The 72089-nt window shown below is 37.5% G+C and overlaps 6 non-coding genes across 6 annotated transcripts; all 6 read right to left on the minus strand.

The window, feature by feature from the left end:
* Window positions 1–19791: 19791 nt before the first annotated feature.
* On the minus strand, window positions 19792–19873 carry TRNAS-GCU (transfer RNA serine (anticodon GCU)). Its single transcript has one exon. It is a non-coding gene; the product is annotated as a tRNA-Ser (tRNA).
* Window positions 19874–20535: 662 nt separating this feature from the next.
* Window positions 20536–20617, minus strand: TRNAS-GCU (transfer RNA serine (anticodon GCU)). Its single transcript has one exon. It is a non-coding gene; the product is annotated as a tRNA-Ser (tRNA).
* A 4447-nt stretch (window positions 20618–25064) lies between these two features.
* TRNAG-GCC (transfer RNA glycine (anticodon GCC)) lies at window positions 25065–25135 on the minus strand. The gene has a single exon. It is a non-coding gene; the product is annotated as a tRNA-Gly (tRNA).
* Window positions 25136–26698: 1563 nt separating this feature from the next.
* TRNAG-GCC (transfer RNA glycine (anticodon GCC)) lies at window positions 26699–26769 on the minus strand. Its single transcript has one exon. It is a non-coding gene; the product is annotated as a tRNA-Gly (tRNA).
* A 3727-nt stretch (window positions 26770–30496) lies between these two features.
* TRNAG-GCC (transfer RNA glycine (anticodon GCC)) lies at window positions 30497–30567 on the minus strand. The gene has a single exon. It is a non-coding gene; the product is annotated as a tRNA-Gly (tRNA).
* A 14720-nt stretch (window positions 30568–45287) lies between these two features.
* TRNAS-GCU (transfer RNA serine (anticodon GCU)) lies at window positions 45288–45369 on the minus strand. Its single transcript has one exon. It is a non-coding gene; the product is annotated as a tRNA-Ser (tRNA).
* Window positions 45370–72089: the final 26720 nt, after the last annotated feature.

The raw sequence follows: 72089 nt of genomic DNA on the forward strand, positions 1-72089 counted from the left end.
CACTTTTAGGGATAGAAGAGAGGTAGTTCCCTTAAGCACTGACTCCAAGTCTTGAACAAGGGGCCCCACCCTCTCATTGGCCTGAGAGGGATTCGGTTTACTGGTTGGACCACAAACCAATTGTTCATTAGAGGATCAGTGAGACATAAGGAACAAGAAGTAACTTTAGGGGTAAAACTGTAAATTGACCCAGCTCTAGTTACGAACAAACTGTGAAGGATCGACTTACTAATCATGGTTATATCAAATGGACAGAAATATATCTATAGTGAGGGGAGTGCAACTACTAGGCTATAGTGGAGTGTCCTAGTAGTTAACGAATGTTGGTTAACAAGGTTAATGAGTTTAACCGGTTAATCTTAGATCGTTGGAGCCCATGATCTATAGGTCCATTAGGTCCCTCTGCTAGCTCATATCGGACTAAACCATAGAACAGTGTGACGAGTGAGTTCGAAGTGTTCGAATTCAAATTAGGGAATATGCGCTACATATATACGATATATTTAACCGCATTTTTGTTTTATTTACGAATTAAACAAAAAGAGAGAATCTGAGATATTTAAATAAGATTTAAATATCTTAATCAATTATGTGTCGGAATTGATTGAGATTGCATTTGAATTAATATTAAATATTAATTAAATAGTTTAATTAATCATTTAATGTTACTTTAATTTGAAATTCATTATTCAAATTAATTGTTGAATTAAAATGAAGAAAGTCAAAATGTTGACTTCATTTAATGGAAAAATCCATGTTAATGGATTTTTGAGGTGTCAAAATTTAGTTTAACCAAACTTGCATGCTTGCCAAATAAACCCCACAAGTTCGAGTGGAATTTTGAGTGTCAAAATTTGGTTAACTGAAACATGCATGCTTGCCACATAATCCCAAACATTTTAGTGAAATTTTAAGTGTCAAAATTTGGTGATCTCAAATTTACATGAACATGCAAACATGACTCTTTAAATAGAGTGATCATGGTACATGGAAGGTCTTCTTCTTCTTGGTGAAAAACCTCTCATAAACACTCTCTTCACATATACAAAATCCCTCCCAAGTTTAGTCACAATCCCGTTCTAAGGCTGGAGGATAGTGGAGAAGACACTAGTGGTGGTTCGAAACCGGTTTGTGAGGAAAAAGAAGTTTGAACTACAAAAGGTTAGTATCTAAACTCATTACGTTTTAATACTTATGAACATGCTAGCTATTTACTATAATTGATGTTCTAAAAGTGCCTAAGATCAAAATTGCTTCCGCATGTGTTATATTAACACCATCAACTACTTTAATTGACCTCAGCATAGCTCAACAGTATTGTTACGGGAGTAGAAAAGGTAGAGGAGGGTCTGAAGACACGGTTCACACTACTTATAGCCTATAGAGCTAACTTGGTCATACTTGGGTGTCGTGGAGGTCTGCTAGGTTCTTAGGGGCATTAAGGTAGTTTAAATCTCTCTCTCTTTTCCATGATGCTCAAAGTTAACTCCTCTAGGCTAATTCGATCTTTGGGTATTGATATGGAATCAACCCAAGGAAAAGTTTTGAAACAAATTACCTTGATGATCAAGATCAAGAGTAAAGAAAACTCATTTCTAAACTAGTGTTTAGAATCACTCCACAAGAGATTTGATCTATCATTTGAATGACTTTAGCATGCAAGTTCTAAACAATAATTTGTTATGTATCATGTATAATTTTAACAGATATAATCATCTACTTTACATAACTATTTACCGTATATAGTTTTATCCTATATAGCTTTTTATGTATAAGCTATAAATAAGTAAAGACCACCCACTACTGAAAAGGATAAATTTTGCCAAAGTTTAAAAGGCATACTAACTCCTATGGTAAGAAATTTAAAGTTATTTATAAATGAAAAATTTAATGTGCTCCAAGTTGCTGGGTAGGTCTTAAAGTTCTAATTGATTCTCATTAACCATCTACTTTTTTAATCCTTAGTGTCTCTTTGAGAGGTATTCATAAAATAAAAAAGATGCTTTGGGCGAGCGATTAAAACGTGTTGCTGCTAAGTGCATGGGGTTTTCCTGTGAGAGTCCGATTCTCTCATGAGATGATTTTTTTTTTTTTTTGTAATAGCCAAAAACCACTGCTAAAAGATATTATCAGCTTTGGCTTGTTACCTCACGATCTCATAAAGGTTTCCACACACTTATTATAAGAAATGCTTCGTTCCCCTCTCCAACTGATGTTGGATCTGCACAACACAATTTTTGAGGTTTCGAGAAATCGAACCGCGACGAAAGGATAAACTTTGCGCAATTTAAAAGACATAAAACAAGTGTGTTAAAAATTCCAAGTTATTTAGAAACAAAAAAAAAAAAAAAAAGGCACATGATACAAAAGAATTCAGAATCAACCTAAAAAAAAATACAACTAATTGATATCCCAGGTCGTATACAACTAACAAACACTCTAGGTCAACACCTCTCTTTGATAGTAGATCTCCCGAGCACCTCCCCAACTTCACTGGTACTTGAAAAGGAAAGGGATAAAGGGGTAACTATAAAATTATACTTAGTAGCCAACCTACTTGTAGGCTCTCATGCATCCTTCTTCTACTAGGTCTACACGACTTTCCTTTGGTCTATAGGAAGTTTCGACTTACCCTTACCGAGCTCTAAGCTACAGTGTCTTTTAGAGACTCGTTCCTAATAAAATAAGAGTTACTTGGACGAGTGGTTAAGCCATGTGCCTGCTAAGTACATGGGTTTTCGTGCGAGAGTTTGAATCTCTCAGACGAAGAAATGTTCCTCTATTTATACTAGCCAAAGACCATCGCTAAAAGATATTGTCCACTTTGGCCCATTACCTCACGATCTCATAGAGGTATCCACACCCTTATTATAAGGAAGTCTTCGTTCCCTCTCCAAACGATGTTGGATATGTCATGGCCCAATTTTAGAGGTTTCAAGAAATCGAACCGAGAAGATAAATTTTTCCCACCTTAAAGGACATACATCACTTGTGCAATAAATTTCAAGTTATTTACAAACACAAAAAAGGGCATGGGATAAAAAATAATTCAAAATCAACCCAAAAAATTATACAACTAATTGATGTCCGAGGTCGAATACAACTAACAGACACTTCGAGTCGACACACCTCTGTGATAGTAGAGCTCCTGGGCATCTCCCCACCTTGACCAGTACCTGAAATGGAAAAGGAGAAAGGGGTAAGTATAAAAATATACTTAGTAACCAACCTACGTGTAGGTTTTTATCGCTTCCTTCTTCTAATAGGTTTCCATGATTTTCTTTGATTTATATGAAGTTCGGGCTTACACTTTAGTGCGCTGTAAGCTACCGTGTAGGTCTTAAAGTTCTAATTGATTTCTCACTAATAATCTACCTTTGTAGTCCCTAGTGCCTCTTTAAGACTAGTTGCTAAAACAAAAAAAATTGCTTTGACCGAGTGGTTAAGGTGTGTGCTTGTTATGAACATGCGGTTTCCCCACGAGTGTTTGAATCTCACTTTTGCTCGTTACCTCACTATCTCGTAGAGGTTTACACACTTTTATAAGGAATGCTTCATTCCTTTCAACAACTGATGAGGGATCTGTCACAACCAAATTTTTGAGTTTTCGAGAAATCAAACAACGACGAAAGCATAAATTTTTGCGCAGTTTAAAGACATATAATACATAGGGATCTGTCACAATAAAATTCTTGAGGTTTTGAGAAATAAAACAGAGACGAATGGATAGCACACTTTAAAAGACATACAACACCTGTGTTGCAAATTTCAAGTTATTTACAAACGGAAAAAAGGGCATGGGATACAAAAGAATTCAAAATCAACCAAAAAAATTATACAACTAATTGATGTCTCAGGTCGAATACAACTAACATACACTCCGAGTCGACACCCCTCTGTGATAGTAGAGCTCCCGAGCATCTCCCCACCTTGACCAGTACCTGAATTAGAAAAGGAGAAAGGGCTAGGTATAAAAATGTACTTAGTAACCAACCTACTTGTAGTCCTTTATCACTTCCTTCTTCTGGTAGGTTTTCACGACTTTTCTTTTGTCTATAGGAAGTTTGGCCTTACCATTTACTGGGCTCTAAGCTACCGTGTAGGTCTCGAAGTTCTAATTGATTCCTCATTAATCATCTACTTTTGTTTTCCCTAGCGCCTCTTCGAGATTCATTCCTAACACAAAAATGTCACTTTGGGCGAGTGGTTACGACATGTGCTTGCTAAGTACATGAGGTTTCCCTCGAGAATTCGAATCTCTCATGTGACAAAAAGTTCAATTTTCTTGTACTAGCCAAAGACCACTGCTAAAAGATATTGTCCGCTTTAGCCCAATACCTCACGATCTCATAGAGGTATTCACACTATATATAAGGAATGCTTCGATCCCCTCTCAAACCGATGTTGGATCTGTCATGATCCAATTTTAGAGGTTTCGAGCAATCGAACTGCGACAGAAAGATAAATTTTGCACGCTTTAAAAGACATACAACACCTGTGTTGAAAATTTCAAGTTCTTTACAAACGGAAAAAAGGGCGACGGATACAAAAGAATTCAAAATCAACCAAAAAATTATACAACTAATTGATGTCCCACGTCGAATACAACTAACATACACTCCGGGTCGACACCCCTCTGTGATAGTAGAGCTCCCGAGCATCTCCCCACGTTGACCAGTCTTTGAACTAGAAAAGCATAACTTGTAGGCCCTCATCGCTTCCTTCTTCTAATAGGTTTCAACGACTTTCCTTTGACCTATAGGAAGTTCGGGCTTACCCTTTATTGCACTCTAAGCTACCGTGTAGGTCTTGAAGTTCTAATTGAATCCTCATTAATCATCTACCTTTGGTGTACCTAGTGATTCTTCGAGATTCATTCCTAAAACAAAAAAGTGACTTCGGCTAAGTGGTTAAGGCGTGTGCTTGCTAAGTATATGGAGTTTTATTGCGAGAGTTGAACTCTTTTAGGCCACGAAAAGGTCCCTTTTTTTTTTTTTTTTTTGTAGTAGCCAAAGGCCACCGCTAAAAGATATTGACCGCTTTTGCCGGTTACCTCATGATTCACACCCTTATTATAAGGAATGCTTGGTTTCCCATCCCAACAAATGTTGGATCGGTCGAAAAGATCAATTTTGCACACTTTAAAAGACTTACAACACCTGTGTGGGCCTCGCATACAAAAGAATTTAAAATCAACGAAAAAAATTACACAACTAACTGATGTCCCAAGTCGAATACAACTAACATACACTCCAGGTCGCACCCCTTTGTGATAGTAGTGCTCCCGAGAATTTTCTCACCTTAACCAGTATTTGAAATAGTAAACAACCTACTTGTAGGCCATCCTTGCTTCCTTCTTCTACTAGGTTTCCATGACTTTCCTTTGGGCTATAGGAAGTTTGGGCTTATCCTTTACTGCGCTTTAAGCTACCGTGTAGGTCTCGAAGTTCTAATTGAATCCTCATTAATCATCTACCTTTGTTGTCCTTCGTGCGTCTTCGAGATTGGTTCGTAAAACAAAAAAGTTGCTTTGGATGAGTGGTTAAGGCTTGTGCCATGCTAAGTACATTCGTAAAACAAAAAAGTTGCTTTGGATGAGTGGTTAAGGCTTGTGCCATGCTAAGTACATGGAATTTCCTCGCAAGAGTTTGAATCTCCTAGTCAACGAAAAGTTCATTTTCTCTGTACTAGCCACTTTAAAAGACATAGAAAACCTGTGTCGCAAATTTCAAGTTATTTACAGACAGAAACTCCAGGTCGACACCCCTCTGTGATAGTAGAGCTTTCGAGCATCTCCCCACCTTGACCAGTACTGAACTAGAAAAGGAGAAAGGTGTAATTATAAAAATCGACACCCCTCTATGATAGTAGAGCTTTCGAGAATCTCCTCACCTTGACCAGTACTTGAACTAGAAAAGGAGAAAGGTGTAAGTATAAAAATATACTTAGTAACCAACCTACTTGTAGGCCCTCATTGCTTCTTCCTTCCACTAGGTTTCCACGACATTCCTTTGGTCTGTAGGAAGTTTGGGATTACCCTTTACTACGCTCTAAGCTACCGTGTAGGTCCCGAAGTTCTAATTGATTCCTCACTAATCATCTACTCTTGTTGTCCTTAGTACCTCTTCGAGATTCATTCTTAAAAAAAAAGTTGCTTTGGCCGAGTGGTTAAGGTAAGTACATGGGATTTCCTCATGAGAGTTCGAATCTACCAGGCCACTAAAAGTTCATATTTTTGTACTAGTAAAAGATGTTGCCCACTTGGGCCCAAGTATTCACACCTTGTTATAAGGACTTCTTCGTTCACCTTATAAATTTTGCACACTTTAAAAGACTTACAAGATAAATTTTGCACACTTTAAAAGACATACAGCACCAATCAACCAAAAAAATTATACAACTAATTGAACTAAAATAATTTCTTTCACTTCTGAAGCCCAATAATTCGATTCAGAGTTAGGAGTTAGGACACTAAGATTTAAGGTCATTTCTTAACTTTGCTCTCCATTTCTAAGTTCGTAGCCTTCGTAGTAGCTTCATCGATGTTACCTACCAAATAAGATGAAGCTACCTACCAAATAAAAGCCTTGTTCGGGAAGACCATCTAATTCTTCGAAAAAAATTAATTTAAACCCTCTAAGAATTCCCTCCAACTATTATTGAAAAATAACTAATAAAATTTCGTGGTGTTGAAGGGAAATATCCCAATACATGTCTTATTTTTCAATAAGACATATTTGCAGCAAAAACTAAGACCATTCCAATGCTCCTTTTCGCCATGCATAAACTAAACCGACAATTAGGATAAACACGAAAATTAAAGCTTCTAAAAGACGGATACCCCTAATATATCAAAACTCATTGCCCATGGATAAAGAAAAACATTTTGCACACTTTAAAAGACATACAACACCTATGTCAGAAATTCCAAGATATTTACAAATGGAAAAAAGGGCTTGGGATAGAAAAGAATACAAAATCAACCAAAAAAATTATATAACTAATTGATGTCCCAGGTCGAATACAACTAACATACACTCTGGGTCGACAACCCTATGTGATAGTAGAGCTTCCGTGCATCTCCCCACCTTGACCAGTACATGAACTATTAAAGGAGAAAGGTGTAAGTATAAAAATATACTTAGTAACAACCCTACATGTAGGCCCTCATCGCTTGCTTCTTCAACTAGGTTTCCACCACTTTCCTTTGATCTATAGGAAGTTCGGGCTTATCCTTTACTGCGCTCTAGGCTACCTTGTAGGTCCTGAAGTTCTAATTGATTCCAAATTAATCATCTACCTTTGTTGTCCCTAGTGTCTCTTCAAGATTCGTTCCAAAAAACAAAAAAGTCGCTTTAGTCAAGTGGTTAAGGCGTGTGCCTACTAAGTACATAGGATTTTCCCGCGAGAGTTTGAATCTCTTCGGCGACGAAAAGTTCATTTTTTTGTACTAGCCAAAGGTCATCGTTAAAAGATATTGGAAAAGATAAATTTTAACACTTTAAAAGACATACAACACCTATGTCATTGGAAAAGATAAATTTTAACACTTTAAAAGACATACAACACCTATGTCAGAAATTTCAAGTTATTTACAAACCGGAAAAAAAATCAACCCAAAAAATTATACAACTTATTGATGTCCCACGTCAAATTCAACTAACATACACTCCGATTCGACACCCCTCTATGATAGTAGAGCTCTCGAGCATCTCCCCACCTTGACCAGTACCTGAACTAGAAAAGAAGAAAGGTGTAAGTATAAAAATATACTTAGTAACCATCCTACTTGTAAGCCGTCATCGCTTCCTTCTTCTACTAGGTTTCCACGACTTTCCTTTTGTTATCTTGGAAGTTCGGGCTTAGTCTTTATTGCGCTCTAAGCTACCGTTTAGGTCTAGAAGTTCTAATTGATTCCTCATTAATCATCTACCTTTGTTGTCCCTAGTGTCTCTTCGAGGTTCATTCCTAAAATAAAAAAGTTGCTTTGGTTGAGTGGTTAAGGTGTTTGCTAGCTTAGTACATGGGGTCTCCCCATGAGAGTTCAAATCTCTTGAGCAACGGAAAGTTCAATTTTTTGTATAAAAAGGGCTTGGGATACAAAAGAATTCAAAATCAACTCAAAAAATTATCCCAAGCATCTACTAGGTTTCCGCCGCCGCTTCCTTCTTCTACTAGGTTTCCGCCGCCGCTTCCTTCTTCTACTAGGTTTCCGCCGCCGCTTCCTTCTTCTACTAGGTTTCCGCCGCCGCTTCCTTCTTCTACTAGGTTTCCGCCGCCGCTTCCTTCTTCTACTAGGTTTCCGCCGCCGCTTCCTTCTTCTACTAGGTTTCCGCCGCCGCTTCCTTCTTCTACTAGGTTTCCGCCGCCGCTTCCTTCTTCTACTAGGTTTCCGCCGCCGCTTCCTTCTTCTACTAGGTTTCCGCCGCCGCTTCCTTCTTCTACTAGGTTTCCGCCGCCGCTTCCTTCTTCTACTAGGTTTCCACCGCTTCCTTCCTCTACTAGGTTTCCACCGCTTCCTTCTTCTACTAGGTTTCCACGACTTTCCTTTGGTCTATGCGTGTAAGTAGGCCCTCATCGCTTCCTTCTTCTACTAGGTTTTCACGACTTTCCTTTGGTCTATACGTGTAAGTAGGCCCTCATCGCTTCCTTCTTCTACTAGGTTTCCACGACTTTCCTTTGGTCTATAGAAAGTTCGGGCTTACCCCTTATTGCGCTCTAAGCTACCATGTAGGTCCCAAATTTCTAATTTATTCCTCATTAATCATTCACCTTTGTTGTCCCTAGTGTCTCTTCAAGATTCATTCCTCAAAAAACAAAAAGGTTGCTTTGGTTGAGTGGTTAATGCGTGTGCTTGCTAAGTAAATAAGATTTTTCGTGAGAGTTTGAATCTCTTAGGCGATGAAAAGTTCATTTTTTTGTAATTTTTTTTTACTAGGAACAAGCCACCCCTAAAAGATAATGTCCACTTTGGCCCGTTACCTTACGGTCTCATAGAGGTGTTCACACACTTATATATGGGATGTTTCGTTCCCCTCTCAAACCGATGTTGGATCTGGGATCGAATTGAGATGAAAAGATAAATTTTTTTACACTTAAAAAGACATAAAACACCTGTGTTAGAAATTTCAAGTTATTTACAAACGGGAAAAAGGGCTTGGGATATAAAAGAATTCAAAAATCAACCCAAAAAATTATACAACTAATATATGTCCTAGGTCGAATACAACTAACATACACTCCGGGTCGACACCCCTTTGTGATTGTAGAGCTCCCCAGCATCTCCCCACCTTGACCAGTACCTGAACTAAAAAAATTTGAAAGGTGTAAATATAAAAATATACTTGGTAACCATCCTACTTGTAGGCCCTCATCGCTTCCTTCTTCTACTAGGTCTCCACAACTTTTCTTTGGTCTATAGGAAGTTTGGGATTACCCTTTACTGCGCTCTGAGCTACTGTGTAGGTCCCGAAGTTCTAATTGATTCCTCATTAATTATCTACCTTTGTTGTCCCTAGTGCCTCTTTGATATTCATTCCTTAAAAAAAAGTCACTTTGGTTGAGTGGTTAAGGCATGTGCCTGCTAAGTACATATGGATTCCCTCCGAGAGTTCAAAATTCTTAGGCGACATAACGTTCTATTTTTGTACTAGCCAAAGGCCACCGCTAAAAGATATTGTCCAATTTGGGGCTCGTTACCTCACGATCTCATAGAGGTATTCACACCTTTACATATTTGGAATGCTTCGTTCCCCTCTCAAACCTATGTTGGAGGTCTCATAGAGGTATTCACACCTTTATATATTTGGAATGCTTCGTTCCTCTCTCAAACTGATGTTGAATCTTGGATCCAACTGCAATGAAAAGATAAAATTTTCACACTTTAAAAGATATATAACACCTTTTTTCGAAATTTCAAGTTATTTACAAACACGAAAAAGGGCTTGGGATACAAAAGAATTCAAAATCAACCAAAAAAATTATACAACCAATAGATGTCCCATGTCGAATAAAACTAAAATACACTCGAGGTCGACACCTTGACCAGTACTTGAACTAAAAGAGGAGAAAGGTGGAAGTATAAAAATATACTTAGTAACCAACCTCCTTGTAGGCTCTCATCGCTTCTTTCTTCTACTAGGTTTCCACGACTTTCCTTTGGTCTATAGGAAGTTTTGGCTTACCCTGTATTGCGCCCTAAAGCTACCATGTAGGTCCCGAATTTCTAATTTATTCCTCATTAATCATTTACCTTTGTTGTCCCTAGTGTCTCTTCAAGATTCATTCCTTAAAAAAAAAAGTTGCTATGGCGGAGTGGTTTACGCGTGTGCCTGTTAAGTACATGGGATTTCTCCGCGAGAGTTCGAATTTTTCAGGCGACGAAAAGTTCATTTTTTTGTACTAGCCACAGGCCACCGCTAAAAGATAATGTTAGCTTTGGCCCGTTACCTCATGATCTCGTAGTGGTATTCACACCCTTATATATGGAATGCTTCGTTCCCCTCTCAAATCGATCTTTGATCTGGGATCGAACGGCGATGAAAAGATAAATTTTTTTACACTTTAAACGACATAGAACACCTATGTCAGAAATTTCGAGTTATTTACAAATGGGAAAAAGGGTTTCGGATACAAAAAAATTCAAAATCAACCAAAAATTTATACAACTAATAGATGTCCTAGGTCGAATACAACTAACATACACTCCGGGTCGACACCCCTTTGTGATACTAGATCTCCCCCAATATCAACCCACCTTGACGAGTACCTAAACTAAAAAATTTGAAAGGGGTAAGTATAAAAATATACTTAGTAACCATCCTACTTGTAGGCCTTCATTGCTTCCTTCTTCTTCCACAACTTTTCTTTGGTCTATAGGAAGTTCGGGCGTACCCTTTACTGCGCTCTAAGCTACCGTATAGGTTCCGAAGTTCTAATTGATTCCTCATTAATCATCTACCTTTGTTATCCCTAGTGCCTCTTTGAGATTCATTCCTTAGAAAAAAAAGTTGCTTTGGGCTAGTGTTTAAGATGTGTGCTTGCGAAGTACATGGGGTTTCCCTGCGAGATTTCGAATATCTCAGGTGACGAAAAGTTCAATTTTTTGTACTAGCCAAAGGCCACCGCTAAAAGATATTGTCAACTTTGGGGCCCGTTACCCCACAGTCTCATAGAGGTATTCACACCCTTATATGTGGAATGCTTCATTTCTTGAATCTGGGATCGAACTGTGATGAAAAGATAAAATTTTCACACTTTAAAAGACATATAACACCTTTGTCAGAAATTTCAAGTTGTTTACAAACCGAAAAAAGGCTTGGGATACAAAAGAATTCAAAATCAACCCAAAAAATTATACAACCAATAGATGAGTGATACAAAAGAATTCAAAATCAACCCAAAAAATTATACAACTAATAGATGTCCCAAGTCGAATACAACTAACATACACTTTGGGTCGACACCCCTCTGTGATAGTAGAGCTCCCGAGCATCTCCCCACCTTGACCAGTACGTGAACTAGAAAATGAGAAAGATGTAAGTATAAAAATATACTTAGTAACCAACCTACTTGTAGGCCCTCATCGCTTCCTTCTTCTACTAGGTTTCCACGACTTTCCTTTGGTCTATAGGAAGTTTGGTCTTACCCTTTACTGCGCAATAAGCTACCGTGTAGATCCCGAAGTTCTAATTGATTCCTCATTAATCATCTACCTTTGACAACTTATTCTAACCTAAGACTAGGAATTTAAATATGAGCCTGCCCTATGTACGGTCCACAGTCTCTCTTTGCTCAAATACACCTTGTTCATAGTCTACGGTTTCTCGTACATATTCGGTAGCGCCTTCAACAGATCTGACGTTGTCTTCTCCTTGATGATGTTGAAAGTCACGTTTGTGGATAGCGTCAACCAGATCAACCCTAAGGCATGACGATCCTTGAGCTTCTACTACTCCGTGGTCATGGTGTTCGGCTTCACCCCCAACAGGGATTCATGAAGATCTTTCTGGTACAGATAACTTCAATCTGCATTTTCCAGAAATCGAAATCGGATCCATCGAACTTCTCAACTACAATCTTTGAACTTTCAATCTTCACAGATCGTGGTAAATTTTGCCTAGCTCTGATATGAGTTGTTAGGATCGCACAACGATGCACACACTCGATCATAGATGAACACAAAGAAATAGGATATGTATATACATGGTTTCAGTTTACTAAATATAGCTTTAACAGATTTAACTGCCTACAAAATATAATCGACCAAATATATCTTTACCAAATCTTTACGAAATATCTACCATATATATCTGTACCAAATCTTTACGAAATATCTATTTTATATATCTCTACCAGATCTTTTACTAGAAATAAGCATTAGGCCTCATATCCTAATAATCTCTCATTTGTAGACTCATCCAACCAACCAAGAATTTCATTCTAAATCTTCCTTGCACCATACAAATTGAGGCTTTGCCCAACCGTTCCAACATCAACACATTTTGTCAACATGTTTGCTGGATTCTTTGCACCCTTTATCTCTACCAAACACATCACCATCTTCCACTAACCTGCGAGTGAAATGGTATCGCCTTTTGTGTTTTGTCTTTGAATGATAGATCGGGTTCTTCACCAACTGTATGACACACTAACTATCTGTATAAAGAATCTTCTCGTGCTGCTTCTTGTCCAATTCTTCTAGATAGTCTGTCATCCATATCATCTCCTTTTCAGGTTCAGCTATTGCCACGTACTCATCCTCAATAGTTGGAAGACCAATGCATTTTTGAAGCTTAGACATCCTATCATCCATGGCTTGCTCCCATTTGGTTGTATCCTCCAACTGTAGGGCCTCATCAAAGGGCTCTGGTTCCCCTTCATCAGTCAGCAACATATAGTGTAATGAAGGGACATACCTATCTAGTACTCTGATAGCTCTAGATGATCTTTTCAACACCTGCTCAGGTGTCACTTGCTCCGCCTTTGGTTCCTTAGCAACAGACTCAGGAGTTTCTTGAGTATTTGCTACAACATCACTAGGTGAATCTTTCAGCAACTCAACCTTAATCCCACTTACTTTGTTGTCTTGAAACATTTCTTCTCTTTGTCCTTGTATATGACATTTTCATCAAAAGTCACGTCACAGTATCTCAGGACTTTTTAGTTCTTGTCATCCCAAAATAACATTTCACAGGCTGAGCGTCAAGCTTGTCACTCTTCTCTAGATCAACATGAACATACACAGTACAACAAAAAGTTCTCAAGTGAGAGTACTTGAGTTCTTTTCTTGTCCATACTTCTTCTGGCAACTTGAACTCAAAGGGTATTGATGACCCTCTATTGGAAATCCATAATGTCTTTGGAAATCCATAATGAACATGAACATTTGCTTAGAACGTCTTTGGAAATCCATAATGAATCCTCATATACTCTTTTGCCACTCATTCAATGTTCTGTTCATTCTTTCAACAACATCATTTTGTCTTAGTTTACCAGGAATTGTCTTCATTAATCGAATTTCCTCAGCTGCACAACATAATTTGAATTCTAACTTGTCGTACTCAACTCCATTACTAGACCTCAGGCATTTGATCTTCAAGCCGGTCTGATTTTCAACTTCAACTTTCCACTTCACTTCTTGAAGGTGGCAAACACATCTGACTTGCGTTTCAAGAAACAAATCCACACATTCCTATTGAAATCATCGATGAATGTGACATAAAACTTTGATGAACCAAGTGATAGAACTGGAGATGGTCCGCAAACGTCTGTATGGACCATTTCCAACCGCACTTTCTTCAATTCTCTTGCAGTCTTTGTGAAGCTATCTCATTTCTGTTTGCTCATAATGCAGTTCTCACAAGGACGATTTCAGACCTTCCAAAACTTCTTTCGCAGCCAACATCTTTATTCCTTTGACGTTCATATGTCCAAGTTTATTGTGTCATAGACTTGAGTTTGAAGCACTCTCAGCAACAATAACCATGTTCATACACCCTGCAGTGGTGTATAAGGTTCCAGATTTTGTGCCACGCGCTACCACCATAACACCCTTCACAATCTTCCACGAACTCTTCCCAAACTCTGTTGCATAACCTGTGTTGTCCAACTAACCAATAGAGATCAGGTTCTTATTGAGACTAAGAATGTACCTGACATCCTTTAATGTCCAGTGATTTCCTGCCGAAGTTTTTATGAAGACATCCCCTTTTCCTTCAATCTCCAAATCTTGGCTGTTGGCAAGATACACCTTCTCGAAATTTTCAGACTTGAAATTTGGAAATAGCTCTTTATTTGGTGATGAATGAAAAGATGCACCTGAATCCAAAATTCTAGATTCAGTTAGACTGTCCACGCTGAGGATTAGGGAATCTCCAATGTCTTATGCTGAATCTATAGAATCATCATCATCTTCTAATTTGTGATTCTGCTTCGTTTTTGGTCTTGTACAACGGTCCAAAAGTGACATTTTTCTCCACAATTCCAACATGTTATGTTTGATCTGTTTGGAAAATTTTCATGGTTTGATTTTTATCGATCTTTGTTTAAGCCCTTCAATTTACTTCTTCCCCTTTGGTCAACACTGAGAGCACCACTAGATGAATCCCTAATTTCTCGTTTGTGAATACTTTCGCTGAGAGCTACATCTTGGATTTCAGCGACTTTAGCTTCTCAATCTCTGAGAACTACTGATCGAAGCAACAACAGTATCCCACGACTCGGGTAAACATGACATCAAAATCAGTGCCTTAATTTCATCTTCAAAATTAATTTTCACTAAACTCGATTGACTTACAATCATATTGAATTCGTTTATATGATCAATAACAAATCCACCTTCAGACATTTGTAGATTGAACAATCTCTGCCGCAGTGGTCTTTGGTTGTTACAAAAAAAAAAAAAAAAAAAAAAAAAAACTTTTCATCAACTCTGGCGAGGAAACACCATGTAATAGCAAGCACACACTATAACCACTCAATCAAAGTGACTTTTTGGTTTTATGGATGAGTCTTGAAAATACATTAGGGACTACACACAAGGGTGTCAGCCCAAAATGTCTGTTAGTTGTATTGGACGTTTGACATCAATTAGTTCTATTCTTTTTGGGGTTCATTTTGAATTCCTTTGTACCCAATGCCCTTTTCTATTTGTAAATAACTTAGAATTTCGGACAAGTGTTGTATGTCTTTTCAAAATCCATCTTTTCATCGCGGTTTGATTTCTCGAAACCTTAAAAATTGGGTCGTGACAGATCTAATTCATGGATTATTCCCAGTATCTACATTATCCATTAACTCTGCTAGTTCTAATTCATGGATTCTCGATAGTGGAGCTGCGAATCATATAATATATAAAGCTTCTGTTATGAATGAACCAAATACTGCAATCATTTCTACAATAAACTTGCCTAATGAGTGAGAACACATGTGTCACTTACCGTCAATGTTTTCTTTAATCCTCTTTAATCCTGGCCTTAAATTAAACAATATTTTATGTGTGTCTTCATTCAATTTAAACATGTTGTCCATTAGCAAACTTACCAATGACTTAAAATGGTATGTCACCTTCTATCTTGATTCTTGTGTTATGCAGGACTTGGTTACAGTGAAGATGATTGGCTCAGGTAAACAATTTGGAAATCTCTATCATATTTCTTCATCTTCAATCAAATCTTAAAGTCATCAAGGTATCTCAATCATCCGATTTTTGGCATCTAAGTCTAGGTCATTCTACTTTTCTCGTTTTAAATTTCTAGCTGATCAATTTCATGTTAATAAAAGGCACATAAAAAATGAGGTTAGTGAAAGATAAAGAAAAGAAAAATCAGAAAGAAAAGAAGAGAAAAGAAGGGAAAGGAAAAGAAAAGAAAGTAGAGAGAAGAGATAAAGTTCTAGAGAGACGGAAGTAACCATCGTTTCGGCCATGAGGAGTCCGATTCCGATTGAGCTTTCTTCTTCACAAAATCTCAAAGAGAAGTACCTTGAACCCTTGAATCACACAAAACCATCAAGAAACGAGGAAGATCCGAAGGTAAGTTCTTGAATTTTTATTCTCGAATTTCCTTCAGATCCACAAGAAATATTAGGAGTTATGTTCTGAAATTTAAGTATGTTAATTTAGAGAGTATTGCGCCCATAATGAAAGAAGGAAATTATAGATTGAATTTAACTCATTCATGTGTGCTGATTTTCTTATGGTTAACTCAAAATAGGTCCAGCCTCATGTGAAACTTTTTATTTTATTTTATTTTATTTTATTTAAGGAAAATGAAAGAATAATGAACCAGCAATAATTGTACACTCCTAAAGTAAAATTCTCTTTCATAAAAAATATTTTCTTCTTTAAAAGAACAAAGAAGAAAATGAGAGAGAGGAGTAGCAAAGCCACTTTTCCATGAAAGAAAAATCCAGCAGCTTCTTCCCAAACATTCTCGAACTCTCATTGGGCTTATGAAATTTTTCAAAGACCCAAAGGTCACTATAGTCAATACTCCGATAAAGTCATATCGACGCAAGCTCATGAAATCAAATATTTAACACCCTTTGTAGCATTTGAAGAGGGAGGGTTCTCTCAGTCACCATGGACCCCAGTCCTAAGCATAAGGGATATGGGGAAGGTGACCGAGCCTCGGCAATTAGGAAACTAAACTATATAGGAAGGGATAGTAGTGGCTCGCTACTCGTTTTGCTTTAGCTATTAGCTCTTGCTTGTACTTCATAACATTTCAATATATCATTTATTATTTAATAATAGTTTTGATTATATTTATTTCCAATGTTAAGTTATCTACCGTAATAAAGGTTATTAGCATAAGCTTGAACAATATGTGAATGAAATATGAGATAATATTGTTCTAATATATCAATAACTTAAATAGTCTATAGTATATAGATATGATTGAGTGTCTTATCTTGATAATACTATTGATACTACCTAATTTGTAAAAATTACCAATAGTTTGATCCAAATTTTTCACGTAGAGACATGAGAGTGAAAGTATCGTATACAATAAGTTTGTATAAGACTTGATCACAAAAAAATTAATCCTTCCTTATAAATCATTTAATTAAAAAAATTAATATTGCACAAAATAATTATATGCGACTCGATTTTAAAAACACCCAATTGGATGAAGTCCATTCAAGTAAAAACACTCAATTGGATGGGCTTTGATGATATTAGAGGAGATCGATGTGCGTCAAATGAGAAGTGATCCATAATCAATACAAATTTCTATTACATCACATAACGGGTTTGAAGTTCTAATGGACGTGATCAATGGAAACAACTTACCATAAATTCGTCCCAGTAAATATTGATACGTCTATTGTACAATTGCACTCTTGCAGCAACGTTATAGCAATTGTGTGACACTTGTTCTAATCCAATGAACAAGTCAACCGTGAGAATTTTGGACTTCGTGGATACATCGGTGTATGCTCGAGTTTCGAGTCACGTTTGAGAGATGTTCTCGAAAACATGAGCGAGGAAATACATTAAAATTTTTTTGAAAGAAAGCAATGTTATAAGCTAAAAGCAATTAGACAACAACAACAACTTTGATAGCATATAACCCGAGTAAGAATAAGTGACGATTAGTCATATCTCTCTATAGTACATTTTGGGGCATTTTAGCCCTGACAAGTGTAGAAATGATTTTTTTGAACAACATGAAGTGGTAAAGGTCTATCTAAGATGAAAGCATGTAAAAGGGGTTTGTAATGGGCATGCAACCATGGACAACACGTCCCGAACAAATATGACGCGGACATTCGACATGCAGCCATAAACAACACGCCTTGGACAAGCATGACCATGACAGATCAAAGTTTTCCAAATTTGTTCCCTCATGAGTTATTTCAAGAGTTTTTCAAATTTCATATGCCCAAGAACACATGGATACTCTATTAAATTCATCGTTAATTAGTGCACAATAAAGATAATTTATAGCACTACCATTAAAAGAACTTTTTTTCAGATCCTACTCATCAAATTCCCCCTCTATTTTAGGTATCTCAATATTATTAACAATTTTTCCATATCTTAATTCCTCCTCTATTGTAGGCACCATAAGGTTATTAACAATTTTTATTAGAAGAAGATCATTTACTAATATTTAACCAGATAATAGATTGCAAATAAATTCTCATTCTAGCTTTATGTTAAGAATGAGAAAGCTCTAACTTGTTAAGAATGAGAAACATAAGTGGGATTGAAAGTCCTAACTGATTATGGCTATATAAAATATGTTCCAATACTCACCCTCAAGTTGGAGGGTGTAGGTCAATAGCACCCAACTTGTCTTTACTCCCCCATGTTAAGTGTCTCAAGTTGGAGAGTGTAGGTCAATAACACCCAACTTGTGTTTTAGATAATTAAATTGTTGTCTTCCCAATAGTGAAAATATGTGTCAAGTTAACTCTAAACAGTATTTTTGCTCAGACACATCGGCTTGCTTTTTAGACTTCCAATAAATAAATGAACTTCAGAGGAATATACAAAAGTTGAAACATTGGTTTTCTTTTTTAGACTTCCAAAAAATAATTGAATTTTCGAAAACATTGGTTTGCTTTTTAGACTTCCAATAAATAATTGAACTTACCAATAAGATTTAAAACCGAAATGATTTGGACACATTGGTTTGCTTTTTAGACTTTCAAGGACTTATTGATTTACCATAAGATGCAAAACCGAGATGATCTATACACATTGGTTTGCTTTTTAGACTTTCAATAAATTATTGAATTTCCCAACAAAAAATGCAAAACCTAGAAATAGACGGAGTTTGATTGGTTTGCTGTTTAGACTTTCAATAAATTATTGAATTCCCGAGAAAGATGCAAAATCCAAAATAGACTACTTTTTATGTATCTCAGAACTTGAAGAGCTGATTCTTGGTTTATACCTAAATGATTTACTCCACGATTGTTAATTTATCCCATTTAATTTGATTGGAACAAAGTGAATATCCTTGTTGAATAGAGCGAAAAAAAAAAAGGATGTACTAAATAAAAATTCGAAGTTTTGAAGCTCGATTTGGCTGATATCGTCATAAAGGTAATTTTAACATTAAAGAACACAAACATCGATGCTCTGATTTCTTAAAAGAACTATCAGAGGATTACACGAACAAGGATATCTCATCACTTTGGCCAGTGTCTTACAACAACTTTTTTTGTTTTAGGAACAAATCTCGAAGAGGCACTACGGACAACAAAGGACCTACACAATTGCTTAGAGCACAGTAAAGGGTAAGCCCGAACTTCTTATAGACCAAAGGAAAGTCGAGGAAACCTAGTAGAAGAATGAAGCGACGACAGCCTACAAGTAGGTTGGTAAATAAGTAGATTTTTATACTTACACCTTTCTTCTTTCCTTGTTCAATTACTGGTCAAGGTGGCGTGATGCTCTGGAGCTCTACTATCACAAAACGGTGTCGACACGGTGTGTATGTTAGATGTATTCGACCTGGGACATCAATTAGTCGTTTAATTTTTTAGGTTTATTTTGAATTCTTTTTGTATCCCATGCCCTTTTTCCGTTTGTAAAGAACTTGAAATTTATGACGAAGGTGTTGTATGTCTTTTTAAGTGTGCAAAATTTATCTTTTTGTCGCAGTTCGATATCTCGAAACCTCTAAAAATTAAAACACATCCAACATGGGTTGGAGAGGGGAATGAAGCATTTCTTATAATAAGGGCCTGAATACCTGGTGAGGTAACGGGCCAACGAGGACAATGTCTTTTAGCGGTGGCATTTGGCTAGTACAAAAAAAAATATGAACCATACGTCGCCTGAGAGATTCGAACTCTCGGAGGGAAACTCGATGTACTTAGCAGGCACACGCCTTAACCACTCGGCCAAAGCGACTTTTTTATTTTAGGAACAAATCTCGAAGAGGCACTACGGACAACAAAGGTAGATGTTTAATGAGGAATCCGTTAGAACTTCGAGACCTACACAATTGTTAGAGCACAGTAAAGGGTAAGCCCGAACTTCTTATAGACCAAAGGAAAGTCGTGGAAACCCAGTAGAAGAATGAAGCGACGGCAGCCTACAAGTAGGTTGGTTACTAAGTAGATTTTTATACTTACACCTTTCTCCTTTCCTTGTTCAGTTACTAGTCAAGGTGGGGTGATGCTTTGGAGCTCTACTATCACAAAACGGTGTCGACACGGTGTGTATGTTAGATGTATTCGAATTGGGACATCAATTAGTCGTTTAATTTTTTAGGTTGATTTTGAATTCTTTTTGTATCCCATACCCTTTTTCCGTTTGTAAAGAACTTGAAATTTATGACGAAGGTGTTGTATGTCTTTTAAAGTGTGAAAAATTTATCTTGTTGTCGCAGTTCGATATCTCGAAACCTCTAAAAATTAAAATTGGGTCATGACACATCCAACATGGGTTGGAGAGGGGAACGAAGCATTTCTTATAATAAGGGCCTGAATACCTGGTGAGGTAACGGGCCAACGAGGACAATGTCTTTTAGCGGTGGCCTTTGGCTAGTACAAAAAAAAATATGAACCTTACGTCGCCTGAGAGATTCGAACTCTCGCGGGGAAACCCCATGTACTTAGCAGGCACACGCCTTAACCACTCGGCCAAAGCAACTTTTTTATATTAGGAACAAATCTCGAAGAGGCACTACGGACAACAAAGGTAGATGTTTAATGAGGAATCAGTTAGAACTTCGAGACCTACACAATTGTTAGAGCACAGTAAAGGGTAAGCCCGAACTTCTTATAGACAAAAGGAAAGTCGTGGAAACCCAGTAGAAGAATGAAGCGACGGCAGCCTACAAGTAGGTTGGTTACTATTCTACCATTAGACCACTGGTGCTTCTAACTTTAGGCATATCCATAACGTACTCGTATTTTGGTCATGCAGTTCTTCCGAAGCCCTTAACTTTTCGTTCACCTCTCAGTTTAAAAATAAAAAAGAAAAAAGAAAAGCACGATAGTGCCTCGTGTCATCTATAAATTTAATAACTGATATTGTGGCAAACCGAAGTTTTCAAATTATGCACTAACATCTTAGCTAATCTTCGGGATGCACCAGCCGAGAATCGAACTCGAGTCTGTACCGTGGCAGGGTACTATTCTATCACTAGACCACTGGTGCTTCTAAATTTAGTCATATCCATAACTTACTCGTATTTTGGTCATGCAGTTCTTCCGAAGCCCTTAACTTTTCGTTCACCTCTCGATTTAAAAAAAAAAAACAGAAAATCTCTTTAGTGCTACTCGTGTCTTCTATAAATTTAACTGATATTGTGGCAAACCCTAGTTTACAAATTATGCACTAATATCAACAGAGCTAATCTTCGGGGATGCACTAGTCGAGAATTAGACTCGGGTCTGTACCGTGGTACGGTACGATTCTACCATTAGACCACTGGTGCTTCTAACTTTAGGCATATCCATAACGTACTCATATTTTGATCATGCAGTTCTTCCGAAGCCCTTAACTTTTCGTTCACCTCTCGATTTAAAACAAAAAACAGAAAATCTCAATAGTGCTACTCGTGTCTTCTATAAATTTAACTGATATTATGGCAAACCCTAGTTTTCAAATTAAGCACTAATATCATCAGAGCTAATCTTCGGGGATGCACTAGTCGAGAATTGGACTCGGGTCTGTACCGTGGTAGGGTACTATTCCATTAGACCATTGGTGCTTCTAAATTTAGTCATATTCATAACTTACTCGTATTTTGGTCATGCAGTTCTTCCGAAGCCCTTAACTTTTCGTTCACCTCTCGATTTAAAAAAAAAAACCCAGAAAATCTCGATAGTGCTACTCGTGTCATCTATAAATTTAACTGACATTGTGGCAAACCCTAGTTTTCAAATTATGTGCACTAATATCATCATAGCTAATCTTCGGGATGCACCAGCCGAGAATCAAACTCGAGTCTGTACCGTGGCAGGATACTATTCTACCACTAGACCACTGGTGCTTTTAAATTTAGTCATATCCATAACTTACTCGTATTTTGGTCATGCAGTTCTTCCGAAGCCCTTAACTTTTCGTTCACCTCTCGATTTAAAAAAAAAACAAAAAATCTCTTTAGTGCTACTCCTGTCATCTATAAATTTAACTAATATTGTGGCAAACGCTAGTTTACAAATTATGCATTAATATCATCAGAGCTAATCTTCGGGGATGCACTAGTCGAGAATTGGACTCGGGTCTGTACCGTGGTAGGGTACGATTCTACCATTAGACCACTGGTGCTTGTAACTTTAGGCATATCCATAACGTACTCGTATTTTGATCATGCAGTTCTTCCGAAGCCCTTAACTTTTCGTTCACCTCTCAGTTTAAAAATAAAAAAGAAAAAAGAAAAGCACGATATTACTACTCGTGTCATCTATAAATTTAACTAATATTGTGGCAAACGCAGGTTTACAAATTATGCACTAATATCATCAGAGCTAATCTTCGGGGATGCACTAGTCGAGAATTGGACTCGGGTCTGTACCGTGGTAGGGTACGGTTCTACCATTAGACCACTGGTGCTTCTAACTTTAGGCATATCCATAACGTACTCGTATTTTGATCATGCAGTTCTTCTGAAGCCCTTAACTTTTCGTTCACCTCTCAGTTTAAAAATAAAAAAGAAAAAAGAAAAGCACGATATTACTACTCGTGTCATCTATAAATTTAACTAATATTGTGGCAAACGCAGGTTTACAAATTATGCACTAATATCATCAGAGCTAATCTTCGGGGATGCACTAGTCGAGAATTGGACTCGGGTCTGTACCGTGGTAGGGTACGGTTCTACCATTAGACCACTGGTGCTTGTAACTTTAGGCATATCCATAACGTACTCGTATTTTGATCATGCAGTTCTTCTGAAGCCCTTAACTTTTCGTTCACCTCTCAGTTTAAAAATAAAAAAGAAAAAAGAAAAGCACGATATTACTACTCGTGTCATCTATAAATTTAACTAATATTGTGGCAAACGCAGGTTTACAAATTATGCACTAATATCATCAGAGCTAATCTTCGGGGATGCACTAGTCGAGAATTGGACTCGGGTCTGTACTGTGGTAGGGTACGATTCTACCATTAGACCACTGGTGCTTCTAACTTTAGGCATATCCATAACGTACTCGTATTTTGATCATGCAGTTCTTCTGAAGCCCTTAACTTTTCGTTCACCTCTCAGTTTAAAAATAAAAAAGAAAAAAGAAAAAAGAAAAGCACGATATTACTACTCGTGTCATCTATAAATTTAACTAATATTGTGGCAAACGCAGGTTTACAAATTATGCACTAATATCATCATAACTAATCTTCGGGATGCACCAGTCAAGAATCGAACTCGGGTCTGTACCGTGGCAGGGTACTATTCTACCACTAGACCACTGGTGCTTCTTAATTTAGTCATATCCATAACTTACTCGTATTGTCGTCATGCAGTTCTTCTGAAGCCCTTAACTTTTCGTTCACCTCTCGATTTAAAAAAATAAAAACAAAAAATCTCGATAGTGCTACTCCTGTCATCTATAAATTTAACTGATAGTGTGGCAAACCCTAGTTTTCAAATTATGCACTAATATCATCATAGCTAATCTTCCTTCGGGATGCACCAGCCAAGAATCGAACTCGGGTCTATATCGTAGCAAGGTACTATTCTACCACTAGACCATTGGTGCTTCTAAATTTAGTCATATCCATAACTTACTCGTATTTTGGTCATGCAGTTCTTCCAAAGCCCTTAACTTTTCGTTCACCTCTCGATTTAAAACAAAAAACAGAAAATCTCGATAGTGCTACTCGTGTCTTCTATAAATTTAACTGATATTGTGGCAAACCCTAGTTTTCAAATTATGCACTAATATCATTAGAACTAATCTTCGGGATGCACCAACCGAGAATCGAACTCTAGTCTGTAACGTGGCAGTGTACTATTCTTCCATTAGACCACTGGTGCTTTTATTAGACCACTGGTGCTTTTAAATTTAGTACTATCCATAACTTACTCGTATTTTGGTCATGCAGTTCTTCCAAAGCCCTTAACTTTTCGTTCACCTCTCGATTTAAAACAAAAAACAGAAAATCTCGATAGTGCTACTCGTGTCATCTATAAATTTAACTAACATTGTGGCAAACCCTAGTTTTCAAATTATGCGCACTAATATCATCATAGCTAATCTTCGGGATGCACCAGCTGAGAATCGAACTCGAGTCTGTACCGTGGCAGGGTACTATTCTACCACTAGACCACTGGTGCTTCTAAATTTAGTCATATCCATAACTTACTCATATTTTGGTCATGCAGTTCGTCCGAAGCCCTTAACTTTTCGTTCACCTCTCGATTTAAAAAAATAAAACAGAAAATCTCGATAGTGTGACTCGTGTCATCTATAAATTTAACTGATATTGTGGCAAACCCTAGTTTTAAAATTATGCGCACTAATATCATCATAGCTAATCTTCGGGATGCACCTGTCGAGAACCGAACTCGGGGTCTATACCGTGGTAGGGTACTATTCTACCAATAGACCACTGGTGCTTCTAAATTTAGGCATATCCATAACTTACTCGTATTTTGGTCATGCAGTTCTTCCGAAGCCCTTAACTTTTCGTTCACCTCTCAGTTTAAAAGTAAAAAAAACAGAAAATCTCGATAGTGCTACTCGTGTCATCTATAAATTTAACTGATATTGTGGCAAACCCTAGTTTTCAAATTATGCGTAGTAATATCATCATAGCTAATCTTCCTTCAAGATGCACTAATATCATCATAGCTAATCTTCGGGATGCACCAGCCGATAATCGAACTCGGGTCTTTACCGTGGCAGGGTACTATTCTACCACTAGACCACTGGTGCTTCTAAGTTTAGTCATATCCATAACTTACTCGTATTTTGGTCATGCAGTTCTTCTGAAGCCCTTAACTTCTCGTTCACCTCTCAATTTAAAAATAAAAAAAACAGAAAATCTCGATAGTGCTACTCGTGTCATCTATAAATTTAACTGATATTGTGGCAAACCCTAGTTTTCAAATTATGCGCACTAATATCATCATAGCTAATCTTCGGGATGCACCAGCCGAGAATTGAACTCGGGTCTATACCGTGGCAGGGTACTATTCTACCACTAGACCACTGGTGCTTCTAAATTTAGTCATATCCATAACTTACTCGTAATTTTGTCATGCAGTTCTTCCGAAGCCCTTAACTTTTCGTTCACCTCTCAGTTTAAAAATAAAAAAAACAGAAAATCTCGATAGTGCTACTCGTGTCTTCTATAAATTTAACTGATATTGTGGCAAACCGTAGTTTTCAAATTATGCACTAATATCATCATAGCTAATCTTCCGTCAGGATGCACCAGCTGATAATCGAACTCGGGTTTGTACCGTGGCAGGATACTATTACTATTCCTAGACCACTAGTGCTTCTAAATTTAGTCATATCCATAACTTACTCGTATTTTGGTCATGCGGTTCTTCCGAAGCCCTTAACTTTTCGTTCACCTCTCGATTTAAAAAAATAAAAACAGAAAATCTCGATAGTGCTACACGTGTCATCTATAAATTTAACTGATATTGTGGCATTATGCGCATTAATATCATCATAGCTAATCTTCGGAATGCACCAGCCGAGAATTGAACTCGAGTCTGTACCGTGGCAGGGTACTATTCTACCACTAGACCACTAGTGCTTCTAACTTTAGGCATATCCATAACGTACTCGTATTTTGATCATGAAGTTCTTCTGAAGCCCTTAACTTTTCGTTCACCTCTCGATTTAAAACCAAAAACAGAAAATCTCGATAGTGCTACTCGTGTCTTCTATAAATTTAACTGATATTGTGGCAAACCCTAGTTTTCAAATTGTGCACTAATATCATCAGAGCTAATCTTCGGGGATGCACTAGTCGAGAATTGGACTCGGGTCTGTACCGTGGTAGGGTACTATTCTACCATTAGACAACTGGTGCTTCTAACTTTAGGCATATCCATAACGTACTCGTATTTTGGTCATGCAGTTCTTCCGAAGCCCTTAACTTTTCGTTCACCTCCCAGTTTAAAAATAAAAAAGAAAAAAGAAAAGCACGATAGTGCCTCGTGTCATCTATAAATTTAATGCACTAATATCATCTTAGCTAATCTTCGGGACACACCAGCCGAGAATCGAACTCGGGTCTATATCGTAGCAGGGTACTATTCTTCCACTAGACCACTGGTGCTTCTAAATTTAGTCATATCCATAACTTACTCATAATTTGGTCATGCAGTTCTTCCGAAGCCCTTAACTTTTCGTTCACCTCTCAGTTTAAAAATAAAAAAAACAGAAAATCTCGATAGTGCTACTCGTGTCATCTATAAATTTAACTGATATTGTTGCAAACCCTAGTTTTCAAATTATGCACTAATATCATCATAGCTAATCTTCCTTCAGGATGCACCAGCCGATAATCGTACTCGGGTTTGTACCGTGAGAGGGTACTATTACTATTCCTAGACAACTAGTGCTTCTAAATTTAGTCATATCCATAACTTACTCGTATTTTGGTCATGCGGTTCTTCCGAAGCCCTTAACTTTTCGTTCACCTCTCTTTTTAAAAAAATAAAAACAGAAAATCTCGATAGTGCTACACGTGTCATCTATAAATTTAACTGATATTGTGGCATTATATGCGCACTAATATCATCATAACTAATCTTCGGAATGCACCAGCCGAGAATCGAACTCGGGTCTGTACCGTGGCAGGGTACTATTCTACCACTAGACCACTGGTGCTTCTAAATTTAGTCATATCCATAACTTACTCGTATTTTGGTCATGCAGTTCTTCCGAAGCCCTTAACTTTTCGTTCACCTCCCAGTTTAAAAATAAAAAATAAAAAAGAAAAGCACGATAGTGCCTCGTGTCATCTATAAATTTAATGCACTAATATCATCTTGGATAATCTTCGGGATGCACCAACCAGCCGAGAATCGAACTCGGGTCTGTACTGTTGCAGGGTACTATTCTTCCTCTAGACCACTGGTGCTTCTAAATTTAGTCATATCCATAACTTACTCGTATTTTGGTCATGCAGTTCTTCCGAAGCCCTTAACTTTTCGTTCACCTCTCGATTTAAAAAAAAATAAAAAATCTTGATAGTGCTACTCGTGTCTTCTATAAATTTAACTGATATTGTGGCAAACCCTAGTTTTCAAATTATGCACTAATATCATCAGAGCTAATCTTCGGGGATGCACTAGTCGAGAATTGGACTCGGGTCTGTACCGTGGTAGGGTACTATTCTACCATTAGACCACTGGTGCTTCTAACTTTAGGCATATCCATAACGTACTCGTATTTTGGTCATGCAGTTCTTCCGAAGCCCTTAACTTTTCGTTCACCTCCCAGTTTAAAAATAAAAAAGAAAAAAGAAAAGCACGATAGTGCCTCGTGTCATCTATAAATTTAATGCACTAATATCATCTTAGCTAATCTTCGGGACACACCAGCCGAGAATCGAACTCGGGTCTATATCGTAGCAGGGTACTATTCTTCCACTAGACCACTGGTGCTTCTAAATTTAGTCATATCCATAACTTACTCATAATTTGGTCATGCAGTTCTTCCGAAGCCCTTAACTTTTCGTTCACCTCTCAGTTTAAAAATAAAAAAAACAGAAAATCTCGATAGTGCTACTCGTGTCATCTATAAATTTAACTGATATTGTTGCAAACCCTAGTTTTCAAATTATGCACTAATATCATCATAGCTAATCTTCCTTCAGGATGCACCAGCTGATAATCGAACTCGGGTTTGTACCGTGAGAGGGTACTATTACTATTCCTAGACAACTAGTGCTTCTAAATTTAGTCATATCCATAACTTACTCGTATTTTGGTCATGCGGTTCTTCCGAAGCCCTTAAGTTTTCGTTCACCTCTCTTTTTAAAAAAATAAAAACAGAAAATCTCGATAGTGCTACACGTGTCATCTATAAATTTAACTGATATTGTGGCATTATATGCGCACTAATATCATCATAACTAATCTTCGGAATGCACCAGCCGAGAGTCGAACTCGGGTCTGTACCGTGGCAGGGTACTATTCTACCACTAGACCACTGGTGCTTCTAAATTTAGTCATATCCATAACTTACTCGTATTTTGGTCATGCAGTTCTTCCGAAGCCCTTAACTTTTCGTTCACCTCCCAGTTTAAAAATAAAAAATAAAAAAGAAAAGCACGATAGTGCCTCGTGTCATCTATAAATTTAATGCACTAATATCATCTTGGATAATCTTCGGGATGCACCAACCAGCCGAGAATCGAACTCGGGTCTGTACTGTGGCAGGGTACTATTCTTCCTCTAGACCACTGGTGCTTCTAAATTTAGTCATATCCATAACTTACTCGTATTTTGGTCATGCAGTTCTTCCGAAGCCCTTAACTTTTCGTTCACCTCTCGATTTAAAAAAAAATAAAAAATCTTGATAGTGCTACTCGTGTCTTCTATAAATTTAACTGATATTGTGGCAAACCCTAGTTTTCAAATTATGCACTAATATCATCAGAGCTAATCTTCGGGGATGCACTAGTCGAGAATTGGACTCGGGTCTGTACCGTGGTAGGGTACTATTCTACCATTAGACCACTGGTGCTTCTAACTTTTGGCATATCCATAACGTACTCGTATTTTGGTCATCCAGTTCTTCCGAAGCCCTTAACATTTCGTTCACCTCTCAGTTTAAAAAAAAAAAAAAAAAAAAGCACGATAGTGCCTCGTGTCATCTATAAATTTAATAACTGATATAGTGGCAAACCGAAGTTTTCAAATTATGCACTAGTATCACATCATAGCTAAGCTTTTGGATGCACCAGCCGAGAATCGAACTCGGGTCTGTACCGTGGCAGGGTACTATTCTACCACTAGACCACTGGTTATGCAGTTCTTCCGAAGCCTTGAACTTTTTGTTCACCTCTCGATTTAAAAAAATAAAAACAGAAAATCTCGATAGTGCTACTCCTGTCATCTATAAATTTAACTGATATTGTGGCAAACCCTAGTTTTCAAATTATGCACTAATATCATCATATCTAATCTTCCTTCAGGTTGCACCAGCCGATAATCGAACTCGGGTCTGTACCGTGGCAGGGTACTATTACTATTCCTAGACCACTAGTACTTCTAAATTTAGTCATATCCATAACTTACTCGTATTTTGGTCATGCGGTTCTTCCGAAGCCCTTAACTTTTCGTTCACCTCTCGATTTAAAAAAATGAAAACAGAAAATCTCGATCGTGCTACTCGTGTCATCTATAAATTTAACTGATATTGTGGCAAACACTAGTTTTCAAATTATGCGCACTAATATCATCATAGATTATCTTTGGGATGCACCAGCCGAGAATCAATCTCGGGTCTGTACCGTGGCAAGGTACTATTTTACCACTAGACCACTGGTGCTTCTAAATTTTTTCATATTCATAACTTAGTCGTATTTTGGTCAAGCAGTTCTTCCGAAGCCCTTAACTTTTCGTTCACCTCTCAGTTTAAAAATAAAAAATAAAAAAGAAAAGCACGATAGTACTACTCGTGTCATCTATAAATTTAATAACTGATATTGTGGCAAACCGAAGTTTTCAAATTATGCACTAATATCATCATAGCTAATCTTCCGGATGCACCAGCCGAGAATCGAAATCGGGTCTGTACTGTGGTATGGTACTATTCTACCACTAGACCACTGGTGCTTCTAAATTTAGTCATATTCATAACTTACTCGTATTTTGGTGATGTAGTTCTTCCGAAGCCCTTAACTTTTCGTTCACCTCTCAGTTTAAAAATAAAAAAAAACAGAAAATCTCGATAGTGCTACTCGTGTCATCTATAAATTTAACTGATATTGTGGCAAACCCTAGATTTCAAATTATGCACTAATATCATCATAGCTAATCTTCCTTCGGGATGCACCAGCCGAGAATCGAACATGGGTCGTACCGTGGCAGGGTACTATTCTACCACTAGACCACTGTTGCTTCTAAATTTAGTCATATCCATAACGTATTCGTATTTTGGTCATGCAGTTCTTCCAAAGCCCTTAACTTTTCGTTCACAACACAGTTTAAAAAAAAAACAGAAAATCTCGATAGTGCTACTCGTGTCATCTATAAATTTAACTTATATTGTGGCAAACCCTAGTTTTCAAATTATGCACTAATATCATAAGAGCTAATCTTCGGGGATGCACTAGTCGAGAATTGAACTTGTGTACCGTGGCAGGGTACTATTCTACCACTAGACCACTAGTGCTTCTAAATTTTGTCATATCCATAACTTACTCGTATTTTGGTCATGCAGTTCTTCCGAAGCCCTTAACTTTTCGTTCACCTCTCGATTTAAAAAAATGAAAATAGAAAATCTCAATAGTGCTACACGTGTCATCTATAAATTTAACTAATATTGTGGCAAACCCTAAGTTTCAAATTATGCGCACCAATATCATCATAGCTAATCTTCGGGATGCACCAGCCGAGAATCGAACTCGGGTCTGTACCGTGGCAGGGTACTATTCTACCACTAGACCACTGGTGCTTCTAAATTTAGTCATATCCATAACTTACTCGTATTTTGGTCATGCAGTTCTTCCGAAGCCCTTAACTTTTCGTTCAACTCTCGATTTAAAAAAATGAAAAGAAAAGCTCGATAGTGCTACTCGTGTCTTCTATAAATTTAACTGATATTGTGGCAAACCCCCTAGTTTTCATATTATGCACTAATATCATCATAGCTAATCTTCGGGATGACCAGCCGCGAATCAAACTCGGGTTAGTACTGTGGCCGAGTACTATTCTACCACTACACCACTGGTGCTTCTAACTTTAGTCATATCCATAACGTACTCGTATTTTGGTCATGCAGTTCTTCAAAGCCCATTACTTTTCGTTCACCTATCAATTACAACAAAAAAAAAAAACACAGAAAAGCTCGATAGTGATACTCCGTGTCATCTATAAATTTAACTGATATTATCGCAAACCCAACTTTTCAAATTATGCACTATTATCATCATAGCTAATCTTCGGGATGCACCAACCGAGAATCAAACTCGGGTCTGTACGTTAGCAGGGTACTATTCTACCACTAGAAAACCGGTGCTTCTAAATTTAGTCATATCCTTAACGTACTCGTATTTTGGTCATGCAGTTCTTCCGAAGCCCTTAACTTTTCGTTCACCTCTCGATTTAAAAAAAAAATGGAAAATCTCGATAGAGCTACTCGTGTCATCTATAAATTTAACTAATATTGTGGCAAACCCAAGTTTTCAAATTAGGAACTTATATCATCATAGCAAATCTTAGGGATGCACCAGCCGAGAATTGAACTCGGGTATGTACCGTGGTAGGGTACTATTCTACTATTAAACCGCTGGTGCTTCTAACTTTAGGCATATCCATAACGTACTCGTATTTTGGTCATGCAGTTCTTCCGAAGCCCTTAACTTTTCATTCACCTCTCACTTTAAAAATAAAAAATAAAAAAGAAAATCTCGATAGAGCTACTCGTGTCATCTATAAATTTAACTGATATTGTAGCAAACCCAAGTTTTCAAATTATGCACTAATATCATCATAGCCAATCTTCGGGATGCACTAGCCGAGAATTGAACTCGGGTGTATACAGTGGTAAGGTACTATTCTACCATTAGACCACAGTGCTTCTAACTTTAGGCATATCCATAACGTACTCTATTTTTGTCATGCAGTTCTTCCGAAGCCCTTAACTTTTCGTTCATCTCTAGTATAAAAAAAAAAAAAAAAAAAAAAAAAAAGAGAAAATCTCGATAGAGCTACTCGTGTCATCTATAAATTCAATTAATATTGTTGCAAACCAAAGTTTTCAAATTATGCACTAATATCATCATAGCTAATCTTTGGGATGCACCAGTCGAGAATTGAACTCAGGTCTGTACCATGGCCGGGTACTATTCTACCATTAAACCACTGGTGCTTCTAACTTAAGATATCCATAACGTACTCGTAATTTTTTCGTGCAGTTATTCCGAAGCCATTAACTTTTCGTTCACCTCTCAGTTTAAAAAAAAAAACAGAAAAGCTCGATAGTTCTACTCGTGTTCTTTATAAATTTAACTAATATTGTGGCAAACCCTAGTTTTCAAATTATGCACTAATATCATCATAGCTAATCTTCGGGGATGCACTAGTCGAGAATCGAACTCGGGTCTGTACCGTGGCAGGGTACTATTCTACCACTAGACCACTAGTGCTTCTAAATTTAGTCATATCCATAACGTACTCGTATTTTGGTCATGTAGTTCTTCCGAAGCCCTTAACTTTTCGTTCAACTCTCGATTTAAAAAAATGAAAACAGAAAATCTCGATAGTGCTACACGTGTCATCTATAAATTTAACTGATATTGTGGCAAACCCTAGTTTTCAAATTATGCGCACTAATATTCATCATAGCTAATCTTCGGGATCCACCAGTCGAGAATCGAACTCGGGTCTGTACCGTGGCAGGGTACTATTCTACCACTAGACCACTAGTGCTTCTAAATTTAGTCATATCCATAACTTACTCGTATTTTGGTCATGCAGTTCTTCCGAAGCCCTTAACTTTTCATTCACCTCTCGATTTAAAAAAATGAAAACAGAAAATCTCGATAGTGCTACACGTGTCATCTATAAATTTAACTGATATTGTGGCAAACCCTAAGTTTCAAATTATGCGCACTAATATCATCATAGCTAATCTTCGGGATGCACCAGCCGAGAATCAAACTCGGGTCTGTACCGTGGCAGGGTACTATTCTACCACTAGACCACTAGTGCTTCTAACTTTAGGCATATCCATAACGTACTCGTATTTCGGTCATGCAGTTCTTCCGAAGCCCTTAACTTTTCGTTCACCTCTCTGTTTAATAAAAAAAATAATAATAAAAAAAGCAGATAGTGCTACTCATGTCATCTATAAATTTAACTGATATTGTGGTAAATCCAAGTTTTCAATTTATGCACTAATATCATCATAGCTAATCTTCGGGATGCACCAGCCGAGAATCAAACTCGGGTCAGTACCGTGGGAGGTACTATTCTACCACTAGACCACTAGTGCTTCTAAATTTAGTCATATCCATAACATACTCTTATTTTGGTCATGTCGTTCTTCCGAAGCCCTTAACTCTCGGGTCAGTACCGTGGCAGGTACTATTCTACCACTAGACCACTGGTGCTTCTAAATTTAGTCATATCCATAACGTACTCGTATTTTGGTCATGCAGCTCTTTCGAAGCCCTTAACTTTTCGTTTCACCTCTCGATTTAAAAATACAAAAAGAAAAGCACGATGGTGTTACTCGTGTCATCTATAAATTTAACAAATATTGTGACAAACCCCAAGTTTTCAAATTATGCACTAATATCATCATAACTAATCTTTGGGGATACACTAGCCGAGAATCGAATTTGGGTCTATACCGTGGCAGGGTACTATTCTACCACTAGACCACTAGTGCTTCTAACTTTAGGCATATGCACAACGTACTCGTATTTCGGTCATGCAGTTCTTCCGAAGCCCTTAACTTTTCGTTCACCTCTCAGTTTAAAAAAAAAAAAAAAACAGAAAATCTCGATAGTGCTACTCGTGTCATCTATAAATTTAACTGATATTGTGGCAAACCCAAAATTTTAAATTATGCACAAATATCATCATAGCTAATCTTCGCGATGTTCCAGCCGAGAATCGAACTCGAGTCTGTACCGTGGCAAGGAACTATTCTACCTTTAGACAACTGGTTCTTCTAAATTTAGTCATATCCATAATGTACTCGTATTTTGGTCATGCAGTTCTTCTGAAGCCCTTAACTTTTCGTTTCACCTCTCGATTTAAAAATACAAAAAGAAAAGCACGATAGTGCTACTCGTGTCATCTATAAATTTAAATAATATTGTGACAAACCCCAAGTTTTCAAATTATGCACTAATATCATCATAGCTAATCTTCGGGGATGCACCAGCCGAGAATCGAACTCGGGTCAGTACCGTGGCAGGGTACTATTTGTTAGGTTATGGAGCCTGATGCTTATTTATAGCCTGGTCAACGGTTATATCAGGTAAAGCTATATTTGGTAAAGCTATATCCGGTAAAGCTATATATGGTATATAGCTATATGTAGTAGATGGTTAAGTCGGGTAAAGCTATATATAGTAAATAGCTATATATAGTAGATGGTTAAATCTGGTAAAGCTATATATAGTAAACTGAACTATATATATATCTCGTCCAGTAGAGCTCTAAAATGTACTTTCTATTTTCGGTACTCTTTCTTGTTGTACATACCTGAAGTCATCAATAAAAAAATCATTTTAGCCAGAGTTCTCCTTGCAATTTTCTCTATCCCATTCTTTGTGTTCATCTAGATCGAGCATGTGCGTTGTTGTGCGATCCTAACAACTGGTATCAGAGCCAGGTTACGATCCTGGGACCTGTGGGTTATGGGCCCACCAACCTCAGGAGTTTGTTGAGTATCTGCTACAAGATCACTTGGTGATTTTCTCCGCAAGTCAACCTCAACTCCCACTTGCTTTGTTGTCTTGGAACCTTGCTCCACATCTAGTTCCTCAGCCGTAGTCTCAGGAGTTTCTTGAGTATCTACTACAACATCACTAGGTGAATTTCCCTGCAACTCAAGCTCAACTCCCACTTGTTTCGTGGTCTTGGAACCTTGCTCCACATCTGGTTCCATTTCCAACCGCACTTTCTTCAATTCTCTGGCGGTCCTTGTGAAGCTAACTCGTTTCTGCTTGCTCATAACGACGTTCTCACAATGACCCACATCAACAGATTTCAGACCTTCTAAAACTTCTTTCGCAGCCAGCCTCTTCATTCCTTTCGCGCTCATAGGTTCAAGTCTATTGTGCCATAGACTTGAATTTGAAGCACTCTCAGCAACAGCAGCTATGTTCATACACCCTGCAGTGGTGTATAGGGTTCCAGATTTTGAGCCGCGTGCTACCACCGTAGCACCCTTCATAATCTTCCACGAACCCTTCCCTAACTTTGTTGCATAACCTGTGCTATCCAACTGACCAATAGAGATCAGGTTCCTTTTGAGACCAGGAATATATCTGACATCTTTTAATGTCCACTGATTTCCTGCTGGAGTTTTTATGAAGACATCTCATTTTCCTTTAATCTCCAAATCTTTGTTGTCGGCAAGATACACCTTCTCGAAATTTCCAGACTTGAAATTCTGGAACAACTCTTTATTTGGAGACAAATGAAAAGATGCACCTGAATCCAAAATCCAAGATTCAATCGAATTGTCCGCGCTGAGGATTAGAGCATCCCCAATGTCTTCTGCTGAATTTATAGAATTAACATCATCTCCAAATTTGTGATTCTGCTTCCTCTTTGATCGTGTACAACCTGTCCGTAAGTGAAATTTTTCTCCACAATTCCAACACGTTACGTTTGGTCTATTTGGAGATTTTTCTCGGTTCTTTGATTTTGATCGCCCTTTGTTTGGGCCCTTCGGTTTACTTCTTCCCATTCGATCAACACTGAGAGCATTGCCTGATGAATCTCCAGTTTCTCGTTTGCGAATACTTTTGCTGAGAACTACATCTCAAATTTCATCAAACTTCAGTTTATCAAATCCTCGGGAACTGCTGATTGCGGCAACAACAGTATCACATGACTCGGGTAAGGATGACATCAAAATCAACGCTTTAATTTCATCTTCGAAATTAATTTCCACCGAACTCAGTTGACTTATGATCATATTGAATTCATTTATATGATCAGCAACACGTCCACCTTTAGACATCTGTAGATTGAACAATCTATGCATCAAATACACCTTGTTCAAAGCCGACATTTTTTCGTACATATTCAACAGCGCCTTCATCAGATCTGACGTTGTCTTCTCCTTGATAATGTTGAACGCCACGTTTCTGGATAGTGTCAACCGGATCATCCCTAAGGCTTGTCGATCCTTGAGCTTCCACTGTTTCGTGGTCATGGTATCGGCTTCACCCTCAACAGAGGTTTGTGAAGATCTTTCTGGTACAGATAATCTCCAATCTGCATCTTCCAGAAACCGAAATCGGATCCATCGAACTTCTCAATTCCAATCTTTGAACTTTTCATCTTCACAGATCGTGGTGAATTTCGCCTAGCTCTGATACCAGTTGTTAGGATACAACCAAGTGGGAGAAAGCCATGGATGATGAGACGTCTAGGCTTCAAAAATGCGTTGTACTGAGATTGAGAACGTGGCAATAGTTGAAGCTGGAAAGAAGACGATATGGATGACTGACTATCTAGAAGAATGGGCAAGAAATAGCACGAAGATATTCTTTACAGAGATAGTTAGAGTGTCAAACAGTTGGCGAAGGAACCCGATCTATCATTTCAAGAGAAAACACAGAAGACGATACCATTTCACTTGCAGGTTAGTGGAAGATGGTGATGTGTTTGGAGAAGATAGAGGGTGCGAAGAATCCAGCAAACATGTTGACAAAATGTGTTGATGTTGGAATATTGAGGTTGTGCAAAGCCTCAATTTATATGGTGCCATGAAGACCATGAAGATGCTCATGGTCGTTTGAGAATGAAATTCTTGGTTGACTAGATCAGTCTCCAAGGGAGAACTGTTAGGTTATGGAGCCTGATGCTTATTTATAGCTTGGTCAACTGTTATATCCGGTAAAGCTATATTTGGTAAAGCTATATCCGGTAAAGCTATATATGGTAAATAGCTATATATAGTAGATGGTTAAAGTAAAGCTATATATAGTAAATAACTATATATAGTAGATGGTTAAATCTAGTAAAGCTATATATAGTAAACTGAACTATATATATATACGGTCAAGTAGAGCTTCTTTCTATTCTCTATACTCTCAATTGTTGTACATACCTGAAGTCATCAATAAAAAAATCCTTTTAGCTAGAGTTCTCCTTGCAATTTTCTCTATCCCATTATTTGTGTTCATCTAGATCGAGCGAGTGCGTTGTTGTGCGATCCTAACACTATTTTACCACTAGACCTCTAGTGCTTCTAACTTTATGCACATCCATAATGTACTCGTATTTTGGTCATGCAGTTCTTCCGAAGCCCTTAACTTTTCGTTCACCTCTCAGTTTAAAAAAAAAAAAAAAAAAGCAAGATAGTGCTACTCGCGTCATCTATAAATTTAACTGATATTGTGGCAAACCAAAATTTTTAAGTTATGCACTAATATCATCATAGCTAATCTTCGGAATGCACCAGCCGAGGATAGAACTCGGGTCTATACCGTGGCAGGGAACTATTCTACCTTTAGACCACTAGTGCTTCTAAATTTAGTCATATCCATAACGTACTCATATTTTGGTCATGCAGTTCTTTTGAAGCCCTTACCTTTTCGTTTCACCTCTCGATTTAAAAATACAAAAAGAAAAGTTCAAATTATGAACTTATCATCATAGCTAATCTTCGGGGATGCACCAACCAAGAATCGAACTCGGGTCAGGATTGTGGCAGGGTACTATTCTACCACTAGACCACTGGTTTTTCTAAATTTAGTCATATTCATCTTAACTTTTCGTTCACCTCTCAGTTAAAAAAAAAAAAAAAAAACAGACAAGCTCGATAGTGCTACTCATGTCATCTATAAATTTAACTGATATTGCGGCCAACACAAGTTTTCAAATTATGTAATATCATCATAGCTCATCTTCAGGGAGCACCAGTCGAGAATCGAACCTCGGGTCTATACCGTGGCAGGGTATTATTCTACCACTAGACCACTTGGCTTGGGAGATTCAAACTCTCGCGGGGAAACCCCATGTACTTAGCAGGCACACGCCTTAACCACTTGGCCAAATAAACTTTTTTGTTTTAGGAATGAATCTTGAAGATGCACTTGGGACAAGAAAGGTAGATGATTAATGAGGAATCAATCAGAACTTCGGGACATACACGGTAGCTTATAGCGCAGTAAAGGGTAAGCCAAACGTCTTATAGGGCAAAGGAAAGTCCTGGAAACCTAGTAGAACAAGGAAGTGATGAAGGCCTACAAGTAGGTTTGTTACTTAGTATATTTTTATACTTACACCTTTCTCCTTTTCTAGTGTACTGGTCAAGGTGGGGAGATGCTCGGGAGCTGTACTATCACAGAGAAGTGTCATCCCGGAGTGTTGTTAGTTGTATTTGACCTGGACCGTGAATTAGTTGTATAATTTTTTTGGTTGATTTTGAATTCTTTTGTATCCCAAGCCTTTTTCCCGTTTGTAAATAATTTGAAATTTTTGACACAGGTGTTGTATGTCTTTTAAAGTGTAAAAAATTTATCTTTTCATCGCTTTCATCCCGAATCCAACATCGGTTTAAAAAATTTATCTTTTCATCGCTTCCATCCCAGATCCAACATCGGTTTGAGAGGGGAACAAAACATTCCATATAGAAGGGTGTGAATACTTCTATGAGATCGTGAGGTAACGGGCGAAAGTGGACAATATGTTTTAACGGTGGCCTTTGGCTAGTACAAAAAAAATGAACTTTTGGTCGCCTAAGAATTCAAACTCCCGCATGGAAACCCCATGTACTTAGCAAGCACACGCCTTAACCACTCGGCCAAAGCAACTTTTTTGTTTTAGGAATGAATCTCGAAGAGGCACTTTGGACAAGAAAGGTAGATGATTAATGACGAATCAATTAGAACTTCGGGACATCCACGGTAGATTAGAGCGCAGTAAAGGGTGAGCCCAACGTCCTATAGAGCAAAGGAAAGTCCTGGAAACCTAGTAGAATAAGGAAGCGATGAGGGCCTACAAGTAGGTTGGTTACTAAGTATATTTTTATACTTACATCTTTCTCCGTTTCTAGTGTACTGGTCAAGGTGGGGAGATGCTTGTGAGCTCTAATATCACAAAGGGGTGTCGACCCGGAGTGTTGTTAGTTGTGTTCGACCTAGGCCATGAATTAGTTGTATAATTTTTTGGGTTTATTTTGAATTCTTTTGTATCCCATGCCCTTTTTCCGTTTGTAAATAACTTGAAATTTCTGACACAGGTGTTGTAAACAAAACATTCCATATATAAGGGTGTGAATACCTCTATGAGATCGCATGTTTTAGCGGTGGCCTTTGGTAAGTACAAAAAAATGAACTTTTCGTCGCCTAAGAGATTCAAACTCTCATGGGAAAAACCCATGTACTTAGCAGGCACACGCCTTAACCACTCGGCCAAAGCGACTTTTTTGTTTTAGGAACGAATCTCGAAGAGGCACTAGGGACAACAAAGGTAGATGATTAATGAGGAATCAATTAGAACTTCGGGACATACACGGTAGCTTAGAGCGTAGTAAAGGGTAAGCCCAATGTCCTATAGACCAAAAGAAAGTCGTGGAAACCTAGTAGAAGAAGGAAGCGATGAGGGCCTACAAGTAGGTTTGTTACTCAGTATATTTTTATACTTACACCTTTCTCCTTTTCTAGTGTACTAGTCAAGGTGGGGAGATGCTCGGGAGCTCTACTATCACAAAGGGGTGTCGCCCCGGAGTGTTGTTAGTTGTATTTGACCTGAGCCATGAATTAGTTGTATAATTTTTTTGGTTGATTTGTAATTCTTTTGTATCCCAAGCCCTTTTTCGCGTTTGTAAATAACTTGAAATTTCTGACACACTTGTTCTATGTCTTTTAAAGTGTAAAAAATTTATCTTTTCATCACTTCCATCCTAGATCCAACATTGGTGTGAGAGGAGAACGGTGTTGTATGTCTTTTAAAGTGTAAAAAATTTATCTTTTCATCGCTTCCATCCCAGATCCAACATCGGTTTGAGAGGGAAATGGTGTTGTATGTCTTTTAAAGTGTAAAAAATTTATCTTTTATCGCTTCCATCCCAGATCCAACATCGGTTTGAGAGGGTAACGGTGTTGTATGTATTTTAAAGTGTAAAAAATTTATCTTTTCATCGCTTCCATCCCAGATCCAACATCCGTTTAAGAGGGGAATGGTGTTGTATGTCTTTTGAAGTGTAAAAAATTTATCTTTTCATCGCTTCCATCCCATATCCAATATCGGTTTGAGAGGTAATGGGCCAAAGTGGACAACATGTTTTAGCTGTGACCTTTGGCTAGTACAAAAAAATAAACTTATCATCGCCTGAGAGATTCGAACTCTTGCTAGGAAACCCCATGTACTGTTGACTGTTAAAAAGTTATGGATTATGTTGACTGTTGACTGTTTATGCTATGAAAAGATTGTTGATCTGCTAGTATTATATGCCATGAAAATGTTGATCGATGGCATGAGATGCTTATGGAACTTGAATGTATTTTCATGTTATGTAATATGTCATGTAATGTAAGTTATGTGACATGTCATGTAATGTTAGCAATGCTTATGTAACGTCATGTTAGGTATGTTAAGGGACCTCATGCATATATGTATGTCCCTTGCATCGAGATACTTCCCATTTATGTTAGGAAAGAATGAAATACGATATTTATGTTCGTCATGATATCATGCGGGCCCTTTTCTGTTCTGCGGTGTCCGGCAATGTGTATTACGTTGTGCCCGACCAAGCCAGGCCCATGGGGTACGTATACGAGCCCAACTGGTGGTCCATGTGCGCGTACATGGGCCGTGTGTGAAGGAGTACCACACATCCAACCCTACCCAAAATAGAAAAGTGCCCAAGGCCAGGTAAAGTTTATGAAAAGGTAGGCCCCGCTCATATGTTGCATGTGTTTGCATTTCTAACTCCAACAGTGGGGTGACTTACTTAGTATTTCACAAATTACTCAAGCCACGTGCTACCTACATTTTTTAGGTAAAGGCAAGGCTCCAATGTACAGTTGACGGTGGAGATGAGGACACCATGGAAGAGAATGAGGAGCATTTTTAGTAGTTTATGTTTATTTGATTATTTTTAATTTTGAGTTTTATGAATTCAGTTAATGAAAGATTTATTTTGAGAGATATGTTTGTTTAGAATTTTGGACCTTTATGAAAGTCTTGGTGGTGTTTTCCAAGGTTATTTATGATGAGCTTCCGCGTAATGAGTTATGTATGCATGGGTGACGTCACTAGTTAGGTTAAGAAAATTAGGGGCGTTACACCTACACGGTAGCTAGAGCTCGGTAAAGGGTAAGTCGAAACTTCCTATAGACCAAAGAAAAGTCGTGGAGACCTAGTAGAAGAAGGATGCATGAGAGCCTACAATAGGTTGGTTACTTAAGTATATTTTTATAGTTACCCCTTTATCCCTTTATCCCTTTCCTTTTTAGGTACCAGTGAAGGTGGAGAGGTGTTCAGGAGCTCTACTATCAAAGAGGGGTGTTGACTCAGAGTGTTGTATGTCTTTTAAATTGTGCAAAATTGATCCTTTCGTCGTAATTCGATTTCTCAAAACCTCGAAAATTGTGTTGTGACAGATCCAACATGAGATGAGATCGTGATTCATTTTCCGACCCTAATAATGAGGTTACTTACTGAGTATTTATTAAAGTACTCAAACCACGTGCTACTCTTATTTTCAAGTAAAGGTAAGACACCCATTTACAGATGACAATGTCGCCTTGAAGGCCAAGGAACCAAAGTTAAGGTAGTTGCATTCATGTTATTTTTAATGATCCTTAGGTTAGATTAGGGCATTATTTAAACTTATGTTGTCTATTTTCCACTATGTTGTCCATAACAATATTGTTTTAATGAATTTATTATGAACATTTAAGTCAATAACACTGTTTATGAAACGTTATAAATGAATTTTTTCATGCATAGTAGTCATGTCATTTATGCCGTTGTCGTTGAATCAAATTTTAATTTCATTTAGAATATTTTGAATAAAATTGAAACTCAAAGGTTAAAATAAATAGATCAATATTTAGTTATAAGAACCATGAATAAAAAATGATAAGAAATGAGAAATTACTCCAAATGTATATTTGTTAACTTAATAAGGATTGTTTTAAATTTATGTTTGTTGTAAATTTGGCTCTATTTTCTCAACACTAATACCTTTTTTAAGGATAAGAAAAACTCAAATCCTTGATCCTTTCATTTTTTTTTAACTAAAAAATTATTAGAATTATAGCTTTGATATAACACACAACAAGAAATTAATATTGTATTCGTGTATACATTTTTAAAGAAAAAGAGAAATTGGGATAAAAGTAAAAATATCAACAAGTAGTGTTGATCCGTAAAAAAGTCTCGGTCTACGTTGGTATCCGCTGCCAAACAAACATTAAAACTTAAATTAACCAAAATGATATAGGGTAATGTAACGTACTATGAACTTGAGATCCCTAGTTCATTTTAAGGGAATGACCTATATCAAATTATCGCTCTATAAGATTATTTTATCACTTGATTGATTTTTGGAAAAGACCATCGAGAAAGCTTGACACTGAGCTTTGACCCTCGAGCTTGGTGAAGGGCTTTGGCACCAAGATGACCCGTTCAAACCTAGACTTCCTTTTATTACTTAATCTTGAACCCTATCATTTTGGGTCTAATTGGTTGGCGACCTAGCTTCACTTCCTTATTATTATTTTTTACTTTAAAAAACTATTTTTAAGTGTTTGTCTTTTTGTATAAATTCTATTTTAAGAACAATAGTTTAGGGATTATTTATGGAATTGCTCTTATTACGATGTTTGAAAGATATGTCATATAAGAAAGAATTTAGCTTTTGTATGTTCTAAACATATTTATTTTCAATCATGTTACATTATTTTTGAATCGCTTTCTTCGATTTCAAAATTGATTAATTGATTATAAGTTGAATGCACTTCATTGCTCTAATTGTTATCAGAGTGGTTGCTCTTATAGAATTTTTTTTTTTTTTTTTAATTTTATTGTTAAAGCTTATGACAAACATACGTGATAAGGAATACTACAAGGAGAGTAAGATTCGGATTACCTTGTTGATCAAATATCTCAAGACAAGAATATTGTTTGAGATTCGAATCACTCCACAAGCAAGATCGATCATGTTTAGCTTGAATGATTCTTGTTGATCAAATATCTCAATGCAAGAACACTTGTTTGATCTTTGAATCACTCTACAAGCAAGATTGATTATGTCGAGTTTGAATGATTCTACATGCAACCTAAACTACATATAATTGCAAAGAAACTTAGTGAAATGCTTTTTTACTATATTTTCCAAGTCTTCTTGCAAATACAACATACTTTATGGTTTATATAGCCTCAAAATGAAGCTATTAAACACATTCCAAGAGTTCTAACATTCATACTTTATGGTCATAATTAACCATTATGTAAATGAAAAGTCTTAAAATATATTAATGAAATACAATAACTCTAAATTACCCTAAATTGTAATCCACCCAAAATTTATAACTATGAAACTTCATTCTTCTTCGATGTGGCATGAATTAAAATATCTTTGGATAATTTCAACAACTTTTTTTGAAGTATATTGTATGATTGATGTCTCTTGGTTCATATCAATACATGTTAATAATGGCTTTAGTGAAGGACAAATCTCTAATCCTTCTTATTTTTATGGAACAAATTATACTTGTTGTAAATCTAGAATAAACAATTTGTTTATGATCCAATCATAAACTAAATCCTTTAAGTGAAAGGGTGGAGTCCATTGTTCAAGTAATAAGATCAACACTTAAGAAAACTACTCATCTACGTGCCTTATATGGGAAAGAGTAAATTCTATCTTCAAAATTCTTATTTGGTCAATCTCCAAATTGGTAGATTTATCGAATCGGCTACTATAGTCATTTTCCTCCATACAAATCAAAAGACAAGTCCTCACATGAGGAGTTCATAACTCACTCAAGATTAAGATCGAATCGCATATGATTATCGTGTGCAATATTAATTTTCTTAATTAAATGATTTATAAAGAAGGATTAAATTTTTTGTGATCAAGTCTTATTCAAACTTATTTTATACGATACTCCCACTCATATATGTCTCTACGTGAACAATTTAAACCAAAATATTGATAATTTTTATAAATTAAACCGTATATTATTTTGTATATTAGAACAATATTATTTTGTATCTCACATATTGTAGAAGATTATACTAATAATAACCTTCAATTTTTATTACGTAGATAACTTAACATTGCAAATAAATATAACCAAAACTATTATTAAATAATAAATGATATATTGAGATGTTTTAGGCATAAATTAAAACAAAAAAAATTAGCATACATTTTTTAACCTATTTTTCAAAACTAAAGGACTTAAACATCATTGATCAACGAACCTATTCCTATAAACTTAGAGACCCAAAAAAATAATTTTTCCTAAAAAGGTTGAGTGAAGAGGTATGTTTAAGCCTCATGAACACGAACCTAAGACTTATTTTACAACTAACCAATTTAACCTTTATTTGCATAGTGTTTTTTGTTTTGAACTGATTTTGATCTTAGATGATCTAACATCTTAAATCGTGAATATTTCTCTATCGAATCAATGCACAAGGTCGAGTTATCATGAATTATTAGAGTAATGGATAGAGTCTGCACCAACCTTTTACCTAGTAAATGCATCCCTTCTAGAAATCGGGGTTTATTACACGTATTAACTCTAGAATTACTATAGTCATCTAAGTAGCAAATCCCATCAAACAAGCATGACTTAATCTTTAAGACAAGCATATGATTACTGGCAGGATCAACCAGGTAGCACTCCAGCACGACGTTGCTGCCCACTTGCCCTCACAATTTGTCGCTTCTCCTCTCCAGAGAGTGTGAGAGAGATAACGTGGGAGCAAGCGTCATTCATTCATCTTTCATTTAGTAATATATAGACAACATGTTCAAGGAGTTTCTCAAGAACATCATGTCGCCAAATGCACCATCTAAGAGTACAAGGAGCCGAGATGCGTTTCAATACAAATGCACATCATGCCGCCAAATGCACGGATGCATAAGCATTTTGTTCAATGAACCTAATGAACAAATTGGGTAAATTTGAAAGTGGATTGTAAAAACGTTGAAAGAATTATAAAATCCCAAGGGGGAAGAAAAAAATGAAGATATGGGGAAAGTGGGATGACGTCATATTGAGAGGATGAGATTGTATTGCGTGTCTTCTTGCTGTTCCCAAGTAGGGGTGTACATTCAACCCGGCAACCCGACAACCCGGACCAACCCAACCCGAACTATAAGAGTTGGGTTGGGTTGGATTAGCATTTCGGGTAGGGTTGGGTTTATTTTTCTGAACCCGAACTGAATCGGCCAAAGTGGACAACATGTTTTAGCGGTGACTTTTGGCTAGTAAAAAAAAAAAATGAACTTTTCGTCGCCTGAGAGATTCAAACTCTCACTGGGAAACCCCATGTACTTAGCAGGCACACGCCTTAACCACTTGGCCAAAGCGACTTTTTTGTTTTAGGAATGAATCTTGAAGAGGCTCTAGGGACAAGAAAGATAGATGATGAATGAGGAATCAATTACAACTTCGGGACCTATACGGTAGCTTAGAGAGCAGTAAAGGGTAAGCCCAACGTCCTATAGACCAAAGGAAAGTCGTGCAAACCTAGTAGAAGAAGGAAGCGATGAGGGCCTACAAGTAGGTTGGTTACTAAGTATATTTTTATACTTACACCTTTCCCCTTATCTAGTGTACTGGTCAACATGGGGATATGCTCGGGAGTTCTACCATCACAGAAGGGTGTCGACCAGGAGTGTTGTTAGTCGTATTCGACCTGGGCCATGAATTAGTTGTATAATTTTTTGGGTTGATTTTGAATTCTTTTGTATCCCAAGCCTTAAACCAGGGGAACAAAACATTCCATATATAAGGGTGTGAATTCCTCTATTAGATTGTGAGATAACGGGCCAAAGTGGACAACATGTTTTAGCGGTGACTTTTGGCTAGTAAAAAAAAAAATGAACTTTTCGTCGCCTGAGAGATTCAAACTCTCACTGGGAAACCCCATGTACTTAGCGGGCACACGCCTTAACCACTTGGCCAAAGCGACTTTTTTGTTTTAGGAATGAATCTTGAAGAGGCTCTAGGGACAAGAAAGATAGATGATGAATGAGGAATCAATTACAACTTCGGGACCTATACGGTAGCTTAGAGCGCAGTAAAGGGTAAGCCCAACGTCCTATAGACCAAAGGAAAGTCGTGCAAACCTAGTAGAAGAAGGAAGCGATGAGGGCCTACAAGTAGGTTGGTTACTAAGTATATTTTTATACTTACACCTTTCCCCTTATCTAGTGTACTGGTCAACGTGGGGATATGCTCGGGAGCTCTACCATCACTGAAGGGTGTCGACCTAGAGTGTTGTTAGTCGTATTCGACCTGGGCCATGAATTAGTTGTATAATTTTTGGGTTGATTTTGAATTCTTTTGTATCCGAAGCCCTAAACCAGGGGAACAAAACATTCCATATATAAGGGTGTGAATTCCTCTATTAGATCGTGAGATAACGGGCCAAAGTGGACAACATGTTTTAGCGGTGACTTTTGGCTAGTAAAAAAAAAATGAACTTTTCGTCGCCTGAGAGATTCAAACTCTCACTGGGAAACCCCATGTACTTAGCGGGCACACGCCTTAACCACTTGGCCAAAGCGACTTTTTTGTTTTAGGAATGAATCTTGAAGAGGCTCCAGGGACAAGAAAGATAGATGATTAATGAGGAATCAATTACAACTTCGGGACCTATACGGTAGCTTATAGCGCAGTAAAGGGTAAGCCCAACGTCCTATAGACCAAAGAAAAGTCGTGCAAACCTAGTAGAAGAAGGAAGCGATGAGGGCCTACAAGTAGGTTGGTTACTAAGTATATTTTTATACTTACACCTTTCCCCTTATCTAGTGTACTGGTCAACGTGGGGATATGCTCGGGAGCTCTACCATCACATAGGGGTGTTGACCTGGAGTGTTGTTAGTCGTATTCGACCTGGCCATGAATTAGTTGTATAATTTTTTGGGTTGATTTTGAATTCTTTTGTATCCCAAGCCCTAAACCAGGGGAACAAAACATTCCATATATAAGGGTGTGAATTCCTCTATTAGATCGTGAGATAACGGGCCAAAGTGGACAACATGTTTTAGCGGTGACTTTTGGCTAGTAAAAAAAAATGAACTTTTCGTCGCCTGTGAGATTCAAACTCTCACTGGGAAACCCCATGTACTTATCGGGCACACGCCTTAACCACTTGGCCAAAGCGACTTTTTTGTTTTAGGAATGAATCTTGAAGAGGCTCCAGGGACAAGAAAGATAGATTATTAATGAGGAATCAATTACAACTTCGGGACCTATACGGTAGCTTATAGTGCAGTAAAGGGTAAGCCCAACGTCCTATAGACCAAAGGAAAGTCGTGGAAACCTAGTAGAAGAAGGAAGCGATGAGGGCCTACAAGTAGGTTGGTTACTAAGTATATTTTTATACTTACACCTTTCCCCTTATCTAGTGTACTGGTCAACGTGGGGATATGCTCGGGAGCTCTACCATCACAGAGGGGTGTTGACCTGGAGTGTTGTTAGTCGTATTCGACCTGGGCCATGAATTAGTTGTATAATTTTTTGGGTTGATTTTGAATTCTTTTGTATCCCAAGCCCTAAACCAGGGGAACAAAACATTCCATATATAAGGGTGTGAATTCCTCTATTAGATCGTGAGATAACGGGCCAAAGTGGACAACATGTTTTAGCGGTGACTTTTGGCTAGTAAAAAAAAAATGAACTTTTCGTCGCCTAAGAGATTCAAACTCTCACTGGGAAACCCCATGTACTTAGCGGGCACACGCCTTAACCACTTGGCCAAAGCGACTTTTTTGTTTTAGGAATGAATCTTGAAGAGGCTCCAGGGACAAGAAAGATAGATGATTAATGAGGAATCAATTACAACTTCGGGACCTATACGGTAGCTTATAGCGCAGTAAAGGGTAAGCCCAACGTCCTATAGACCAAAGGAAAGTCGTGCAAACCTAGTAGAAGAAGGAAGCGATGAGGGCCTACAAGTAGGTTGGTTACTAAGTATATTTTTATACTTACACCTTTCCCCTTATCTAGTGTACTGGTCAACGTGGGGATATGCTCGGGAGCTCTACCATCACATAGGGGTGTTGACCTGGAGTGTTGTTAGTCGTATTCGACCTGGCCATGAATTAGTTGTATAATTTTTTGGGTTGATTTTGAATTCTTTTGTATCCCAAGCCCTAAACCAGGGGAACAAAACATTCCATATATAAGGGTGTGAATTCCTCTATTAGATCGTGAGATAACGGGCCAAAGTGGACAACATGTTTTAGCGGTGACTTTTGGCTAGTAAAAAAAAATGAACTTTTCGTCGCCTGTGAGATTCAAACTCTCACTGGGAAACCCCATGTACTTATCGGGCACACGCCTTAACCACTTGGCCAAAGCGACTTTTTTGTTTTAGGAATGAATCTTGAAGAGGCTCCAGGGACAAGAAAGATAGATTATTAATGAGGAATCAATTACAACTTCGGGACCTATACGGTAGCTTATAGTGCAGTAAAGGGTAAGCCCAACGTCCTATAGACCAAAGGAAAGTCGTGGAAACCTAGAAGAAGAAGGAAGCGATGAGGGCCTACAAGTAGGTTGGTTACTAAGTATATTTTTATACTTACACCTTTCCCCTTATCTAGTGTACTGGTCAACGTGGGGATATGCTCGGGAGCTCTACCATCACAGAGGGGTGATGACCTGGAGTGTTGTTAGTCGTATTCGACCTGGGCCATGAATTAGTTGTATAATTTTTTGGGTTGATTTTGAATTCTTTTGTATCCCAAGCCCTAAACCAGGGGAACAAAACATTCCATATATAAGGGTGTGAATTCCTCTATTAGATCGTGAGATAACGGGCCAAAGTGGACAACATGTTTTAGCGGTGACTTTTGGCTAGTAAAAAAAAAATGAACTTTTCGTCGCCTGAGAGATTCAAACTCTCACTGGGAAACCCCATGTACTTAGCGGGCACACGCCTTAACCACTTGGCCAAAGCGACTTTTTTGTTTTAGGAATGAATCTTGAAGAGGCTCCAGGGACAAGAAAGATAGATGATTAATGAGGAATCAATTACAACTTCGGGACCTATACGGTAGCTTATAGCGCAGTAAAGGGTAAGCCCAACGTCCTATAGACCAAAGGAAAGTCGTGCAAACCTAGTAGAAGAAGGAAGCGATGAGGGCCTACAAGTAGGTTGGTTACTAAGTATATTTTTATACTTACACCTTTCCCCTTATCTAGTGTACTGGTCAACGTGGGGATATGCTCGGGAGCTCTACCATCACATAGGGGTGTTGACCTGGAGTGTTGTTAGTCGTATTCGACCTGGCCATGAATTAGTTGTATAATTTTTTGGGTTGATTTTGAATTCTTTTGTATCCCAAGCCCTAAACCAGGGGAACAAAACATTCCATATATAAGGGTGTGAATTCCTCTATTAGATCGTGAGATAACGGGCCAAAGTGGACAACATGTTTTAGCGGTGACTTTTGGCTAGTAAAAAAAAAATGAACTTTTCGTCGCCTAAGAGATTCAAACTCTCACTGGGAAACCCCATGTACTTAGCGGGCACACGCCTTAACCACTTGGCCAAAGCGACTTTTTTGTTTTAGGAATGAATCTTGAAGAGGCTCCAGGGACAAGAAAGATAGATGATTAATGAGGAATCAATTACAACTTCGGGACCTATACGGTAGCTTATAGCGCAGTAAAGGGTAAGCCCAACGTCCTATAGACCAAAGGAAAGTCGTGCAAACCTAGTAGAAGAAGGAAGCGATGAGGGCCTACAAGTAGGTTGGTTACTAAGTATATTTTTATACTTACACCTTTCCCCTTATCTAGTGTACTGGTCAACGTGGGGATATGCTCGGGAGCTCTACCATCACATAGGGGTGTTGACCTGGAGTGTTGTTAGTCGTATTCGACCTGGCCATGAATTAGTTGTATAATTTTTTGGGTTGATTTTGAATTCTTTTGTATCCCAAGCCCTAAACCAGGGGAACAAAACATTCCATATATAAGGGTGTGAATTCCTCTATTAGATCGTGAGATAACGGGCCAAAGTGGACAACATGTTTTAGCGGTGACTTTTGGCTAGTAAAAAAAAATGAACTTTTCGTCGCCTGTGAGATTCAAACTCTCACTGGGAAACCCCATGTACTTATCGGTCACACGCCTTAACCACTTGGCCAAAGCGACTTTTTTGTTTTAGGAATGAATCTTGAAGAGGCTCCAGGGACAAGAAAGATAGATTATTAATGAGGAATCAATTACAACTTCGGGACCTATACGGTAGCTTATAGTGCAGTAAAGGGTAAGCCCAACGTCCTATAGACCAAAGGAAAGTCGTGGAAACCTAGTAGAAGAAGGAAGCGATGAGGGCCTACAAGTAGGTTGGTTACTAAGTATATTTTTATACTTACACCTTTCCCCTTATCTAGTGTACTGGTCAACGTGGGGATATGCTCGGGAGCTCTACCATCACAGAGGGGTGTTGACCTGGAGTGTTGTTAGTCGTATTCGACCTGGGCCATGAATTAGTTGTATAATTTTTTGGGTTGATTTTGAATTCTTTTGTATCCCAAGCCCTAAACCAGGGGAACAAAACATTCCATATATAAGGGTGTGAATTCCTCTATTAGATCGTGAGATAACGGGCCAAAGTGGACAACATGTTTTAGCGGTGACTTTTGGCTAGTAAAAAAAAAATGAACTTTTCGTCGCCTGAGAGATTCAAACTCTCACTGGGAAACCCCATGTACTTAGCGGGCACACGCCTTAACCACTTGGCCAAAGCGACTTTTTTGTTTTAGGAATGAATCTTGAAGAGGCTCCAGGGACAAGAAAGATAGATGATTAATGAGGAATCAATTACAACTTCGGGACCTATACGGTAGCTTATAGCGCAGTAAAGGGTAAGCCCAACGTCCTATAGACCAAAGGAAAGTCGTGCAAACCTAGTAGAAGAAGGAAGCGATGAGGGCCTACAAGTAGGTTGGTTACTAAGTATATTTTTATACTTACACCTTTCCCCTTATCTAGTGTACTGGTCAACGTGGGGATATGCTCGGGAGCTCTACCATCACATAGGGGTGTTGACCTGGAGTGTTGTTAGTCGTATTCGACCTGGCCATGAATTAGTTGTATAATTTTTTGGGTTGATTTTGAATTCTTTTGTATCCCAAGCCCTAAACCAGGGGAACAAAACATTCCATATATAAGGGTGTGAATTCCTCTATTAGATCGTGAGATAACGGGCCAAAGTGGACAACATGTTTTAGCGGTGACTTTTGGCTAGTAAAAAAAAATGAACTTTTCGTCGCCTGTGAGATTCAAACTCTCACTGGGAAACCCCATGTACTTATCGGGCACACGCCTTAACCACTTGGCCAAAGCGACTTTTTTGTTTTAGGAATGAATCTTGAAGAGGCTCCAGGGACAAGAAAGATAGATTATTAATGAGGAATCAATTACAACTTCGGGACCTATACGGTAGCTTATAGTGCAGTAAAGGGTAAGCCCAACGTCCTATAGACCAAAGGAAAGTCGTGGAAACCTAGTAGAAGAAGGAAGCGATGAGGGCCTACAAGTAGGTTGGTTACTAAGTATATTTTTATACTTACACCTTTCCCCTTATCTAGTGTACTGGTCAACGTGGGGATATGCTCGGGAGCTCTACCATCACAGAGGGGTGATGACCTGGAGTGTTGTTAGTCGTATTCGACCTGGGCTATGAATTAGTTGTATAATTTTTTGGGTTGATTTTGAATTCTTTTGTATCCCAAGCCCTAAACCAGGGGAACAAAACATTCCATATATAAGGGTGTGAATTCCTCTATTAGATCGTGAGATAATGGGCCAAAGTGGACAACATGTTTTAGTGGTGACTTTGGGCTAGTAAAAAAACAATGGACTTTTCGTTGCGTGAGAGATTCAAACTCTCACTGGGAAACCCCATGTACTTAGCAGGCACACGCCTTAACCACTTGGCCAAAGCGACTTTTTTGTTTTAGGAATGAATCTCGAAGAGGCACTAGGGACAAGAAAGATAGATGATTAATGAGGAATCGATTACAACTTCAGGACCTATACGGTAGCTTAGAGCACAGTAAAGGGTAAGCCCAACGTCCTATACACCAAAGGAAAGTCGTGGAAACCTAGTAGAAGAAGGAAGCGATTAGCGCCTACAAGTAGGTTGGTTCCTAAGTATATTTTTATACTTACACCTTCCTCCTTTTCTAGTGTATTGGTCAAGGTGGGGAGATGCTCGGGAGCACTACCATCACAGAGGGGTGTCGACCCGGAGTGTGGTTAGTTTTATTCGACCTCGGCCATGATTTAGTTGTATAATTTTTTGGGTTAATTTTAATTCTTTTGTATCCCAAGCCTTTTTCCCCGTTTGTATATAACTTGAAATTTCTGACACACGTGTTGTATGTCTTTTAAAGTGTAAAAATTTATCTTTTTATCGCTTCCATCCCAGTTCCAACATCGGTTTGAGAGGGAAACAAAGGTTTGAGTGGGGAACAAAACATTCCAAGCATGTGAATACCTCTATGAGATCGTGAGGTAACGGGCCAAAATGGACAACATGTTTTAGCAGTGGCCTTTGGCTAGTAAAAAAAAATGAATTTTTCGTCGCCTAAGAGATTCAAACTCTCACGGAGAAACCCTATGTACTTAGCAGGCACACGCCTTAACAACTCAGCCAAAGAAACTTTTTTGTTTTAGGAACAAATCTCGAAGAGGCAATAGGGACAACAAAGGTAGATGATTAATGAGGAATCAATTACAATTTCGGGACATACACGGTAGCTTAGAGTGCAGTAAAGGGTAAGCCCAACGTCCTATAGACCAAAGGAAAGTCGTGGAAACCTAGTAGAAGAAGGAAGCAATGAGGGTCTACAAATAAGTTGGTTACTAAGTATATTTTTATACTTTCACCTTTCTCCTTTTCTAGTGTACATGTCAAGGTGGGGAAATGCTCGGGAGCTCTACTATCATAGAGGGGTGTCGACCCGGAGTGTTGTTAGTTGTATTTGACATGGGCCATGGATTTGTTATATAATTTTGATTTGGACAAAGAAGTGATCAGGGAGGATATTCATTTGTTCCAAATCAAATTAAATGGGACAAGTTACCAATCCTCGAGTCAATCATTGCGGCCTATTTCTGAGTCTTGCATCTTTCTTGAAAATTCAATAATTTATTGAAAGTCTAAAAATGCAAACCAATCAAAGGCGGTCTATTTTTTTACGGATATTTTCATTACTGAGGAGACAAGAGTGAAAGACAACTTGGATGTTATTGACCTACCGTAAAGACAAGTTAAAGACAAGTTGGACGTGATTAACATACACTCTCCAACTTGAAGGGGAGTGTTGAGATATATTATTTATGGAATATATCTTAGATATTATATCTTAATATTCTTCCATTTATGATTTGATTTAGAGTATATTTTATTTTATTCCGTATTTAATTATTTTATATTTTCCTCATTTGTACTAGCTTGTATCCTATTTAAAGGATATCAATATCAATGATAATACACACCTTCCCAATTATATTCCTATTTAAAGGATATCAATATCAATGATAATACACACCTTCCCAATTATATTTTCTATCTCATTCTTAACAGCCTACAAGTAGGTTGGTTACTAAGTATATTTTTATACTTACACCTTTCTCCTTTTCTAGTGTACTGGTCAAGGTGTGGAGATGCTCGAGAGCTCTACTATCACACAGGGGTGTCGACCCGGAGTGTTGTTAGTTGTATTCGACATGGGCCATGAATTAGTTGTATAATTTTTTGGGTTGATTTGGAATTCTTTTGTATCCCAAGCCCTTTTTCCCATTTGTAAATAACTTCAAATTTCTGACACAGGTGTTGTGTAAAAAATTTATCTTTTCTTCGCTTCCATCCCATATCTAACATCGGTTTGAGAGGGGAATGGTGTTGTATGTCTTCCATCCCATATCCAACATCGGTTTGAGAGGGGAATGGTGTTGTATGTCTTTTAAACTCTCGCAGGGAAACCCCATGTACTTAGCAGGCACACACCTTAACCACTCAGCTAGAGCGTCTTTTTTGTTTTAGGAAGGAATCTCGAAGAGGCACTAGGGTTGAACACAACTCTCAGTGGAAAACACTCGCACACTTTATTAAGACCAATCGAGAAGAGATTTACAAAACACTCGGTAGAAACTACTACCTTGTATTGCTTGTGATTTTTTGGGATGATGAACTAAATAGGATGGAGGGGTATTTATAGTGGAGGGTAGTCAATCTATTCCTAAAATTTCTCAACCTTTTTCCTAATATATCTAAATCATTTTCCTAAATTTATTTCTAAAATCCTAAATCATAAATATAATTATTCATACAATAATGGTTGGCTTGACTTTATTGGGCTAGTGATGACATTTTAACACTCCCCCTCAGTACTAGTCCTCATTCGTTGCACCATGTTGAGCTGACAACGAAAACTCTCATGTTAGCTCTTTTGTAAACACATTTGCTACTTGGTTATCTGTATTCTTCCTTCATCGCTTTCTACCAAGCCTCTTCATATGTCTCTGACTTATTATCTTCGTCTTCTACAATAGTTGTGTTGGTATACTTAGGATTTGACCTTTGGATTCTATTTGATCGCCTAAGTTGTTGATGTGTCGTCTCATTTCTATCAGATTCTCTTGATTGAATCACTTTTTGTTCGTCAATATCAATGAATTTTTTTCGATTTTGTTTGAATCGAGTAAGTCTTTCTTCTCTAAGGACCACCATGAAGATGCTTCATCGAAAACTACATCTCTTGATGTATAGTATTTTTCACTTGTTGGATCACAACACTTCCACCCTTTCCTTTGATTGTCATATCCAACAAATATGCACTTGACTGCTTTCTTGTCAAACTTGCTACGTAGATGGTCAGGCACAAATACATAGCAAACACAACCAAATACTCAGAAGTAGCTAACTGTAGGTTTCATGTCCCATAGTATCTCAAATGGTGAGACAAACCCTAGCCTTGGTTGGGGAAGTTTGTCGATCACATGGGCAGCCCGTTCGCATAGCTTCAACTCAAAATCTTCCTGGAACATTCTTTGCATGTAACATGCTTCGACAGATTTCTGCAAGATGTCGATTTTTTCTTTCTGCTACACCATTTTGTTGTGGCGTGTTGGCACATGTAGACTGACGTCCTATCCCACACTCGTGTAAATATTGATCAAATTCATTTGACGTGTATTCTCCACCATTGTCTGAACGTAGACAACAGATCTTCTCTCCTATTTCTCCTTTGATCATCATCTTGAATTCTTGAAATTTCGAAAATGTGTCAGACTTTTCTTTCATAAAGAAAATCCACACATATCTTGAGTAATCGTCAATGAACGTCACCATATACCGCATTCCGCTGATCGATGCTTGTTTGACTGGACCAAACAAATCAGAGTGAATTAACTCTAATGGTTTCTTCGCTTTGAAACTTGACTCTTTGTATGGTAATTGATGAGCTTTACCATATTGGAATCCAACACACACAACGTCTGTTTTGACTTCAAGTTGAGGGAGACCTTTGAGCATGGATTTTTCCATAATTAGCTTTAACTTGTGGTAGCCAACATGTCCCAGTCTTGCATGCCATAGATCTGTTGTCTCATTCTTCCGTGTCTTGTCAAGATAGGCAGACTCTGCAGATAGAACGTAAACGGAATCCACTCTTCGTCCTTCTATTGTCGGCTTTCCTGTTATCTTAATATCTTCATAGACTTTCACATCTTTTGGCCCAAACAAGACATAGTTTCCTGATGTTGTTAGTTGTGAAACTGACAACAAATTCTTCTTTATTCCTGGTACATGATAGACATTATGTAGTGACACTACATCAGATTTATTGCCAGGCATGATTGTCGTATTGCCGATCTGAGCAATTGACAACTGTGTGTTATTTTCTGTGCATAACATACGACTTCCTTTGTACTCTTTCTTGTCTTGCAATTTCCTCTAATCGCCAGTCATGTGATTTGAGCATCATGAATCAACGATCCAATCATTCTCATAATCGATATGGTCTCCCATCATCGCCGTGAGTGCTTGCTCATCTTCTTCTAAGGCATACAATACCTCTGCATCCCATTCCTCCTCCATCTCCATGTTGGAGGATGCCACATTGCTCTCGATAGATTTTTTCTTGGACCAACAATCTCTGGACATGTGGCCCTTCCTCCCACAATTGTAGCAAATACCCTCAAATCTTTTTCCTTGAGAACTTTGGTTGTCGTTCTTCTGAGCTCTCATTGGTTGTACAATTTCTTGGTGACTTCTTCTTTTGTCACCATTGTATCCGCGTTTTGTAGATGACCTATTATTGCTCTGGCTTTCACTTGTGTAGAGTGCTTCTTCTTCACCCTTCAATGTGATGCCTCCCATTTGTTTAGCCATGACTTCTTGGTTGGCTAACAAATTTTCGAACTCTACAAGTGATGGTTGAGTGGGTCATCCTTGTATAGCAATAATGAAGCTTCGATAGTCTGGTCGCAATCCGTGGATTATGATCCTCTTCATTTGAGATTCTACAATGGCAGACTTCGGGTCTAGTTCAATAATCTCCCGACAAATCGGCTTGACCTTGTGGAAGTACTGAGCAATCATCATGTCACATTGTGAAATTGACAACAACTCGTTCTCCAGAAGTTGTAGTCTTGTATCGTTCTTCTTTGAGAACAACATCACGAACGTGTCCCATGCTTCTTTCGGTGTCTTGTCATCCCAAATATGCTCTAACATCCCTTCTTCGATTGTGGTCTTCAGGGCAAACATTGCTTTGCCTGCTTTGATTCTCCATTTGCGCAAGGCGCCGTTAGAATCATCCTCTAGCGGTGTAGTTTCGCACCCGCCAACGATCTCCCAAAGATCATGTCCTTGTAAATAGGACATCATGCATGTTGCCCATGTATTGTAGTTGTTGTTGTTGAGTTTCTTGATTTCTCCAACGATTTGGAAATCACCCATCGTGTTGGTTATGTTGGGTTTTATGTCCTAAAACTCATAGTTTGTAAACAAAGATATATTCTATTTTCAATAAAGTTATTATTGATGTTTATTCAGTAAAAATTGTTATTGAATAAAGTGAACTTTACGATCATTAATCTAAATCCAATAAACTAAGAACACTATGGCTATAGTATGACTACTTGAACTATATGTAGAGACATAAGAGTGGATCAAGTTCAAGTATATAGTCAAAATGATCTATAGTATAAGGATAAGACTGAGTACCTTATTCTGGGGACACTATGGATGCGGCCCACTTTTGTATATGATATAAACAATGTGATCACTAAATTGTGCATGTGGAGACATGTGAGTGGGGGCGTCCTATGCAATGAGTATTGCATAAGATCGGACCATGAAGAAAACCACTCTCACTTTATAAAGTCGTTTACTGTTGAGACTGATTTTCTTTTCATTCGATAACCTAGGTAACTCGGTTTTAATCCTAAGCTAACCATGAACTCCTGTTTATTCGGAATTATCCTTAGATTTGCATGGGTGAGAGTGGCTCTAGTTCGCCGACTCAACAGGCCTCCCATTTCAGGGGTAAGACTGGGTGAATGGCTGGGGACGTGGGGTGCAAGACGGAATTCACTCCTACCCACTTTTAGGGATAGAAGAAAGGTAGTTTCCTTAAGCACTGACTCCAGGTCTTGAACAAGGGGCCCCACCCTCTCATTGGCCTGAGAGGGATTCAGTTTACTGGTTGGACCACAAACCAATTGTTCATTAGAGGATCAGTGAGACATAAGGAACACGAAGTAACTTCAGGGGTAAAACGGTAAATTGACCCAGCTCTAGTTACGAACAACCTGTGAAGGATCGACTTACTAATCATGGTTATATCAGATGGACAGAAATATATCTATAGTGAGGGGAGTGCAACTACTAGGCTATAGTGGAGTATCCTAGTAGTTAACGAATGTTGGTTAACCAGGTTAATGAGTTTAATCGGTTAATCTTGGATCGTTGGAGCCCATGATCTATAGGTCCATTAGGTCCCTCTGCTAGCTCATATCGGACTAAACAATAGAACAGTGTTCGAATTCAAATTAGGGAATATGCGTTACATATATACGATATATTTAACCGCAATTTTGTTTTATTTACGAATTAAACGAAAAGAGAGAATCTGAGATATTTAAATAAGATTTAAATATCTTAATCAATTATGTGTCGGAATTGATTGGGATTGACATTTGAATTAATATTAAATATTAATTAAATAGTTTAATTAATCATTTAATGTTACTTTAATTTGAAATTCATTATTCAAATTAATTGTTTGAATTAAAATGAATAAAGTCAAAATGTTGACTTTCATCTAATGGAAAAATCCATGTTAGTGGAATTTTGAGGTGTCAAAATTTTGTTTAACCAAACTTATGTTTGCCAAATAAACCCCACAAGTTTGAGTGGAATTTTGAGTGTCAAAATTTGGTTAACTCAAACATGCATGCTTGCCACATAATCCCAAACATTTGAGTGGAATTTTAAGTGTCAAAATTTGGTGATCTCAAGTTTGCATGAACATGCAAACTTGACTCTTTAAATAGAGTGATCATGATACTTGGAAGGGATTCTTGATCTTGATGAAAAACCTTGAGAAAAACCTCTCACAAACCCTCTCTTTCACATATACAAAATCCCTCCCAAGTTTAGTCACTCACCGGATTCCACAATCCCGTTCTAAGGCCGGAGGATAGTGGAGAAGACACTAGTGGTGGTTCGAAACCGGTTCGTGAGGCAAAAGGAGTTTGAACTACAAAATGTTAGTATTTAAACTCATTAAGTTTTAATACTTATGAACATGCTAGTTATTTACAATAATTGATGTTCTAAAAGCGCCTAAGATCCAAATTGCTTCCGCATGTGTTATATTAACACCATCAGGTTATGCATCATTAATACCAAACAAGCTCTTTCGACACCAGACTTGCAGAGTCACAGACTACTCACGACACAAAAGAAACTCACTCACTACTAATCTCACGAAATCGTTTCTGATGTGGAAGATCAGACAGAGCTGCAACCACAGAGCATACTAAGAATTCCAAGATATCAGATAACCTACATTAACCTCGCTCTGGTACTAGCTTGTTGAACACAACTCTCTGTGGGAAACACTCGCACACTTTATTAAGACTAATCGAGAAGAGATTTACAAAACACTCGGTAGAAACTACTACCTTGTATTGCTTGTGATTTCTTGGGATGATGAACTAAATAGGATGGAGGGGTATTTATACTAGAGGTAGTCAATCTATTCCTAAAATTTCTAACCTTTTCCCTAAAATACCTAAATCATTTTCATAAATTTATTCCTAAAATCCCTAAATCATTTTCTTAAATTTATTTCTAAAATTCTAAATCATAAATATAAATATTCATACAATAATTGTTGGGCTTGACCCTATTGGGCTAGTGATGACATTTTAACACTAGGGACAACAAAGGTAGATGATTAATGAAAAATCGATTACAACTTGGGGACCTACACGGTAGCTTAGAGCGCAGTAAAGGGTAAGCTCAAACTTCCTATAGACCAAAAGAAAGTCGTGGAAACCTAGTAGAAGAAGGAAGCGATGAAGGCCTACAAGTAGGTTGGTTACTAAATATATTTTTATACTTACACCTTTCTCCTTTTCTAGTGTACTGGTCAAGGTGGGGAGATGCTTGGGAGCTCTACTATTACAGAGGGGTGTCGACTCGGAGTGTTATTAGTCGTATTCGTCCTGGGCCATGAATTAGTTGTATAATTTTTTGGGTTGATTTTGAATTCTTTTGTATCCCAAGCCCTCTTTCCCGTTTGTAAATAATTTATAATTTCTGACACAAGTGTTGATGTTTCAGTTCGAATATAACTAACAGATGTTGGGATTTGCGCCCTAAATCTTCCTAATTAATTATTTAGTTTTTTAACAGTAACTTTTATTATTTTATTTGTAATTTAATTGTTATCCATGTATGAAAATCCTTGGTTATTAATGTAATCTTGAACCGTATGTGGTTGACATAAACCTAAGCAGTCTATAGTATATGGATAAGGTTGGGTGCCTTATCCTGGTAACACCATTGATACGATCCAATTTGTAATCGTTACAGATGATTTTATCCAAATCGTTCATGTGGGGACATGTAAATGGGGGTATCCTATACAATGAGTTTGTATAAGACTGGTCCAATAAATATATAATCTCTCTTTGTAAATCCGTTAATTGAGAAGATTAATATTTCACATGATGATCATATGCGACTCGATCTTAATCCTGAGTGAGTTATGAACTCCTGCCTGTGAGGGCTTGTCCTTTAATTTTCATGGGTAAGAATGGCTCTTTTAGCCGAGTCATTATGTCTACCATTTGGGGACTTGACCAAATAGGGAGTTTGGGAACATAATATCATGAGATGGAACTCACTCCTTTCCATATAATGAAAGTAGGTTAGTTATTCTCAAGTACTGATTTCGGGACTTGAACAATGGGCCCCACCCTCTCATTGGTCGGAGAGGGACTTGATTTATGATTGGATCATAAACAAATTGTTCACTAGAGAATCAGTTATACTTCAGGTGAAAGATGTAATTACAGGGGTAAAATGGACTTTTGACCCAGCTGTAATTATGAACAACTCGTGAAACATCGACTTGCTTGTAATAGTTATATCAATGGACATAACTTGTCCTACAGTGCATAAGAGTGCAACTCTAGTCTATAGTGGAGTGACCTATAGTTAATGATTGAAAATTGATTAATTAAAGACTTTAATTAATTAATTTTATATCATTTGAGCTTATAATCTGTAGGTCCATAAGGTCCTCTTACCTAGAACAACGCTAGAAGGTTTAATATATTTGAAAGAAAATTTGAAATGTTCAAATTGATATTTAATATATTAGATATATTAAATAAATAGAAAAAGTAAATTTAATTTGAAGAGTTCAAAGGAATATTTAACCTATTAGATAGGTTAAATATAAGTGGAGAAAAATATATTAATTTGAAGGTTCAAATTAATATTTAATATATTAAATATATTAAAAGAAAAAAATATTTATGGTATTTGATACCATTAAATATTAAATCAATTAAAGTATTTTAATATATTAAGTGAAAATATATTTGAAATTTGAATTCAAATTAGTTAAATATATATTATGATATCTTATTATATCTAAATATGATTTGTATAAGATATTATATCCTAATATATTAAATATGCAAATATATTATTTGGCAAATATTCTCCAAGAATTCCTATAAATATGACTCTCGGGTTGACCCAAAGACACACGATCTCTCTCACTTTCTCTGGAGAAGGAAATTACATCTCCATAGAATTCTCGAAACTCTTCTTCTCCAATCCCTTTGGGATTTTCTTTCAAGAGGCTCCCACAAGCCTTGGCTTTTTGTTCGAGTCATAGCAAGGAAGAACTTGTGGAATATGAAGAACGTTTGCATGGTTGAAATACTTCAACAAGTATTACAAGCTAGGGTTTGTAGGGTTTGTACAAAGGTAGAGTTCTTACTCTTCGAGTTTATTGCTTTTGTTTTAATTCATAATAAAAATCAAAACGGTTCTCAATGCTTACACTACGTGGATGAAGAGTTCATTCCCTTCAGTTATTATAGGACGTAATTAACGTTGGCCAAGGCCATCGAGGCAAGTGACGGTTCTCAATGCTTACACTACGTGGATGAAGAGTTCATTCCCTTCAGTTATTATAGGACGTAATTAACGTTGGCCAAGGCCATCGAGGCAAGTGACCGTACTGTTGAAGTTAGCTTCCTATGTGTTGACAAACCCCCAAGTTTTTACATTATGCACTACTATCATCATAGCTAATATTTAGGATGCAGGAGCCGAGAATCAAACTCTGGTCTATACTGTGGCTAGGTACTATTCTACCACTTAACCACTTATGATTCTACCTTTAGGCATATCCATAACATACTCGTATTTTGGTCATGCAGTTCTTAGTTCTTCCGAAGTCTTTACCTTTTAGTTTCACCTCTCTATTTAAAAAGAAAAAAAAAAAAAAAAAAAACTCGATAGTGTTACTCGACGAAGACTCACGCTTGAGTTTGAATCCGGGCAAATACACGTTTTTTTTCTTTTATATATATATATTTTTAAAAATACCTTACTAACAAAGAATTATATGTTCATAAATTATATACATGCAAATACATGTTTTTTGTTTCTTTTATATTATATATATATTTGTTTTTTTTCTTTTATATTATATATATATATATATTATTTTTCTAATAGTTCTGGGCTATCCATCTTTATCAAATCACGTATAAGTAAACATATTTCAATTAAAATAATTTTAAATTATTTTGTTATATAACATATTTTTAAACTAATCATTTTTATTGTTTATTTAATTTCATGATATATCCTTAAAATTTTCCATTTTAACACATTTTCAAGAAATGTCTGGCATTCTTTAGTTACATGTTGAACTATGTTAATATGTCACAATTTTCACTTGAACTATGTTAATCTTCAAGATGCACCAACCAAGAATCGAATTCGGGTTTTATATCACGGCAGGGTACTATTCTACCACTAGACCACTGGTGCTTCTTCTTTAGACAGATCCACAACGGACTCATATTTTAGAAATGCAGTTCTTACGAAGCCCTTAACTTTTAGTTTCACATCTCGATTTTAAAAAAAAATAATAACTCTTCAAAATGCACTATCCGAGAATCAAACTAGGGTCTATACCATGGCAAGGTACTATTCTACCACTAGACCACAAGTGCTTTTACCATTAAGCATATCCCTTACGTACTTGTATTTTTGTCACGCAGTTCTTCCGAAGCCCTTAACTTTTAGTTTCACCTCTCGATCTAAAAAAAAAAAAAAAGCTAGATAGTGCTACTCATGTAAACCCAAGTTTTTACATATGCACTACTATCAACAAAGCAAATCTTCAGGATGCACGAGCCGAGAATCAAACTCTGGTCTATGCTGTGGCTGGGTACTATTCTACCACTTAACCACTGGTGCTTCTACCTTTAGGCATATCCATAACGTACTCGTATTTCGGTCATGAAGTTCTTCCAAAGCCACTTTTAGTTTCACCTCTGGAATAAAAAAAAAAAAAAAAAAGAAGCTCGATAGTGCTACTCGTGTCATCTAGAAATTTAAATGATATTGTGACAAAAATAAGTTTTTACATTATGCACTACTATCATCATCATAGCAAATCTTCAGGATGCACCTATCGAGAATTAAACTCAGGTCTGTACCGTTGCAGGGACCACTAGACTACTTGTGCTTCTACCTTTAAACATATCCATAATGTACTCGTATTTTGGTCATGCAGTTCTTCTGAAGCCCTTAACTTTTAGTTTCAATAGTTCTACTCGTGTCATCTAGAAGTTTTTACATTATGCACTATTATCATCATAGCTAATCTTCAGGATGCACCAGCCGAGAACCGAACTCATGTCTATAACATGGCAGGGTACTATTCTACCACTCACCACTAGTGCTTCTACCTTAAGGCATATCCATAACGTACTTGTATTTTTGTCATGCAGTTCTTTCGAAGCCCTCAACTTTTAGTTTCACCTCTCGAATAAAAAAAAAAAGCTCGATAGTGCTACTCATGTCATCTATAAATTTAAATGATATTGTGACAAAAATAAGTTTTTACATTATGCACTACTATCATCATAGCTAATCTTCAGGATGCACCAGCCGAGAACCGAACTCATGTCTATAACATGGCAGGGTACTATTCTACCACTCACCACTAGTGCTTCTACCTTAAGGCATATCCATAACGTACTTGTATTTTTGTCATGCAGTTCTTTCAAAGCCCTCAACTTTTAGTTTCACCTCTCGAATAAAAAAAAAAAGCTCGATAGTGCTACTCATGTCATCTATAAATTTAAATGATATTGTGACAAAAACAAGTTTTTACATTATGCACTACTATCATCATAGCTAATCTTCAGGATGCATCAGCCGAGAATCAAATTCGAGTTCTATACCGTGGCAGGGTACTATTCTACCACTAGACCACAGGTGCTTCTTCTTTAGGCAGATCCATAACGTACTCGTATTTTTGAAATGCAGTTCTTACGAAGCCCTTAACTTTTAGTTTCACATCTAAAGCCCTTCAGAATGCACCATCCGAGAATCAAACTCTCGGGCCTGTACCGTGGCAAGTTAGTATTCTACCACTAGACTACTAATGCATCTACCATTATGCATATCCATAACGTACTTGTATTTTTGTCATGAAGTTCTTCCGAAGCCCTTAACTTTTAGTTTCACCTCTTGATTAAAAAAAAAAAAAAAAAAAAAAAAAACTCAATAGTGCTACTCGTGTAAACCCAAGTTTTTACATTATGCACTACTATCATCATAGCTAATCTTCAGGATGCACCAACCGAGAATAGAACTCGAGTCTATATCATGAGACAGGGTACTATTCTACTACTAGACCACTAGAGCTTCTACCTTAAGGCATATCCATAAAGTACTCGTATTTTGGTCGTGCAGTTCTTCCGAAGCCCTTAACTTTTAGTTTCACCTCTCGAATCGTCCCTGCCGCCAGCAGCTGCACCGGGCACACCTATGCCAACCCTACTGAGTGATCCCTAAATTTTGGTTACCATTTTTTGTTAGGTAACTATTTTTACGTTAAACACAAATACACGAGTGGAATAGCGTTAGTTAAGTTGCCATTTACTTTCCTATTTAGGATAATTTGTTATTTAAATATCCCAGCTCAATGAGAAATGAAATCAGTCTTCAATCAAATATTCTCTCTCCTTTGTTTTCAGTTATTTTCTTCTCATAAGTTTTCCTACAGCCGATTTTTCTCTATCGACGTTTTCCTCTCAATCACCAAAAGTCAATAGCTGCTACTAGAAACAAAGTAGTAGCCTCTAAGCAAAGCTAATTGATTTTCTTTCCATACTTATAAAGTACAAGCTAGAGTTAAAAGCAAAAGCAAAGTGAGTAGCGAGCCACTACTATCTCTTCCTGTATAGTTTAGTTTCCTAATTTCCTAGGCCCGGTCAACTTCCTCATATCCCTTATGCTTAGGAGTGGGATCCATGGTGACCCTGAGAAACCTCCCTTCTCAAATGCTACAAAAGGTGTTAAATATTGATTTCGTGAGTTTGTGTCGAAATGACTTTATTGGAGTAATGACTATAGGGACCTTTGGGTCTTTGAAAAATTTTATGAGACCAGTGAGAGTTCAAGAATGTTTGGGACGAAGCTGCTCGACTTTTCCTTCTTTCATGGTAAAGTGACTTTGCTACTTCTCTTTCTCTAAGGAAATATTTTTTATGAGAAGAGAATTTTACTTAACAGTGTAAAATTATTACTTGTTCATTATTCCTTCATTTTCCTTGAGAAAAAAAAGGAAGGTTTCACATAAGGTTGGGACCTATTTTGAAGTTAAGCATAACGAAATTAGCAAGCATGTATGGGTTAAATGTAATGTCTCTGAAAAACTCTACAATAAATGAAGTTGCACGAAGACCAAAGAAATGTCAAGGAAGAGATTGCCATATAAAGATGGTTAGTGGGAAGTTGGTTGAAGTGTAGTGCCAACATGGGAATGTGTTACATTGGTCTAGACTTTGCTACCATATGGGTTCATGCCATGGTTGGCTTGTAAGCCTCACCCCAAGGGTGCACCGTTGTGTGACTAAAAGAATATGAGTGTTGAGGCAAAGGTGACCATATCTAGGGTGCGCTCCTAGCATAGGTAAGGATATGCCAACACTAGCTAGTTTGATCATGGTTTTTCTTGTGAGTCTCTGTTAGAGTTCGAGAGAAGGGCGAGGGAGGCAATGGTGGGATAGTCCACAACCATTAGACAATTGTTTTGTCGTGCTTATGTTGCAAGACGTGAAGACCAAGAATAGATCCATAAGTGGGATAGTTCATAGGTAGTGCGTAGTTTCCGTATTCATTCTGAAGCATGTTATTTCCAACGGGTTCGTTCGCATGCAATCCGAAGTTTGGATCGTCATCAAGGATGTTGAGATTAAGCGAGAGAGAGAGAGACACAATCCATGGACTGATTGTGTCTCTGAGAAAATCATCAAGGATGATGACTAGTTTAAGTAGAGGAGAATTTCAAAACAATACTACGAAAAGAATAGGTTTTGACCCTCATATAATGATAGACGAAGTAGTGACCCTCAAATGGTGCCCATCAAGACACAAGAGTGCCAAGACAGATGAGTGTCATGATGTGACCGAGGAGGATGGTGCATCATCTAACACACCAAAGAGATCTTCATTAAAGCTAAATTGAGGCATAAGAAAAACCGAGGCAATGATGTCAACATGAGAAATAATGATAGGTTTGATAAAGGGTCGGGTAGGGCCCTGGGAGGGTTCAAAAAGAAGTTTGGGCATGTGGGTCTAGAATGAAATCTTTCCATATCAAATATGAAATGTCACCAAATTTTGGTGTAAATCGGATACCAGACATGCGCTCCATGAGACCATATGACTATTCGCCAAAATCATGCTTACTGCTACTAGAAAAAAAAGGCCTCAAAATGCACTTTAGAGGGAGGTATGGTGTCAGCTCTTTACCACCCCTAAGCATATGGCCTACGCAAGCTACCATGTAGCATATACTTGTGTCACAGTGAGAGGGAGCGTTGCAAGACTAGTGTCTTGGGTGACTTGCTTTAAAATACATCTTTCAAGGACAGTGCTGGACAACATGAGTGTACCGACATTGCGCCCTCACCATGTGTCGGAGGTTTGTATATGCACAAGCTATTTGGTATGAAGTCAATAAATGATATGACATAGATATGGGAGGGTGCAATGCCTCAATAGAGCTTGGATGAATTTATATTTGAGTGGTCTAGACAATATGAGCAAAATCAAGATGCAACAACACATATAAAGCAAGTTAGTTAAGGTCGCTACGATTGACATGTCCGAGTAAGCTACGATGTCGATGACATCATGGGACTTAGGATGGCATTATGACATGAAGGTCATGCAAGGAACCAAGATGCAAAATCAAGATGCAACAACACATATGAATGACTTTTACTCTGAGTAGAGGCAAGGTTGTGTTGCATGACTTGGCCTAGTATAGAAGCAAGTTAGTTAAGGTCGCAGATGATTGAGCATGCACACACGGGCGGCGTGTGTGTTCGAATAAGCTTAGATTCTGCACAAATTGTGTTCAATATGCATAGGCAAACCTAAATACTTGTCATGAGTGTGTGGAGATCATGATGTCGTACGATTAAAAATGTAGGATTGTGACATTCTACAACTATGAGGAGAACCCGAGACCACAACTTGATCATTTGAATTAAACTCGAATAATACCTGGAAACCATGTACCTGATCCAACAACCCCGACCCGAATTGATCCCTACATGCCAATGAGAACGCACCACCTGCCAAGAGTGCAATGCATGTTTTCTCTAGAGGCGCACATGTACTCGTGCGACCTTCTGTGCAAGTGAGCAATGCATGAATTTTTTTTTGTCGTGTTTGACCTCCATTCGATTATTTTTCACTCTAATTTTGATACTAACCCTATTATAAATTGAATTGTGACCTACTGGAGAAATCTCGGAAATTTTAGAGCTTCTAACATACAAAAAAAAAAAAACTAGTCTAAGAAGACATGCATAGCCATCATAATTTTCTCAAGTAATATTTGTCTGGATCGCAAGCATGCAAGCATATCTTACTTTAGGTAGTTAGAATATGCATGTTTAAGACTTACGTTTCTAAATGAAAATGCAAGTATGTTATATAAAATTGCCAAAATACCCCTCGGATAAGAATTTATGATGCATGTCGATTTTAATATTTTTCGTTATGCTAGAATGGAGTATGGGTTATTGTAACCTGTGCTTCGGGCCATTGATGGATTTTACCTCTCCGTTGAGCTTGCATGAGTGCATGATATAGTATGTTTAGCTCCATGTGATTGATTGTGTGTTCTCTTTATAGAGCATGCTTTTTCTGCTCAGAGATAAGATTAGGGCGCTAGAGTTAGGTTGATTAGACGATAACCTAGGTCAGGATGCCTCTAGTAGACTAAGCACCTTATGATTGTGAGCGGAGGTCAACCAAAACTAAGAAAACTTGAGGAGTCAAGTACCCTGAAAGTGAATGTTCGCATGAAGCTACCTAGTCGTCCTATGAACCTAGTGGACCTCAACAATGCCCAAAGATGACCAAGGGGATGTTTAGAATATGTGTTCTATCTCTCTAACAAGCATGCATGAGTGAACCAAGTTAAGATTAGGGCACTACAACCAGAAATATTTACAAGTTAACCTCAGTTAGTATGTTTCCTGTAGGCTGTGCACCTCAAGATCATGAACAACAATCAAAGGTCTAGATCTGTGTGCACTCAAAAATTTGGATTAGCTCCAAAAAGCTAACCCCAAAAAGTCCTAAAAAGGTTAGGTGAGATTTAAAATACCTAGATGCCCTTAAGAACCTAGTAGATTTCGAGGAGAAAGATGACTTAGAAAGCTTAACATACCTACTAGCAGTGTGACGGTATCACTGGAGTCTTAGCCTCATATCCTCTCTAGTACATCTTTAGTTCGCACCCTTCGTAGTGGGTAGTGGTACAGCTACTATCGAGTTAGGTCTACGTCAAATAGTGTAGCACGACGAGGGTATCCGAGTGCTACAATCATGTGTGGAAATGGCTTGGGATCTCCCAAGCAAGACCTTTCGTGCTATAAACTGGTCAAAGTCACTCCGATAGGTAAATTTGTCATTTTGACCTCCCATTCATAATTAGAGGTCTTGATTAGCCCTAATCAGACCGCTAAGAATGAAGAAAAAGAAAAAGAAAAGAAAGAAAAGGAAAAGGGAGGGAAAAGAAGATGAGGATTTCGTGTTCTTGAGAACGAGTTAGAGAGAATGTTGAAATCAGCTCCAAATGGTTGTTTGGATTAGGAATTTTGTTGGATTTCCTTTACAACAATTGCTCTAAGTAAGTTTGAAAAACCATTCTTAGCTTTCGATTTGTTCAAATCTGTTAAGAATCGAGAAAGAACAGAAGGTAAGTGTTTCAAGTTCTTGATTTCAGCTTTTCTTAAAATTGGAGAGCTTTTCTTAGAATAAGTTTCGAACTTTTAGTATGTTGATATTGGAGCGATGTCACACAAGTTTTATGAAGGATGTCGTTGTTGATTCAGACCGAAAGACGATGTTCTGATTAACGTCAAGTAATGGTATGTTTTTTAAGTTTTGAATTCTTGAAAAAATTTGAACTTGATTATTTCTTGCTATGGGAGACTGGGAAATTCGGAGAAAAATACATATATGTAGATGTGTTAAAACTCTACATATTTGGTGATGGAATCAAATTGATTCGAGGTCTCGGTAAGAAGTTACAAAATTCAAAAGTTATTAGAAAGGCAATTTGGAACCACATCGTTTTTCTGAAAAATTGAACATGGATGAAGAGGGAGCGGACACGCGTCGGTAGGTGGCGGCGATAGTGCGTCTGAAATAGAGTGGGACACGTGGCAACACATTTTGTGGAGATATTCATTCGACTACTTGTGGCGACATGTGCGGGTTGACCCGATTCGACAACTCGTGTTTAACTCGAGACTTGCACGCTCGCAACTCGTGAACCTCCGACCAAAATCAGAAGTGCGACTCAAACCCAATCCAATGATTTGACTGCTAACTCCTATTTGCAGCAACCCTCTGCATGTGATAGTTTTGCGTAAAATCGCACATGAAAAGCCTTTCCCGGTGCGTTTAAGTCTGTGTGAGTCTCTTCTTGCCCCGTTTGACCTTTATTTAACAATTTTTCGTTTCAATTTTAATACTGACCATGATAATGCTTGAAATAGGACCTACCGGAGAAATTTCAAAAATTTTAGAACTTCTAACATGCGAAAAAGCTAGCTCAGGCAAACATATATCATCCAAGTAAGTAACCACAAGAACTATAGGCAAGTAATACTTGTAGGGATTGCAAGGACGTGCTAGCATGCGAGCATTACTTACGTTTGGTGGTTAGAAAATGCATGTTAAGGACTTCAGAAAGGTGTATTTGGATAAGTATGTACTGTATGTATGTGATGGTAAAATTACTGTTATGTCCTTGGTTGATATTTCTGAGAAACATGTTGTTTTATGTATTATGTAAAGCTAGATAGGGGATATGCATGACTAGAATATCAATTGAGCAATAAGGATCAGCATGTTATGCACGATGTAATAAATTACAAAACTGTCTCTGAGATGATATGTTTTTTTTAATGTTGTTTTATATGCTTTCTGTTGTGTTAGAAAAGAGAATGGACTATTATGATCTATGTTCTGGGTGATCAATGGATGTTGTCTCCCTGTTGAGGTTTTTTTACTTGTATATAGGTATGATAAAGTATGTTTTAACTCCAGGTGTTGAACGGTGTGTTTTCCTTGTAAAGCGTGTTTATCTACACAGAGCTGGATGTTAGATTTGGGTGTTAGAATAATTTGATTATGTCGAATACGGTTAAATAAACATCACTTCTTTCCGGATGATAGAGTATTTTTAGCTATTTAGTTTAACTACTGTGCAATGTTTGTGGTTAGTTTCTATTTCTCTTATTTGTAAGGCTACAAAAGCCAAGTTCAGTATTCAATAATATCATCACACTCAACTTATTTATGTTTGTGGCTTAGTCTTTCTTGGGTCAAAATTGGACTGGGAAAAATATTAAAATTGATGAGAAAACAGCCAAGAAGGAGAAATCACAGAGGAAACGACTAAACCGATTGCTGAAACAATTGAACCAGTTGCTGGAAACGAAGAGGGAAAAATCACAGAGGAAACAACTGAACTAGTTGCTGAAATAGTTGAACTAGTTGCTGAAAACACTTTTACAGTAGTTATTGCACAAAATTTGTCAATAAGGGACGGGAGAAATCGACATTCACCTGTATGGTATGCAGATTATAATTTCGGTGAAGGCTTATCTGAAGAGGATGAAGAAAAGACATTCTTAATGATTTTAGATCCTATGTATTTGGAGGAAGTTGTCAAAAACCCAAAATGGAGATGGGCTATGACCAAAGAAATCAAATCCATTGAAAAAAATCAGACACAAAACTTGGAGGTTCTATCGGCTAGAGCAAAGAAAATAAGAGAGAAATGGATTTATAAGAGCAAGCTAAATGAGTCTGGAGAATTTCATAAATACAAAGCAAGATTGACGATAAAAGGCTCACACAAGAGTAATGAAGAGATTATACGGAAGTGTATGCACCTGTGGCCAGAATAGATACTGTTAGAACAATAATTGTTTTTGCAGCCTAAAAGGGTCAGAAACTCTATCGGTTAGATGTGAAATCAACTTTTTGGCGAGTTAAAAGAAGATATTTTTGTTAAACAATCAAAATGTTAATTCCAAATGGGAAGTGAGGAGATGGTGTACAAACTCCAAAAGGCTCTCTGTGGATTAAAACAATCACCTAGAACATACGTTTAGTCGAAAAGAATCATACTTTATCAAGAAAGGATTCAAAAGCAGTTCCAATGAGCAGACACTCTTCATCAAGAGGAAGGGAGGTAAAATTCTTATCTTAAGCATTTATGTTGTGATCTTTTATTTTGAAAAATTGGAGTTTAAATGTTCCATGAAGAAAGAGTTTGATATGACTGACTTAGGTCAGATGAGATTTTTCCTTGGAATAGAGGTAATACAAAGATTAGATGATATTTTTATATGTGAAAGAAAGTATGGTGCTGAAGTTTTAAATCGATTTGACATAGAAAATTACAATTCTATTTGTAATCCCATTGTTCCAGGACAGTAAATTGGCAAAGATATAAATGGTGCAAAAGTAGATGTAACTTTGTATAAACAAATAGTGGGAAGTCTGGTGTATCTCACAGTTACTCGTCCTAATCTCATGTTTGTTGTAAGTTTGATTAGTCGTCTTTTTTGCAGTAGCTAAAAGGGTTTTAAGTTACTTGAAAGGTACGGTAGATTATGCTGTATTTTATAGAAAGGGAGGAGTTAGTGATTTAATTGGATTTACTGATAGTGA

The sequence above is a fragment of the Cucurbita pepo genome, chromosome 16 (assembly GCF_057944985.1).
Source record: "Cucurbita pepo subsp. pepo isolate OVF chromosome 16, ASM5794498v1, whole genome shotgun sequence".
Classification (NCBI taxonomy): domain Eukaryota; kingdom Viridiplantae; phylum Streptophyta; class Magnoliopsida; order Cucurbitales; family Cucurbitaceae; genus Cucurbita; species Cucurbita pepo.